The 72,089-nt window shown below is 39.1% G+C and overlaps 2 protein-coding genes and 1 pseudogene across 2 annotated transcripts; all 3 read right to left on the reverse strand.

Annotated features, from left to right (window-relative positions):
• Positions 1 to 7,507: 7,507 nt before the first annotated feature.
• On the reverse strand, positions 7,508 to 32,420 carry LOC148853267 (calcium uniporter protein 2, mitochondrial-like). The gene is made up of 2 exons (XM_088946232.1): positions 31,609 to 32,420; positions 7,508 to 8,378 (listed from the first exon to the last, which is right to left on the reverse strand). The coding sequence occupies exons 1-2, from the start codon at positions 32,041 to 32,043 to the stop codon at positions 7,926 to 7,928; spliced, it is 888 nt and encodes a 295-aa protein (XP_088802358.1). The 5' UTR covers positions 32,044 to 32,420; the 3' UTR covers positions 7,508 to 7,925.
• A 19,183-nt stretch (positions 32,421 to 51,603) lies between these two features.
• Positions 51,604 to 54,159, reverse strand: LOC148853268 (protein SKU5 SIMILAR 14-like). Its single transcript, XM_088946345.1, has 3 exons — positions 53,638 to 54,159; positions 52,372 to 53,484; positions 51,604 to 52,291 (listed from the first exon to the last, which is right to left on the reverse strand). The coding sequence occupies exons 1-3, from the start codon at positions 53,937 to 53,939 to the stop codon at positions 51,991 to 51,993; spliced, it is 1,716 nt and encodes a 571-aa protein (XP_088802471.1). The 5' UTR covers positions 53,940 to 54,159; the 3' UTR covers positions 51,604 to 51,990.
• Positions 54,160 to 56,528: 2,369 nt separating this feature from the next.
• Positions 56,529 to 57,071, reverse strand: LOC148853269 (uncharacterized; annotated as a pseudogene).
• Between the last annotated feature and the right edge of the window lie 15,018 nt (positions 57,072 to 72,089).

Raw genomic sequence — 72,089 nt, forward strand, 5'->3', positions numbered from 1 at the left:
TTGCAAAATTAATATATTTATATATATATGTGTGCAGTTTCAAATTGTTTGCAAATGGTTTTAATTCCTGGGATCCATGTGAGAGGAGAGTGCGGCACTGTTCATTGTAGCCGAGGGAGAGGTCCTCTCTTGTCGGGCAGTGCTTGATCATTCAGGGCTGAGAGGTTAAGTGTAAGACCATTGAGGATAATACCTGATGGGCTAATCTTGCACCTGTCCACAGTCCCTGGGTTTTTATAAGATGGCTTGGCCCAGGGACCACTTAGTGTAAGTGTTGGGCCCATAAGGTCCATATGATGGACTCATGGGGTTCATTGAGTTTTTTAGTGAATTCGGCTGGGCCTTGTATTAAAGGTTGGGCCGAACCCATGTGACTGGTGTGTAGATCAATGCTTGGGTCCCACGCCATACAAAGAAGCCCAACTGGGCAGCAGATTGGAAAGTTATTAGACACTAAACACTTAATGGGCCAAAAGCCCATTTCGAGGTGGGCTGATATGATCACCCATCCATGGGGCGAATTTGAGATTAAAGTTAGTAAAAGGATTGGGCCTTTAGCCTTATCCACTCTTAAAGACCAAATTCAAATTAGATTTGAATCTGGTAACCTCCTGATAAGATCAGGAGTAAGCTAACTCTATCTGCAAAAAGGATTAAGATTATCCCCTATCCAAATACTGATTTGGATTGGGATAACTCCTAAAAAGGAGGTTTCTTAATCAAGAAGAAAGGAGGAGATTTCGAACCACCTTGAAGAGATATAGGATATCTCCTGCGAATTCAGATCAGATCTCATACTCTCCAGAAAAAGAGGAAAAGCAGTTCAGCCTTTTTCGGTTTTGGAAATCTCCTCCTGCCGCCGCCATCTGCCATTGCAAGATTAGATCTTTGCAGAAAAGAAAGTCAAGAAATCTGTTCTTGACATCAGTCTTGCAAGAAAGACTGAAAAAGATTCAGTGTTTAGTACTTCTACAGGATTCTTGAGAAGGATCCAGTGTGTAGGACGCACCCTGCTGGTTCTGTTCCATTCACAGCTGTGTCATCTTCAGCAGGAACGGATCTTGGAGCATTCTTTGGGCGTGAACACCAACTTTGGGAGATACTGCTTCTCCGGATCAGGTATATTCCTCCCATTTATCTTTTGGTACAGATCTGGTTTGATTATGGTTCAAGTAGGATCCTTGAATATTGTATTCTAATTTTAGGGAATATGATTCCCAGTTGAGAGAAGGTAGGAAATTTTTGAAATTCGCCCACCCATTCCGCAACCTTTATGGCGTCCATTAGATGGATCCTACCATTCTTTCAATATTAGGCCAGTTCGAAATGGGCTTTAGGCCCATTAAGTCTAAGTTCTCAGTAGCCTTCCAAATTGCTGCCCAGTTGGGCTTCTTTGTATGATGTGGGACCCAAACATTGATCTACACATCAGCCACATGGGTTCAGCCCAACCTCTGTTACAAGGCTTGGCCGAATACACTGTTATGGACAGTGAACCCCCTAAGCCAATCACATGGGCTCCTAATGGGCCCAACACTTACACTAAGTGGTCCCTGGGCCAAGCCACCTTATAAAAACCCAGGGACTATGGGCAGATGCAAGATTATCCCATCAGGGATTACACTCAATAGTCTTACACTTAACCTCTCAACCCATAATGATCAAACATTGCCCGACAAGAGAGGACCTCTCCCTCGACTACAAGGAACAATGTTGCACTCTCTACTCACCTGGATCCCGGGAATTAAAACCTTTTGCAAACATTTTGAAACCATAATATATATATATATATATATATATATATATATATATATATATATATATATATATATATTTGTATATAAATATATTTTGCAAAACAAATTTCAATGATTGAAATCGACTGCCATCAGTCTTGGTTTCCATCAGAGAGAGTGCATCCCCGATCATTACCTTTGTCTGACAAAGGGGCTGATCCTGTCACTATGATCAACCACTCAGATGAATTCTCAAACAATCCCAACATACCTAGGTTTTGACCCCCTCTAAGGATCTCACTGATTGGCATATCAAAGATAGCCCAATCTGACACCTAGTGTAGTATCATAATCGAGTCTAGGGGTCAGATGTAACTTTCTAGTTTTGCCCATCAATCTCCAAGGCCCAGGGCAATACTGGAAATTTAGTCCGGCTCAGGGTTTCAAGTAAACCTACATTGCATGTACCTCGGGTCTCACCCTGGCAGCTGAGACAGACCACCCCAACATTTGGTAGCACGTCAGTGTCAGCCTTGGTAGGATAAATCTCCCTAGACTTATCCAACGGCTGTGAACATTCTAAACTAATACGAGTCTCATAAGTGTCCAGTTTAAGGGTATTACACAGAAACACACTACAAGAACATGAATCAAATATGTACTTTATTCATTTACAATAAATGTCATAATGTACATTATTCTGATTGGATCTAAAGGCATACACTGTCTAACAACCCTATAATCTTCTGTCTCCTAGTTCTAAGAGAAAATCCTTCATTAGTTTCTCTAGTTTCCTACCCACCCCTTTATGAATTTTAAACACCAACAAATAGTACATAGTCAAGTTAGTTAGGATGGAACGGATTAAGATGATTCTTACAAGAGGCAAGTCTTTTCTCAAAATTTTCTACAACTAGAGTGCAAAAGCTTCATTTCCTATGATTAATTTCTGCTATACAACTTTTCTCAAAGTTTATCTTCAAATTTGACATATTCTTAAATGTATAGCCAATCTCAAATTATTTCCTTCACAAAAGAGTATTGTATCATCTACAAACTATAAATGAGTAATAGGTACCCCTTCCCTGTCAATTCTCCAGCCTCTTATTAGATTTCTTTATTTTACTCTAGTGATCAACCTCCCTAGGACATTTTCTATTAAGGTAAACTAAAAAGGGAGAGAGGATTCCTTGCCTAATACCCTTTAAGGCTGAGAAGAAATCCATCACTATTCCATTCACCGAAATAGAATAATAATAAGTCTTGATGCACCCCACCACCCATTTGCACCATTTTTCTCCAAACCCAAAGTTGTCCAATACCTCTAAAGAAAAGATCATTCCACAAAGTTATAAGCTTTTTTTTAAATCAAATTTGAACACCACTTTTTTCTTTCCTTCTCTCTTCAAATCCTCCACACTTATTTCCTATTAAAATTTGATCAACTATGTGTATCCTTTGCATGTTATCCCCTTGGTTAGGTGCAATAACATTGGAGAGAACTTGCCTAATCCTCAGAGGTAACACCTTAGCTATAAGCCTATAATCTTATACAAGCTATTAACTAAGCTAATTGGTCTAAAGTTTCTTGGATATGAAGCATCAGTTTTCTTAGGGGCCAAAGCTATAAAAGTGAAATTTATACGTGGATTAATTACTCCTCTTCTATAAGATTCATCAAAGGCTAAGTAAATATCCTCTTTCAGTATGTCCCAACAGTCTTGGTAAAATTCCATTGTAAAGCCATTTAGCCCAAGTGCTTTTAATCTAGTTGAGTTTCGGATAGCTCGAGCTTGAGCTCAACTAAAAAACTCGGAGCTTGAAACTCGACTCAAGCTCGATCGAGTTTTGAGTTTCATACTTTAACTTGACTTAACTCAATACTCATGAGCTACTCGAGCTCAACTCAACTCAAGCCAATTATTAATAAACTGCTATTAAAAATTATAAACAAATTTACTTAAAATTTATAAATAAAAATGTATTATGAAACTTGATTGTAAATTTATTTATTTATATTATAAATATAATTTTATAAAAAATTCATATTCATTTATATTAAAAATAATATTTTATTGGAACCTTGATTAGGCTCGCTAACTACTTGAGCCAAGTATTACGAAGCTTGAAGTCGAATTGAGTCAAGCACGATTTGACTTGAGAATCTTTGAGCTTATTTCGAGCATTTAGTGAGTCAAGTCCAAATAGCTTGCAAACCGGCTTGGCTCTCTTACACCCCTAGTAGAAATGCTAAGGTTTTATGTTCAACACCACTTTATCAAGGGAAAATTTTTTAAACTACCCTTATAGTTTAGCTAATTGACTAACTCTACCCTTACTATTTTCATATTGTCTTAAAGTACCTCTACTATTTCTAACAAATGACATTGTCATTAAGTGCTAACAGAAAGAAACTAAATGTCAACTTTGCCCTCCGTTATTTCTAAAATTTTTAAAATAAAACCCAACCAATTAAAAATTTTCCCTCCCCTCTTCTTTTCCATCTTCCCCTCACTATTTTGGCCTCACCTCCTAAAAACTATACCTATATAGTTTTATTTAAAACACATCCATTGGTAAAGTGGTAAAGATAAAATGACAAGGAAAAAGATAGAAATGAGAAGAGAGGAAGGCACAAGTTCCAAAGTCTATTCAATTTTAGGAACTTAAAGAATTTCAGCCAAGGTAGGGAGCTTGATTTCTTCCTTATGAGAGAGTGGTAGTGCTTCAGACGACCATCAAGTCTTATGGTGAAACCCAACTCTAACATATAATTAGATAAAATTGATCGTATTGTATATTCAATTTTAATACCATGAAAAAAACAGGGAGAGAGAGAGGATTAATACTCGAACATATTTACCACTTGGATCCAATGTTCAAAGTATCAACACGTATTGGCCCACATCAGTCGATACATATCGTGTCGACAGCTTCCCAATACAGTGTTGTATCGAGTCAGACTAGGGATGGCAATTTCGCCGTAAAACCGGGGCCCTGCCCCAAATGAGGCAGATTTTCCCCAACCCTAAACAAGGACAAGGCGGGGATGGGAAAATAATTTTTCCCCGAACTGGATACAGGGTAGAGACGGGTTTTGTATATAATTCCCCGAACCTGCTCCAAACTCAAAGGTAAATTAGTAAAATATCTCTAGGTTTAATATTGATATTTATAATATCTCTAAGTTTTCCCTAAATTTTTAAAATCCTAGGATCCCATAATTTTATTTTTGAATTACCCCTAAAGTATTATAATTCAATTCTAAAATATGCCCAAATTCCTATATCCTATGTATAAATTGTCCATAAAATAGATAATTTTTAAGTAATTGCCTTGGAGCAGGGAAAATTCGGGGATTCCGCGTTCCCGGTGGGGAATGGATGCCCCACCCTGAACCTGCCCCACCAGCGGGGATGGGACGGGTACGGGGCAAGGTATCATGACTTTAGGGTGGAAACAGGGAGGGGGTGCCCCGCCCCAAACCCACCTTGTTGCCATTCCTAGGTCAGACCATGGTTCAGAAGGTACTCAGAACTTAAACTAACCCCTCTAAACTGGTTTGAAAAAAAATAAATAAAACATAAAAAAAGCACTGGTACAAGCCAATACGCCCTGTGTTCATACTTTGAACCTTACTTGAATCTTTCTTGATGTAATCAACATTGGCAAGCTCCATTTTTGCATATTAGCAATGACTGGAATAGCTACCAGAAGGAGGAAACTCCCAACTTTCAGAGCAATTGTTGGACTCCCGTTGGGATTTGATGAGGTTGGTCTAAAAATGCCTTAGATGCAATAGAGTAAGAATTGAATGACGATGCCAAGCGAAACTGGCATTCAATTGCAATTGTGGAATTGGATGAACTCAACTCTGTAGCCCCAACTATGGTAACGCATAAGAATTCTTCCATCCTCATAGAAAACCCAAAACCTAAATCTCATGAACCATCTTTTCTTTTATTTTAAATTCACTTACCTTCCTTTGTTCTTTAAATTCAAAGAGATATAGTGATGGAAAGACGAAAGGAAGGTTTAATGTCTTAGAGATCAAGTTGGCGGCATCGCAAGAGCCGCCCTTGTTTATGTTGGAAAGCTTTGGAGAAACACCATCTCAAATCGATCTAAGAATCTAGGTTGTCTACCTCTCTCTACAAAACCCAACAAAATTTCGAGATCGTGAAACCAGATAACAAAAAGAGAGATAAACAGAAATTTCAGCCCAAAACCCTTCACTACCTTCGGTGCCTTAAACCCTAATGCTAATTCTCATTCCTTCTCCCCACCAAACTCTAACGTCAACCCTGGACCTAGCTAGAACTGCTTACTCTTTGCCTCTTCTCCTTGAAACCCCAATTTTATCCAAATACCTCTCCCTCCCTTCACAATTTCAGCAACTTCTGAGCCAATCCAGAACCTTGGCTAAAATCGTACACTAATTCTAAGCCTAAAGCAAAAGGTTGTCGTTTGAAAAGAGAAGTTTTGAAAGAAGTTGAAAATTCTGACGGTCTTTCCAACTTCTATCCCTTGAAAATCGAGACGAGGTGAAAGAGTATGGACAGAAAGGGAAGGAGTCAGATAAATCAGAAATACATGAAGGGTATTTTAGGAATTAAAAAATTACGAGTCAAGTGATGTCACATTTGAATGGAGTGTGACAGAAAATTAACAGCAAGAAAGGTTTTAGATAATTGTTAGAAACAATAATGATAGTTTAAGACAATATATAAACAGTAAGAATAGAGTTGATCAATTAACTAAACCATAAGGGTGGTTTAAGAAATTTTCCCTTTTATCAAGGACAAACAATTTCAAGAAACAGGAAACAGTTTTCCTCATGCCATGTGGCAAACTATAGCATGAGACATTAAAGAGTTTGATAACTTTTGGTTGGTTTGTTTTCATTAGTCACAAACCACACATTGTACTCAAATCCAGTTCATGCACACGAGAGAACTATAGTTTCAGTCATACTATACCCAGGAAACTATTGGGATTTCACCTTTCTTAAAACTAGTTTCATTTGAATCCCTATAAAAGGAAATGAAGATTAAATAAAATAAAAAAAAAGAAAGAAATAATGAAACATTGGGAACTGGCACGTTCAATCATGAGTCGTGACAAGTGATATGCCAAACAAGCGTACACCCGAGTGCCAAGTAGCAGAAAAGCATGTCAGTTAAAGTAGAACATCCTTGGGCTCAGTTTGGAAGGAATACAAATACAAATATATAGTGTAAATACATATAAAATACAAGGTTTTGCACTCTGAATTTATATTTGCACTCTTTCCAACTGAGCCGTACGGATTTGGGTGAAGGCGGGAATTTTCAGGTATCCACTACAACTAGCTAGAGACTTCACCAACAAATTAATTACAGATCCAAGCATGTCAGTTAAAGTAGAACATCCTTGGGCTCAGTTTGGAAGGAATACAAATACAAATATATAGTGTAAATACATATAAAATACAAGGTTTTGCACTCTGAATTTATATTTGCACTCTTTCCAACTGAGCCGTACGGATTTGGGTGAAGGCGGGAATTTTCAGGTATCCACTACAACTAGCTAGAGACTTCACCAACAAATTAATTACAGATCCAAGTATGATATTTTTTTTCTTTGGTAGTTAAACTGAGCAAATTTGATACGACATTTAGTGAGCTTTCCCTTAACGATCCTGGAATACCAGTATACCACATAAAAACTAAGTGAGAGGTTAGTTTACATGATATGGTTACTACGGAATCTAAAGATTGAACACAGCAAAGTTTATCGAATTTGGGAGTCGGAATTTATCTTATTTCTCAAATTGAGAGAGAAATGAACCAATATCTTGATGCACATAGATACAATAATCCAAAAGAAATTCTAGGAAATTGAGACAGTTCATTTCGAACCAAAATGTGTATGCAATTACGGGGAAAGTGGATTCAGTCGATAAAGCATCAACAACCATCCCATGCTTTCTAACATTTAACACTAGTCATTCTACAAGAATACTAATAAATACATAAAACGCCGCTAGTAAATACTTTACGATAGGAAAATTGGCTCCCAGCATCGAAGACAAAGGGCTACCATGCGATGTAGAAGTTACCTCCCATGTAAGGAGACTGGAAGAGGATGGAATGATAAAAAATCAACAAAAACTAGAAAGCATAATCTCTATGAAAAGAATCCCTTTTTCTACATCTTTTCCTCTTCCTTCAAAACCATGGTGCCATCTAGTGGTGACTTGCATTGACTCTGTAACTCCATGAAACGATCAACATTAAAATTATGCTTCTTGAACAGCTTCCTCTGCCTTGTCAGGAAGAGCCTTTTCATGAGGTCTTGGTATGTGGGGTCTCTCGATGTAACCAGGAAGTAAGCATATCCAATGACCAGGCCAGTAGTAGTCGTGAAGAATGCAATGGGTTCCATGACATCCCAAGAAAATTCCCAGAATGTGAGCCGGAAGAAAAGCCCCACTTGAACAACAGCAACACCCAAGCCAGACCATAGGATTCGGCGCACTTGCTTGTGGGCCAGCATATCAATCTCTTCCTTCTTCTTCCGAAGCAACTTCAGCTCATTCCTCCTGGGATCATCATCAGGTGTCAAAGCAAGGGGTACTGCTTTTCTAACTAGGTCCACTACCTGAAAACCAATGGGGAAAAAAAGAACACAGTTAAAACTCAAATAAGAATGGACAATTGATAGATTGAATAGATTGATCAATATGAATGAAGTACCCAACGGAGAAAAGTTAACAAATTATCTTTTATTATGTCCTCGTGATAATCTAGCATGTTAATAAATATTAGCGTCATGGATCACCCTCCTTTAGCTCTACTGCCATGATGAAACAGAAGATTCCCATGCAATTGTGTTTATACATGGTGTCACAATCCAACGTATTCCATCAATAGTCTAATTGAGAAGTTCCACTCAAACCGTTTTACGCTTCAGAAAACAGCTTCACTGTCCATCTAAGCACATCATGGATAAGTATCAATATGCAGCTCTTTTTCTATTATCGACACAAAACCACTGGAAACTATGATCCTAAGATGTTTTAAAACTAATGCGAAGTAATTTTTTTATCAATAACAGTAAAATTCATTAATTAATTAAGAATAAGAATACAGAGGAGGGGAGCTAAAATATCTTAACTCCACAAAAATGCCAACATACACCCAAAATAAAAGAAAGATTATAACTGAGCCAAAAAAAAAACAGAACTCCTATTCACCCCTTGCCTAGCTAAGCCATTCGCAAATGAATTTGCACTTATTTTTACCCATGTGCATCAAACTTCAATGTCCTTAGTCAGCCATTTAAATTTCCTCTTTTCATTGCTGTAGTTCCAAAGCCTAGAGTTGTTTTCTTTTAGCCAGCTCACTACAGTCTCAGAGTCTCCTTTATGATCAGTTTGTTGATATTCAGATCTTTAGCCCTTTGTACCCCTTCCAGAGCTGCTAATATCTTGGCCCTCAAAGAATCTCCCACTTTGATTGGGACAGAGCATGGTTTTGAAAATGGAACCAGTTAGACAACCAGTTCCATTTCCTCCTAAAACCGTTCCTTGGCCAAAAAAACGTTGATTTTGTCAGCGACCCACTGACCCAAGCGGTCGAACCATTTACACGGACAACAGTTTTTGGCCGCTTTTCATTTTAGTTTTATTTTTTAATTTTTTAATCAGAACCATCCGTTGGTTCAAACCAAAGGTCGGACTGTTTGACCCAGAAACCAGTAGCCAAAACAGTTTCATGTCCAGTCTGATTTTTAAAACCTTGGGCTAGAGAACATGGCTATCACATTCCCTTTTTCATCCCTTATAACTCCCCCTATTCCAAAGGATCCTGGATTGCCTATGTTGCTGCCATCAAAGTTCAGTATGATAAAACCAAGAGGTGGAGGAATTCAGTAGTGTTGTCAGTTGTTTATGTATTCAGGTTTAGTACCATAAGGGTACTATTGTAATTTCTCCTCCGTTTATATTGTTCGACTGTACTAGTATAAATAATAATATATCATTCTTTCGCCCCCTAAGTTCTGAAGGGGCTTTCAGTCCTCTCGGCTCTCCTCTCCTCTCTTCTCTTCTCTTCTCTTGCTCTTGCTCAACATGGTATCAGAGCAAGTCGTCCAGGCCTGAAGGGTGGTGTCAAGCAAACCTGTTGTTCAATGGAGCAGATAGTCTCTTCATCTCCCAGAGCTGTATCCATCGAACTGTTAATCAGTTGTATTCAGTTCGACCCAAAAGTTACTGAGACTTTTCATCTTCCAGCCCAGAAGTTGTATTCATTGTCTGTTCGACTGTAGAGAGGCCATCATCTGAGGTTCGTAGAAGGAATTCTGGTTTACAGAGAGGCTATCATCTGAAGTTAAAAGAGGTACTGTTCATTTACTGTTCGGCTGCCCTACGGATTGACTGTTCAGCCGATTGATGGACTATTGATGGATTGTATTTCTTTAACAAAGCAGCTGTATTCGACACTTTTTTTTTGTATTTCTTTACCCCTTTGATGGACTGTTGATGCCCTAAAGCAGATGTTGTACTGATCTCAGTCATTGACTGTTCGGCTACCAGGCCTGTCGATTAGGGGTGTGGTGAACTTCACCTTGTATTTTCCATTCTATTGGGGGGTCATATGACCTCTGTACAATTGTAGGTCATACAGACCTGGTTATGTACTGCAACTGCAGTGTTGTTTTTTGGATTCCTACAAGACCGTAGGTTATACAGACCTGTTCCAGTACTGCAACAGCAATGTTCAGTCTTTGCTCCCAGTAAAACCGTAGGTCAGAAGGACCTGTTTCTATAATTGCCTTGTACGGAAGTACCCCTTTGGTTGTTGTTTTTTTCTTAAACCCGAAATCATGAGTAGTGAAGATTCAGCCACATCTGGAGTTTCTTCAATGCTGAATGGAATGGGTGGGGGTGACCTATCATTTCCTATGGCTGTTGTCCCTCTTGATGGTTTAAATTACCTAGAGTGGTCAAGAGGGATCAAGTTATACATCACTGCAAGGGGGAAGATAGGCTATATTAATGGGAGGATAAAAGAACCATCCTCCAGGAGTGCTGAATATGATAGATGGAATCAGGAGAACAGTATTGTTATGTCCTGGCTCTTGGCTTCCATGCAACCTCAAATCAGGAAGAATTTCATGTGGGCTGAAACTGCGAATGAAATCTGGGAACAAGCAAAGTCTACATATTCAGAATTGCGACACTATGCCAAAATTTATCAACTGCAGGCAGCATCTTCTACTTGTAAACAGGGGGAGAGGTGTTTATCGGTCTATTACTTTGACTTAACATCTGCCTGGAAGGAGTTGGATCACTACCAGAGTGTGGATTGGAAGTGTGATGAGGATGCTAAGAAGTACAAACAGCTTGTCTCCCAGCAAAGGGTGTTTGCATTCTTACATGGCTTGAATCCTATGTATGAATCTATCAGGGTTCAGATTCTCAGCTCTAAGGATTTCCCTTCTGTTCAGGAAGTCTATGCTCTTGTACAATCTGAAAAAAGCAGGAGAAATTTGATGAACAGCCCTAGTGGGGATGTTGTTGTGTTAGTTGCAAAAGGGGGTGTATCTACTGGTGTGGGATCTTCTTCCCGGAAAGGAGATCTCCAGAAAAAAACAGAAGATAAAGAAAAATTGTGGTGCACTCATTACCAGAAACCCCGACACACCAAAGATACATGTTGGGATCTTCATGGGAAACCAAAATGGGCTCAAGATCTGACTAAGAAGCAAGGTTCAGAGGTGAATAAGAAGTACGGACAGCAAAGTACAAAGAAACATCACATGGCCAACATGGCTACTCGGGAGAATCAGCCCCCCATTTCTATTGTGACTCAAACACATCTCACTAGACCTGACCCGAGGGAGGACATTATGAATTCCTTTTGTGACCGTTTAGAGCTCTATGGTAGAGCAATTCGTCAGATGGATACTCCTCCCTCAACCTCATTTGCATCTACGTCAGGTAACCCTACCACTGCTTTCCATGTTGCTTCTCACACCCCTGACTCTCCATGGATCATTGATTCTGGAGCATCAAAACATATGACTGGTACGTCCTCTTACTTTCAAACCTATCACCCTCTTTCTGGAAGAGACAATGTGAGACTAGCCGATGGATCATACTCTTCCATAGCTAGTCAAGGAACTTTGTCTCTTCCTCTTGGCCTTACCCTTTCTGATGTTCTTCATGTTCCAAACTTTCCCATTAATTTGTTCTCTGTTAGTAGTGTTACTATTTCCTTGAATTGCTCAGTGACTTTTTTCCCTTCTCATTGTGTGATTCAGGATCTGGCCTCGGGGAGAACGATTGGTAGGGGTCGTATGGCTGATGGACTTTACATGCTAGAGAATAAGGCTGGTCTTCATGTTACAGAGTCTATGAGTCAGTCCTATAAGAAAAAAGTCTATTTATGGCATTGTCGTCTTGGTCATTTGTCTTTTGAGTCTTTGAAAGTTGTATTCCCAAAACTGTTTAAGTCAATGTCTGTTTCTGATTTTTCTTGTCAAACGTGTCAGTTGAGTAAGCATTGTAGAACTCATTTTCTTCAAAGAAATAGTAAATCTGAATCTCCATTTCACATTGTTCATTCTGATGTGTGGGGCACAGTTACTTTACCATCTGAGAGTGGCTACAAGTATTTCATTACCCTCATTGATGATTATTCTAGATTTACTTGGGTATACCCGATGCGAACCAGGGAAGAAGTACCAAAAATCATTCAAGATTTCTAGCAGATGGTCTTCACTTAATTTTAAACTGAAATCCAAATTTTCCAATCAGATAATGCAAAAGAATTTTTTCATAGTGACCTCACGAAATTTTTTGCTTCGCATGGTTCCCTTCACCGTAGCTCTTGTGCCCGCACACCACAACAAAATGGCGTGGCCGAACGGAAGAACCGACATCTCCTTGAAGTGGCTCGAGGTTTACTACTTCATATGAATGTTCCCAAACGGTTTTGGCTTGAAGTTGTTCTTTGTTCCACTTACCTTATAAACCATATGCCCTCTCATCGGTTCGAGTACAAAGCCCCACATCAACTTCTCTTTCCTAAGGCTCCCCTTCTTTCTATTCCTCCTCGTGTCTTTGGTTGCTGGTGTTTTGTCCAAAATCCGTCTCCCACCGGGGGGAAATTGGATTCTCGTGCTATACCTTGCATATTTCTTGGTTACTCCTTCACTCAAAAGGGATACCGTGTTTTTGATCCTGTTTCTCGTAAATTCTATGTCTCCATGGATGTTTCTTTCTTTGAAGATGAGCCTTTCTATCATGTTTGTCCTCAGGGGGAGTGTAGACATGAGGAGAAACTGGTTCAGCTTCCCTCTCTCCCTGACCCTCCACATTTTCGTGTTTTTTCTCGTCGTCGCAAAGGCCAGCCAAATCCAAGAGTTGTAGAGAATCCGGAAGTTGTACCTCTAGTGCCACCAGACTCCTTGTGGGAGGATCATACTCACTCATGTATTTTGGCTCCCAATGATGTCCTTGAATCTATTGAAAATGATTCCTCTACTGCTAATGATCTTGACCGTCCTATTGCTCATAGGAAGGGTGTTAGATTGTGCACCACTAAACATCCCATTTCCAACTTTGTCTCCTATGAGAACATTTCATCCTCATTTCGTGCCTTCCTTACCTCTATTGACAGTGTCCCTATCCCTAAGAACGTGGCAGAAGCTCTTTCAGTTCCTGAATGGACAAATGCCATGAGGGAAGAAATTAATGCCCTTCACAAAAATGGCACATGGGAACTTGTTGACCTTCCTAAGGGAAAGGTTCCAGTTGGATGTAAATGGGTGTTCATAGTCAAGCATAAGGCTGATGGAACAGTGGAAAGGTATAAAGCTCGCTTAGTGGCAAAGGGATTTACTCAAGTGTATGGAGTTGATTATGCTGAAACTTTTGCCCCCGTTGCCAAGATGAATTCCATTAGAGTCCTTTTCTCTCTTGTGGCCAATCTGGATTGGATTTTACACCAGCTGGACATCAAGAATGCATTCTTGAATGGTGACCTTGAAGAGGAAGTGTACATGATTCAACCTCCTGGGTTTCTAGCCCAAGGCAATGAACAGAAAGTGTGCAAGTTGAAGAAGTCCTTATACGGGCTGAAACAATCACCAAGAGTTTGGTTCAGTAGATTCCATGTGGCAGTTCAGTAGAAAGGATACAGGCAATGTCAATTAGATCACACACTGTTCGTGAAAAAAGGAGAAGGTAAAATTGCTGCTCTAATTGTATATGTGGATGACATAATTGTTACTGGTGATTGGGATGATGAAATTCAGAAATTGAAACTTTTTCTTGCCACTCAATTTGAAGTGAAGGATCTAGGACCTGCCAGATACTTCCTTGGAATTGAAGTTACTCGATCAAAGAAGGGTATCTTCATTTCTCAAAGGAAATATGTCCTAGATTTACTTCAGGACACTAGAAAGATGGGGGTGAAGCCAGTTGACTCTCCCATTGACCCCAACCATAAATTAGGTGACAACTGTGGTGAATCGCTCAAGGATGTGAAAGAGTTTCAGAGGCTTGTAGGGAGATTGTTATACATTTCTATGACTCGCCCAGACATTGCATATGTTGTTGGTGTCCTTAGTCAATTCATGCATGCTCCTAAGTCTTCTCATCTTGAAGCAGCAGAGAGAATCCTCCGATATCTAAAGAAGTATCCGGGTACTGGTTTGTTGTTTCAAAAGCACGGACATTTAAAAGTTGAAGTTTATACAGATGCAGATTGGGTTGGATCCCAAAGTGACAGAAAGTCTACCAGTGGCTACTGCACCTTTATAGGAGGGAACCTTCTTACATGGAGGAGTAAAAAGCAAAATGTGGTAGCTAGATCCAGTGTTGAAGCTGAATATCGTGCTATGGCCCACGGGGTTGCTGAAGGCATGTGGATAAAGAATTTGTTGGGGGAGTTGGGTTTCCCAGTGACCAAACCTATAACTCTATTTTGTGATAACAAAGCAGCTATAAGCATTGCTGCCAATCCGGTGCTACATGATAGAACAAAGCACATCGAAGTTGACAAGCATTTTTTCAGAGAGAAAGTTATCACAGGCGAAGTGTGTACCCCCTATGTCACTTCTGAGAACCAGCTTTCAGACATCATGATCTTTGTGACAAGTTGGGCATGATTGATATCTATGCTCCAACTTCAGGGGGAGTGTTGTCAGTTGTTTATGTATTCAGGTTTAGTACCATAAGGGTACTGTTGTAATTTCTCCTCTGTTTATATTGTTCGACTGTACTAGTATAAATAATAATATATCATTCTTTCGCCCCCTAAGTTCTGAAGGGGCTTTCAGTCCTCTCGGCTCTCCTCTCCTCTCTTCTCTTCTCTTCTCTTGCTCTTGCTCAACAAGTAGGAACTTGAAACCTTCCTAACTGAAGCTGAAATTGCAATTTCCTTCTATTTTCTTAGCAAATCATCCACTGAGAATTCTGCAAACATATCAGTGTTTTCAACCAATGTATTACCCTTATATGAGTCACCACTAAGTAGCACTACTTCCAAACTTCTCTCCTTTTCCTAAGAAAATCCTTGAGTTTCTTTCTTCCCATATAGTTCAACATATAGCATCTCTAACACATCTCCATATAATCTTTTCCCTTTTTGTTGGCTAGTTGGAGGTTGAGGAATACAAGCTTTGCACATTCGTTGGGGAAGTCCACCTACACCCAAACAAAGGAATAAACCATTCCCAAATAGAGTTTGCAAATTGATAGTAAATTAGTAAGTAACAACCAGACTCACCAACAGCTTTACAAAGGGCACACTAGTGAGGAGACAAACATCTATTGGGCCTTTTTCTTTGAAGCAAATCTCATGTGTCAACTCTTTCCAGAAAAGTTTCCCAACAAAAACTGACACCACACCTCTTTAACAGGGAATGATAAACCAAGAGGAACATTAGGTTGTATTGGGGTTTTAAAGAAAGAAGCACAAGTAAAGGAACTCGAAGGAGAGAGGGTCCAAATTCTACTGTCTATCTTTGTTGGCTCCAGGAAAATCCCATCAATAATGAATAATAAAGTCAAGGTATTGTCTAATTCTAAGTCACTGATATCTCTTCTCAAACCCAAGTTCCAATCAAATCCAAGGGTCAAGTTAGAGGGCATAAGGAAAGTGGATACCGGTTCATTCTTAAAGGATAATCCCCAATCCAAACATGTTTCCAAAATTTAATGAGATTGCATGAGTACAAGTCATACCTAATCAAGGGAGAAAACAGAGGCAAAATAGCTAAGATAGCTTTGCAGGGTGATGCCCTTGTAGTCCTAGCCAGAATCCTAAAATCCAATCCATTCTCTGCAAGCCCATGAATACTACCCACTATCTTCACCCACAACTTTTCTTTTACCAATGAAAATCTCCACAACCATTTCCCTAATAGAGCCAAGTTTCTCTTATGTTCCCAATGCCAACGCCTCCATCCTTCTTACTCTTGAACACCACCTTCCACCCAACCCCATTGTCCTTTTTCTCCTCCCTTAGCTCCCAAAGGAACTCTCTCATTAGTATTTCTAGCTTACTAGCCACCCCTACCAGAATCTTAAAAAACGCCAAATAATAAATAGATAGATTTGCTAAGGCAAACCTAATAGAATCACCCAAACATCCTCCTAGAACCGAATAGAATCACTAGAGGAAGCATCATACCTGATAAACCTAAGTAAGCGAGGGAGAATACCATGTATAGACTTCCAATGTGTTGTGAGGGCAGCTCAACGAGATATCCTAGCATCCCAACCATTTTCTGAGTAGCCATGAATACTTGACACCACCTCATGCCATAATCTCTCTCTCTCCCAAGGCCATCTCCATAACCACTTCCCTAGGAGGGCTTCATTCTTCTACACTATGTTCCCTATCCCTAGGCCCCCCTCTTCCTTAGGTTTATTGACTATCTCCCATCTAACTAGATGGTCCTTTTTCACCTCTCCGGGTTCCCACAGAAAATCCCTCATTACCTTTTCTAGTTTCTTAGCCTCCCTTGGGGAATCCTAAATACTAAAAGGAAGTAGGTTGGAAGGTTGGCAAGTATGGCCCTAATCAAAGTCACCCTACCCCCTATTGAGATGTAATTCTTTTTCCATGCCGCCAAGCATTTATCGAATTTCTCCACAATGGAGCCCCAGAAACTACTTTCTTTAGGGTTGTCTCCTAAGGGAAGACCTAAGTAGGTCAAAGGCCAAGAGGAAGTGGCACAACCTAAACACACTGCAATGGATTCTACCTCCTAATCCTCCATGTTTACTCCAGCCACACAACTTTTATCAAAGTTTATCCTCAAGTTGGAGGCAAGCTCAAAAGCTCTTATTAAATTCTTAAGGTTATTCACCTTGCTTAAATCATTCCCTTCACAGAAGATAACAATATCATCAGCAACTAAAGGTGAGTTACTGAAATGCCTCTCCTCCCTATTCTCCAACCCTTTATTAGGTCCTCATCTACATTGGAGATTAATCTTCTGAGTACATCAGCAACAAGTGTAAAGAGGAAAGGAAAAAGTGGGTCACCTTGTCTTAGGCCTCTATTAGTTGGAAAGAAATCCTTAACCACTCCATTAACCAAGACAGAGTAATGACGAGAATTTAAGCATCCACTTATCCAATTACACCATTTGTTCCCAAAACCACGCCTTCTTAACACCTCCAACAAGAAACTCTAGTCCACTAAATCATAAGCCTTTTCCAAGTCCAATTTGCAAACAAAGCCTTTTCTGCTAGATTTCCTCATCTCCTCTACACTCCCATTTGCAATGAGGATCTGATCTATAATTTGTCTATCATATACAAAGGCTCCTTGTGCTTGGCTAATGAGAGAAAGAAGAACTTCTTTTATCCTCCTAGAGAGCACTTTTGCGAAAATCTTATAAATGCTAGTCACCAAGCTGATTGGCCTAAAATCTTTGGGGTGTTTAGCATCAGTCTTTTTAGGAACTAGAGCTAGAAAAGTGGCATGGATTCCAGGACTCACAATATGTTTATCCTCAAATTCTCTAATGGCTCCAATTAAATCTTCTTTGATTATGCCCTAGCAGTCCTAATAAAATGTCATTGTAAACCCATCTGGACCTGGTACCTTAGTTCTATCCAAAGAAAATACAGCTTTTTAATCTCCTCTTCCTTAATCATTCTTTCTAACCAACCCCTGTCTAACTCATTCAAAGTTGGCTAGTCCTCCTCCACTCTTACCCAATTCTCCAAAGGTCTCTAGAAGATTGATTTGAAATGAGCCACAAACCTACAGGAAATCTCCTCCTGACAGATTATATCAACTCCATCAACCTCAAGGGTATCCATTCCAATATGAGCACCTACCTATGTTTAACCTATGGAAGAATAGACCATGAAGAAATAAATTGTGGCCAATGTTTTAAAACATGGAGGTGTGACATGAGGCATTCCACTACCTAGAGGCATGAAGCATAGTTTAGAATGTAAGAGGCATAAGCCTCCTTAAGAGAAGGTGGATGAAGAGTGTTCTCTCTCCCTGTTTAAAAAAGAACTTGTTTCTAACTTTGTTTCCCTCTCCACATTAACTGGGTTAAGCTGGAACTTTGGTTTTAGAAGAAATTTAAGGGACCTTGAATCAGAAAAGGCAACCTCATTGTTACAAGTTTTTTACTCTATTTTCATGGATTTTTCTAAGTCTGATGCATAGTTGTCAAGGCGACGCCTAGACGCCTAGGGGGTTTTTCATGGTCGCCTCACCCAAACGCCACAAGTTTTTCATATTAGGCACCTGCCCAAAGACTTAAGCAGGCGCCTAGGCGCCTACATTCATCTAAAAAACTATTTTTTTAATTTATTGTTTTGATATTTTGTTGGATGTTTTATTCTTTTAAAATAAATCTGGTTACATGATATCATTTTAGTATTAAGACCAAGTATACAGCCTTTTTTTTCTTTATGTCAAGGGATTTTTTGGTTCAATTGGAGAGGGAGGAGAACTGAAGACTTCAAGCCCCAGCCCAACAACATCACACCTCAGCTTCAGTAGGTTAGTTCTTTCTCTTTTCCAGATTTCAGTTGAATCAGTCCTGAGTTCTCTCTTCTCAGCTCAGACATTTTTTCATTTTTTTTCGAAAAAAAACAGGGGCTCCGCCCCTATACTCAGTCCTCCCTTTCTCCACTCATCATCATCATCATGAGTCCATGAATGTTCTCAGTCATCAGTAGTCACTCTCAGCTGTCAGTCGTCATCATTATATGGCTGAACTATATAAATTTTATATTTATAGATTCCATCGCCTAGGTGCCTCGGCACCCCATGGTCACCTAGCCTCACCTAGTTGCCTTGACAACTATGGTCTGATGGTTGGATTTGGATTCCGCGCCCCAAAGGTTTCTTTTCTCGTGCCTCCTTTCTGGCTTTCTTGTGTTCAGACCCAAACTCTCCTCTTTGACCTGCTGATAAATTCTAGGCTAAACCTATTCCTCCCAAGGTTAGGGCTTTGTGCTGGGAAGTTTTCCATGGAAAAATAAACACATTGGATGTTTTGCAAAAAAGATGACCTTTCATGTGTCTGTCCCTTTTTTTTTGAAAATTGGTGTACCCTATGTACAGCAAGTGGAGAAAACTGTTACCATCTTCTGGTATCCTGCCCTTTTGTTGCTAGTCTCTGGAAAAGCTGTTTGAACTTCTTGGTCACAGGTGAGCTTTCCTATTCAGATTGGAAGTCTCTTTGAATAAACGACTTTCAGCTGGCCAAAGAGAAGGGGTAAAATTTTGTGGAGATGTATCAAGGCTGCATTGATTTGGATGGTGTGGGAGGAAAGGAATAGTAGAGTGTTCAATGATAAAGAAAGAAGTAAGGAAGCAGTGCTGAAATGCATATTATATAGAGCTATAATGTGGGCCAAGTCTCTCAAATTATTTTCTGATTTCTCATTTGATGATATGTCGATAAATTTGGACATTGTAACTAAAAGTTCTACAAGGGTCAAACCTGTTGTGGGTGGGAAACCACCAGGTCCAGGATTCATCAAACTGAATTTTGATGGCAGCAGTCTAGGGAACCCAGGCCTAGCTGGTATAGGGGGAGTTTTTAGAAACACTAAAGGTCATGTTGTTGCTGTTTTATCAGGTTCAGTTGGAGTAGGGGATTCAGTTTTTGTGGAGTTCCAAGTTGTCTTACAAGGAATATAGATTGCTAGAGAATTAAAATATGACAGACTGTTATTTGAAGGTGACTCTAAACCGGTAATAGGGTGGTTGAAGGAACCTGAAACTGTAATTTGGAAATACAAAGAACATATGAAAGATTTAAGTGGCTGGTCAGAGATAATGACAATTTCAGTCCAATGGGAAAGGCGTTCAGCTAACGGAATGGCTGATTTTTTTTTTGCAAAACGGGGGTACATAAGTCTGAATTATTCTGGGCTCAGTTGTAATCTGTTTTCTAGCTGGGGCTTGCATCTTGTGCCTCTGCTGGATGTACTCTGTAACCATGTGATTGTTATTTCTGCTCTAAAAAAATTTCTATGATACATCAAAAGAATAAAAAAAGAGGAAGGAGAGGGGAAGGAAGAAGAGGAAGGAGGATCTCAACTTTTTTCTTTTTGTTTTTCTTGTATGGAAGATGTGTTATATTAAGAAGAATGACAATGCACATAATAGTTGCTAGAAGGGGGGGGGGGGGGGTCATGTCAAAGTCGAGGTGAGCAAGTCAAGTGGGCAAGTCGGAGCAGGGGGTTTGCCCCGGGACCCAAATTTTCTCTCCCTACTATTTCCTTCACTTCCCTTTCTTTTCTCTTTTTCTCTTTCTTTCTGTCTTTCTTCCTTTCCTTTCCCTTCCCTTTTCTTTTTCTTTTCTTTCTATCTTTTTTGTATGAGGCGTGTGCTTGAGGCATATAAAAGGCATCTGGGGTGTATGCTTCATGCACCTAAGGTGTACTTCTCAAAGGCATCAACACCTATGGCATATGCCTTAGGGCGTTTTGTGGACGCCTCACTTGGAGGCATGCCTCCAGGCGTATGCCTCCCATGCCTTCTAAAACATTGATTATGGCTACTCTAAAATGAAGGATCCAGTGGAAGAAATCAAGTGAAATATGGCCCTTCACGTGGTTGGTGGTGAGATGGACCAGGTGATTATGGTCCTTGGCTAAGAGTATATGATGACCCTGAGGAGATGAAATTTCTGAACCAAAAGATGAAGAAGGAATTGAAGAAGAGTGTTGGATATGTTAGTCTTTTCTTTAGTTTAGTGCCGCAGGGGTGCATTTGCATTTTTACCTTCTTTTATTTTAAAGTGAGCCGCCCTAATATAAACAACAAAAAGGTTAAAGCCGCCAGCAGTAGTAAGGAATTGAAGAGGAGTGTTGAATACGTTAGTCTTTTCTTTGGTTTAGTTCCGCAAGGGCACATTTGCATTTTTACCTTCTTTAATTTTAAAGTGAGTAGCCCTAATATAAACAACAAAAAGGCTAGCACCGCCAGCAGTACTTTTGACTCAAAAACAACTCTTCTCTCTTCTCCCACTGTTCTGATACCCTACTGTGTGTTTACCAAGAAAACATGGTATCAGAGTGACAGATCTGGGTTTAGGAGCAGTGCGAGCAGTTTTTTTCTTCCTTCTTTTGTCTAGTAGATCAGGTTGATGTGAGAAGACTTGCTGTGTAGTTCTTCCTCTTCCCTCTTAGTCGTGGGCCCAGAAAACACCAAGGGAAGGGAAGCCAAATGCAGTGAAGGGTGTTCCCAAATTTTTTTTCTCAACCTTGTGGATTAATTGATCCTTCTGTACCCAGGTAACTGGATTATGTAAGACTACTGACCAGTAACTGCTGTGAAAGTGTTTCTTCTCAGCCTATGTGGATCAAGTGATCCTTCTTTGTGCCCTAAAAGGTGATCTGTTCAAGTCTTCATGTTCTGTAGCTTCTGTGACAGCAGTTTTTTTCCTCTTAATTCCTATTAAACTACAGTTGCTTGAAGGGATTGGTCAGATCTGATACTGATATTTTTCATCTGAATTGGCTCAGCAGTGTGGTAATCTGAGAAGAAGTGATGTTGTGTGGCCAGCTTTGATTATGCTGTGTGAGAACAAGGTCCATTTTGTGCCTAGAACTGTGACTGGACTAAGTTTTAATAACTTGACTGAACTATGAGTATGTGACTGAACTGAGAACAAGCACCAAGTCTTCTGAGGATTCTGGTGTCTGGTGTGACCTCTAGTCAGAGTGGAAGGAGTGGAGGTTTTGACATGAGTTTCCCATGGCTGTGATTCTCTTTGATGGTCTAAATTACTAGAACGATCAAGGGGAATCAATCTTTACAGAATAACAAGAGGGAAAGTGGGGTATATCAATGGTAGAGTTAAAGAACCATAGTCTGGAGGTGTAGAACATGATAGGTGGGACCAGGAAAACAGCATAGTGATGTCATGGATGTCCTTGTCCATGCTACCACAAGTGAGAAAGACGTTCAATATGGGCAAAAATGGCTCATGAGATAAGGGAATAGGCCAAATATACATAATCAAAACAACAGCATTATGCCAAAATATATCAGCTGCAGGCTGCCGCCTCAACTTGTAAGCAGGGGGAGAGGAGTCTCTTTGTCTACTATTCAGATTTGACCTCTATTTGGAAAGAATTAGATTATTATCAGAACATAGACTAGAAATGTTATGTAGATGTTAAAGCCTACAAGTCTCTAGTTTCCCAGCAATGGGTTTTGCCTTCCTCTTAGGGCTGAATTTTACATATGAGTCCATCAAGGTTCAGATAATGGGGAGTAAAGATCTCCCATCAACGCAATAAGTGCATGCCCTAGTACAGTCAGAAGAGAGTTGACAGAATGTGATGAATAATTCTAAGGGGGAGCAGATTACATTAGTAGCCAAAGGGAGTGTTGTTACAGGAGGGGGTAATTCCTTTAAGAAGAGTGACTTCCAAAAGAAAGTTGATGACAAGGATAAACTATGGTGCACTCATTGTCAGAAGTCTAGACACAATTCGGGATACATGTTGGGAACTTTATGGGAAGCCAAAGTGGGCCCAGAAGTTGAGTAAAAAATCAAACCAAAATAAGAAGTCGAGACAGTAAGGTCAGAAGAAAATGTAGCAAACTTGGCCTCTCAGGAGCCTCAATCATCTACCACTATCATGAGCCCTCCCGTGAGTGATCCCAAGGAAGATATCATTAATTCTTTCTGTGACCATTTGGAGTTGTATGGGAGGGCAATCCACCAAATGGATTCTGTTTTTCCCCCCTCAACTTCCTTTGTGTCTACATCAGGTAATGGTAATTCTGCCATAGCTTTCCATGTGTCCTCTCATCCCTCTGACTCCCCTTGGATAGCAGATTTTGGAGCCTCAAACCATATGACGGGTAAGTCAAATTGTTTTCAATCTTATCATCTATTATCTGATAGGGACAAGGTGAAACTTGCTGATGGTTCTTTCTCAACCATAGTTGGTCAAGGAACCATCTCTCTTCCTCTTGGACACACCCTTTCTGATGTTCTACATGTTCCAAAACTACCTATAAATTTGTTCTCTATTAGTAGTATAACTGTTAGTGTAGAGGTATTTCTGTCTTTATACTTATGTGAACCAGTGGAGGGTTTCTCCTCCCTTATGTGTTTCACCTTCTTCTTTGCCTTCAGAAAAACTTCTACAGATTTAGCCCAAGGTACACAATTCTCTCCATTCAGTTTAATGGAGGTCATTTGAACATTCAAGTAGTCAGTAGGTATCATCACATTAGATTTACTATCACGGTTATCTCCCATTGCTGAATTATGTTATCACTGAATTCGGCACACTGCACACTACTTGATCACACTGATCACACTGGTTTCAGCACTTGTTATTGCTGAAGCACTCTTTACACCACAAACCCTACTCTACGACTACCTGAAATCTCACCACTATATGAGAACCACTCCCCCTTCGAATCACACAAAAAGCAGCATAAACCCTAGCACACTACAGTTTGAAATCCCATCATACGATCTGAAACATACTTCCTATTTGATTCATAACAAAAAATATGCATAGAAATCTCTTACCTCATCACCCGAAAACAAACCACACAAGAAGAAAATCAATCCACACAAGACACCCACTGCACCACACGAATCGGCCCTCTTCTCTTCATCGATTAGGGGAGGGCTTCTTAGAAACCACAGCAACCGACCATGAACAGCACATCTGGAGGCATAGAAACCTCCAAGGGAAGAGGGCGACCACTCCTTTTCAGCCATTTCCCTTATCTCCAATCGATGGCAGAGAAATCAAGAGAAAACCCTAGATTGAGTGCGCAGAGAACAGAAATCTGGGCAGATCCGAATTGCTTAGTTGTGCTCTGATACCACATTATAATTTGGCCTGCCTTTGAGTTTTGTTAGTTTGATAACCAAGAAGAAAGAAGAAGAAAGAAGGAAGAAAGAAAGAGAGAAAGGAGGAGAAAAGGAGAGAAGAAAAGTCTGGTTCGAATTAGGGAAAAGATACATGTGCCCTTATTTAAGTGAGGGGCACTAGTTCTAATATAATATTACAGATCAGCAACCTCAACATAAGTATAAATATAGAAATACCCCTACACTAACAATAACAAATTCGTTAAACTGCTCAGTAAACTTTTTTCCCTTCTTCTTGTGTGATACAGGATTTGGCCTCGGGGAAGATGATTGGTAGAGGGCGTATCGTGGATGGTCTTTACATGTTGGAGACTAAAGCTAGTCTTACGGCTATTGAGTCCAAGAGTCTATCTAATAAGAGTCAAGTCTATTTATGGCATAGTCGTTTGGATGATTTATCTTTTGAGTTGTTGAAAGTTTTGGTTTCATATTTGTTTTAGACGGTGTCAATGTCTGAACTCACATGTCAAACTTGTCAGTTGAGCAAAGATTGTAGAAATCATTTTACTTCAAGGAATAACAAATCTGATTTTCTTTTCCATATTGTTTATTCTGATGTTTGGGGCCTTGTTACTTTAACATCCGAGACTAGCTACAAGTATTTCATTACGGTTATTGATGATTACTCCCGATATACATGGGTGTATCTTATGTGGCCCCAAGATGAAGTACCCAAATTTATTAAAGATATCCAACACTTGATATTCACTCAATTTCAAACGGAGATCCAGATTTTCCAGTGGGACAATGCCAAAGAGTACTTCCATAGGTATCTCACGGAGTTTTTTGCTTCGCGTGGATCCATCCATTGTAGCTCTTGTGCTAGAACCCCCAATAGAATGGTGTTGCCGAAAGAAAAAACGCCATCTCCTTGAAGTTGCTTGTGGGTTATTCATACACGTGTGTTGCCTATCTTATCAACCATATGCCATCTTGCTTGTTAGGGTACAAAGCCCCTCATCAGCTCCTATTTCCCAAGGCCCCCCTCTTCTCCATTCCTATCTGTGTGTTTGGTTGTTGTTGTTTTGTTCAAGACCTATCTCTTACTCATGGTAAACTTGATCCCCGTACCATTCCCTATGTATTCTTGGGTTCTCCATCTTCTCAGAAGGGTTACCGGTGTTTTGATCCCATTTCCAAAAAATACTATGTGTCTATGAACATGTCTTTCTTTGAGATTGACCCATTTTTCTCTATTCTCCTTAGGAGGAGAGTAAGGTGGAGGAGAAACAAGTTCAGGTTCTTCCCCCTCTGCCTGATCCTCCTCCATTCCGTGTTTTTATTCGTCGTTGCAAGGGCCAACCGAGTTCAAGAGCTATGGAGCAACTTGAAACTGTACCACCAACATCATCAAATTCACCAAGGACAGATCCTATCCAACCAAGTAGTCTTATTCCTATTGATGTTTCTGATCCTCTTGCTATTGATACTTCATTTGCCAATAATCTAGACATCCCTATTGCAAAAAGGGAGTTAGGTATTGTACCACCAAGCATCTTATTTCCCATTTTGTTTCCTATGAGAACATCTCACCCTTTTTTCGTGCTTTCTTTTCTTCCATTAACAATGTTCCTATCCCTAAAAATGTGGAAGAAGCTCTCTTAGTACCTAAATGGACAGATGCAATGAAAGAAGATAAAAATGCCTTACATAAAAATGGTACATGGGAGTTAGTGGATCTTCCTGAGGGTAAGGAATCGGTAGGGTGTAACCGTGTAAGTGGTTGTTTACAATGAAGCACAAGGCTGATGGCATAGTAGAAAGGTACAAGGCTAGGTTGGTGGCAAAAGGGTTTACCAAGGTATATGGAGTAGATTATGCAGAGACTTTTGCTTCAACAGCTAAGATGAACTCCATCGAAATTCTTTTTTCTCTTGTTGCAAATCTTGATTGGGATCTTCATCAACTAGACATTAAAAATGCCTTCTTGAAAGGAGATCTTGAGGAAGAGGTGTACGTGGTACAACCCCCTAGCTTTAATGCCCAAGGCAAAGAGCAAAAAGTTTGCAGGTTAAAGAGGTCCATGTATAATCTAAAACAATCACCAAGAGATTGGTTCAATAAATTTCATCTGGCTATGCAGCATACTAGCTACACACATTGTCAGATTGACCATACATTATTTGTGAAAAGGGGGGAAGGAAAGATTGCAGCCTTGATAGTGTATGTTGATGACATAGTGATCACAAGTGACTGGAAAGTTGAAATTTAGAGGCTAAAGGACCTATTAGCCACTCAATTTGAAGTGAAGGATCTAGGTCCCTTACAGTATTTCCTTGGAATTGAAGTGGCCCGCTCACAAAAGGGGATCTTCATTTCTCAAAGGAAATACATCCTAGATCTATTACAGGATTCAAGAAAACTAGGGGTTAAGCCAGTTGACTCTCCCATTGATCCAAACCACATATTGGGGGACTGTTGTGGTGAAATTATCAAGGATGTAAAACAATTTCAAAGACTTGTGGGAAGGCTCCTATATTTGCCCATGACTCTGCCAGACATTGCTTATGTCATGGAGGTTCTTAATTAGTTCATGCATGCTCCTAAGACCACACACTTAGAGGCAGTCTAGAGAATCCTTAGATATCTAAAGAAGTTTCCAAGAGCCAGTTTGCTATTCCAAAAGAATGGGCACTTGAAGATTGAAGTATATACAGTTGCTGACTGGACTAGATCAGTTGATGACAGAAAGTCCACTAGTGGGTATTGTTCTTTTGTGGGAGGAAACCTAGTCAACATGGAAAAGCAAGAAACAAAGTGTGGTGGCTAGGTCTAGTGATGAACCTGAGTATAGAGCAATGTCCCATGGGGTGGCTGAAGCTATGTGGATAAAAAATTTGTTGAGCGAACTGGGTTTTCCAGTTGATAGCCCCACTACCTTGTATTGTGATAACAAGGCTGTCATCAACATTGCAACCAACCCAGTTCTTCATGATAGAACTAAACATACTGAGGTTGGCAAACACTTTATCAGAGAGAAAATTGTTAATGGGAAGTGTGCACCCCATATGTTAGTTCTAAGGAGCAACTTGCAGACATATTTACTAAAGGCTTATATCACTCACAGCACGATGACATCTGTGACAAGTTGGGCATGATTGATATCTATGTCCCAACTTGAGGGGGAGTGTTGAATATGTTAGTCTTTTCTTTAGTTTAGTGCCATAGGGGCACATATGTATTTTTACCCTCTTTTATTTTAAAGTGAGTCACCCTAATATAAATAACAAAAAGGTTGGTGCCGCCAGCAGTAGTTTTGACTCCAAAACTATTCTGATACCCTAGTGTGTGTTTACCAAGAAAACAAGGTGTAGTTTAGAATGAGATGGCCAAAAGAGAAACGAGGCAGCTAAGGGATGATGAATCCAGCAGTGATTCTTCGGAGACCAACTAAAAGGCTTGTGGAGAAGGGAGAAGTAAAACTACACCTTCGTAGGTTAACGAAGAACCTAATAGGAAATTCCAGGTGGATAGGATGAAAATCGATGGCCAGAATTTCAGTGTGGTTTTTCTCTCATTGAAGATATTTAGGCTAGAAAGTCAAATATGGGATGATATTAACAAGAGCAATAGAGGACAAACTAGTTGAAGAAGGAAATGGTCTGAAATTGACCTTAACAAAGCCTGCAGTTTTAGGTTTTGGTATAGGTCCCACCCCGAGGACACCAAAAATCTATCAAGTTTTACTAGGACAGGATTTTCTTTGTTGCTTGTCCACATAAACTGGGCCCCTATTAGAGGAAGATCTATTAGTTCAAATTGATTTACAAAATTTGCAAATCGCCTTCTGTCTGTAGTTCCGTTTCTACCTCCATTTCTGTCTTCCAAAAATCTAGTTACATTGAAGTCTCACCCTACTACCCAAGGAATTGTGGAAGACCCTCTTGCTTCAAATAAATCCCCCCAAAGCCTTTCCTTTTCTTCATTTAAAGTTGGGCCACAAACATTAGTAAGCAAACCCCTTACTCCCCCCTCCCACTCTAATTCAACTGAAATGGAGAAATCACCAACATGGGAGTCAATCATCTTGCATTTCAATCTATCCCACATGGTAATTAGGCCTCCTGCACTTCCTCTAGATGGTTTGTAGATCCATCTAACTTCCCTTTTCCCCGGATACTCCTGATTGTTTCAGCTTGCACCACTTCCAATTTGGATTCTTGCAAGAAAACCACCTCCGACCTCCATCTCTTCAATAAGTCGCACACCACCATCCTTCTTCTCCTTGACCCTAAACCCCTCAAATTCCAAGACAAGACTTTTAACTCCATAAAGAAAATACAATAAGAACACCCCCCTTTTGTCCTAGCCTTTCACTTTTCTCTACCCTTCTTTCCCCCTCCCATCACCTGATCCTCCCCTTTCCCCACCTTCTCATTCAAACCCCAAGAGAGTCTTAGCATTTCCCTGTTTTTCTTGAAAGAACTTCCCCCTTTTCTAACATTCGGTTTTTCTTTCTCCACCGACAACCTCTTCTCTATCCCCTCTAAGTAGTTAATTGTCTCCTCCTCCAAGCCCTCCTCCAAGCCCTCCACTGCTATTGCAGTGAAAGCAAATATGTCTGAAATGAATACTGCCCAGATTCGAAGTGTCATATATGTTTTATGGAATATGAATATGTCTTCCATGCTTTGTGTGGTTGTGGGCATATGAAACCTCATGGTTTGGTAGTGTTTTAGGCCTAAACTTTGATAGTATTGGTCAGGTGGATTGTTTTACATCCTCGTTCAGTAAATGGGTCAGGACTTAGCTGCTCTCAGAGTGAAATAAAATCTGATTTACTTATTTCTACTGCTTTACTATTATGGAATATTTGGTTGGCTCAAAATGATGCTGTTTTAATGGATAAGTTCCAAACCCTTTGGTTGTGAACTTGTGATTGATAGGGTATGCAGGAAAACTTTGGATAATCTGAAGATGATGATGATGACGATGATAATGATGCCCATGGTATTAAAGGAAAGTGCTCGGCAATCCAATATAGCTTTCGTTTGGCTATGCCTCCTAAACAACCAGAACTCTTGCTGCTTTTGAAGGTGTTAAATTAGTCAAAAGATTAAATCAACATCAGGTAGTGATGGAAAGTGATTATAAATCTCTTGTAGACTGGTTATCCAAAAGGGTAGACAGTTGTTCAGAAGTTCACCTCTTGATCCTAAATATTTTGGGGTTATGTTGGGCCTGGACATAGCTTTTTCTCATACCAGAATATCGGCAAATTGAGCAGCTCATGTTGCTGTCCAGAAAGGCTTCTCTGCATCTGCCAGATTAGAAGGTGATATGCCTAGTTAGGTTGCTAATGTTAGCTAAGGATTGCAGGGGTGTGGAGTCAGCAGTGTCTTGATTTTGTTGTGGTTATCTTGTATTGTGACTATTGTCTTTGTTGTCTCCTAGCTGATAATTCTAGTGTTATGTATAGATGTTGCTAGTTGTTGTTCTTGTTGATGCTTGTCCTGTTGTGTTCAGAGTTGTTGTGGCAACACCTAGGTGATAAGGCACTCATGGAGACTCACCTCGCTTAATTGTCAAGCAAATTTGCACCTGGCGCTATGAAATACTTTTATATTCTTAATTTTTTGAAAATATAATAGTAAAATAGACATTATAAACTAAAATATTCATTTTGTGGTTTTATATGCTAATTTCTTCTTGTTCCACCTTTTCTTTTCTTCTTTTCCTAATGCAAAAATAGGGGCTGAGCCCCTATGTTTTCTGAATTTTCTTTTCTTTCTTCTTTTTCTTCTCATGAATATGTTGATTTTCTACATTTGAATATGAATTTTATACTTTTTTATGAAAATTATAGATAGTTATTAATGAATGATGGTTTCTAGTTGCTATAGAACCTAGGGAACTACCCTAGGATTCATTTTTTTATTTAAAAAAAATATCCATTGCCTAGGCAACAAGGCACCCCCACCCCAGTTGCCTAGCCTCACCTTGGAGCCTTTGAAATCTATGGTTGTGTTGTTGTTTTACTCCTGAGTAATGGAACTTTTTTCAGCCAAAAAGGTATAAGGGTGATTATTTTACCCCAGAAATGTTTTATCATATATCAATGATACCCTTAGATAAAAATTGTTTCTATTTTTTTAGTCTGGAATCTTTTCCACAGTCACTTACAGGTGGTTGAAGGCATAACCAACAAATAAGCCTGGGCAAGATAGAAGCAGGATTGTGGGTTTGTGTGGAAAAATGTTTCAAAAAGACCGTGCAGAATCAACTTTCCTTGAAAGATCTTACATTATCAGGGTCAAAGTTTCAGGTAACAAGTTTACAAGTTTTCTACAGATTTTTCCTATGGTGTGAAACATAGTTGTCAAGTAAGCGCCTAGACAAGGCGTCCTTGGGGGCTCGCCTCACCAAACCACCAAGAAGTTTTGTACAGTGTGTTATAAAAAAATATTTTCTTAACTTTCTGTGGTTAAATTATAAAATAGACATTATTAAACAAAAATATTAATTGTGTGTTTATATACGAATTTCTTTTATTATTTTTGTTATTTGTTAGGGTTTAATCAAGACAAACATTGCTAAATGCTGTATTGTTCAAAGACTTGAAAACCTGAACCAATAAGTAAGGAAGAACTTAAAATGTTGTCTAGTCAACACATTTTCTTCTTCCACTTCTTCTTCAACCTTTTCTTTTCTTCTTTTCCTATAACATAAATTGGGGTTCAGCCCCTATATTTTTTGAATTTTCTTTTCTTTCTCCTTTTTCTTCTCATGAATATGTTGGAATATGTTGATTTTCTATACTTAAACATGAAGTTTATACTTTTCTTATGAAAATTATGGATAATTATTAAGGAAATAAGGTTATGGAACCTAGAGAACTGCCCTAGGATACATATTTTTTACTTAAAAACCCATCGCCTAGGCGACAAGGGCCCCCCTGTCCCCTGGCCTCGCCCTAGTGCCTTGAAAACTATGGTATGATATGAACAAGATGCTTCGTCAAATTGAAATATAAAAGGAAGTGTATGAATGGTTACTCAAAAGCTTGGAAAACTGAACAGAAATTATTTTCCCAAAAACATAATATTGTTTAGAGAGGCACAAACCAAAAGCATTGCCTAGCTAATGCTTAATGATAATTATTGGAGGACGAAGAGGAAAGCAAAGTTTAAAGTAGTTGAAGGCAACAAGGAAATAATTAGCGGAGATTATTGATCATTCCGACCATATAGCATTCATAAATCTGCTAAAAATACAGAGAGTACAATCCAAGCCCCCTTATTGATCAAAAAAAAAAAATCCAAGCCCCCTTAAAATTTGATTACAATAACCAACCGAGGGCTGGCTCGTTGGTGTGTTAGTCGGTTTGTTCCAGCGTTGAGCGGAATCAAATCCCGCAACCAGCACTTTGGGGAAAAAGGGTTAGGGGAAAGTTAATAATACCAAAGAAAAGAAAAAAAAAACGATAACAATAGTGACCTGATTAACAGAGAAGGAGCAGAGGGAGAGTTCATACCTTGTCTGGGTGAAGATATACCTTGTCTCTGAAGAGGAGAATAACGGCGGCCTCGTCGAGGACTCGGACGAAAGCGGCAGCCTCTTCGGGGGTTCTAGTGACGCCCATGCTTTGACAAGTGTTGACAAGCTCAGAATAGCAGATTACCTCCTCTCTTTCCATCCCAAGCTTCCTCTTCAACGCTTCCACATTTACCAGTCTCATTAACTTCTTTGCCTCCGCGAACGATATCTCATCTCTTCCTACTCTTACTCTTTCTCCTCCGCCTCCGCTGCAGGTGCTCGAATCATCTTCTTTCGGCAATTGCTTCGACGGTGATGGAGGGACAGAAGTATCGGTCTTCACCCACCGCAACCCTAACGGCTTCCACCCATGTCTCACGGCCGACGACAAACACAGACTCCTTTGCAACAGATTACGCGAAAATTTTAACATTACTTTAATATATGATCAATATGTGTATCCCTTTATCAGATCATTCACGGAATAAAGAATAAAAAGAAAACAAGTGAAGAGAGAAACGACTGCAGGACGTTCGGTTTAAATGCGCGAGACCAACGAACCAAAAGGACCCTCCAACGGCGAAGACCGAAACATCTGTAGGCAGTTTAACCGTGTCCGAGAGAGCAAACAAGCGATATCATGGCTTCAAATCCAGAATGGAGGTTCGTCATTTGCTCATTTCATTTTGAATCGGTCAAGACGGGCAGTGGTGGCGCATTTCCTGAGAGTCCGGATCTACTGTGACCACTTCACTGTGGTCAATGCGATATGCCGAATGAAGTTAAAACTTCAAAGTTCAAACACGTCTTTCCAAACTCGTGTCAAGAGCAATTAGTCCGTTATTCGTTTTATTCGAATCCACTAAAATTTTGACACGTTATTTGCTGTTCATCAGGCCAACACCTACCACCGGCTGGAGTTCGGCTGAAGCGTTAATGCTAGTTAATGACTGTAAAAAAACAAGGGGGTTTAGTCATAAAAAAAAACAAGGGGTTTTTGCTCCACCTCAGAAAACGAATGCCATTTTATCTCTTGCTCCACCTAATAAATAGTTCGCTCCACCAATTCGAACACGTCAAATATACATTCTAACTTTACCCCTCTGCATTCACCTACTTCCTCCAGCCGTCCAGTGGTTGGAATGTCTTCTCCTTCCACTGCATTCATCGTTTGCAAACCACTTTCTTTTTCTTCTTTCTCTGCATTCACCTACTTCTTCTTCTTCTTCCACCGCATTCACGGTCTTCATCTGCATTTATTATCTTAGCAAGGCATAAGATAGTGGGTCATATTCCCCATGATTTCATTGTAGGAGGCTCCCTTAGGCTATGTGTTTCACCCTGGCTTGAGCAAGGTTCCCTTAGCTTCTCTAGTACTCGCTGGTTTCAGGTAGACCCCCCCTCCCCCAATCCCATTCCCTTTGTTTCTAGTTCATTAGATTCCATTATTCTCTTTGTTTCATCCTCAATTGAGTAAGGTCCCGTCAATCTTTTAACCCCTCTGATTCGTTATTATGTGCCTCATCCCTGATTAAGCAAGTTCCCATTAATCACTTAATCCCTTTGGTTCCGTGCTTACGCTCTCGTTATTATGGCTTGACAAAGTGGGCTTTGTCCATCATTGGCAGAGTTCTCCCCAAGTAATCAGTTTCACCTAATCCAATATCTATAATAGTGTGTTTGTTGCTCTTTGAAACGTTTGTCTTCCTCCCCAGATATAGAGGGATTCCCTTTCGCACTTTAGAGTTTTGCCAACGGCTGTTGTCAGTTGACTCTCTGGTGTCACCTATATCCCCATCCCTATCATGTGAAGCGGAAGAGTACCAACGAAGGATATTTTCTTCTGAAATGCATAGGTTTCATTGCTTTCTAACATTTGTCTACTCCCAATTCTTTGGTGTGACCCAGTAATTCCCTTTTGTTTGAAATAGTTTGATTATCTGATCTGTTATTCTTAATCTATCACAAGTTGTAAAAATAGAAGTATATTACTATGACACCATTATGATGGCATTGGGTGGTTCATGGCATTAGGTTTTATATTAGTAAATTTGCATAAGCCATCAAAAGGTAGAAATGGTGTGCCACAATTGGTATGTAAACTAACCCAGGTACATCCGAGAGTTCACTTTTAAATGTCTTAGGAAGAGTATTATGGCATCATATTTCTATTAATCATTAACCCAATCATAACTACAATCAAATTAAGCATTCTGTTAAGGAGAAAACGTCAGCTATGTATTTTAGTTAAGTTATTATTGTATGTTAGTTTTTTTTAACTAAATAATATATATTGATATGTACTTCCCACCGAGCATCACAATAAAATGAGCAGCCAATGGAGTGGAGGCAATCCCTCCCCTGTGAATTTGAGGTGTGAAACGAAGTATTGGTACTGTAAGAGGAAGTGTATCCTTCATATATCTACAACACCCCAAAACCTGCAGAAGCTATTCTACAGTTGTCGGTTTAAATCTAAGGTAAATTTTTAGTAGTGTTAACTTTGTCTTTAGAAGTTTGAATAATCAAATTTATTGCAACTTATGGATACTCGCACACTTGTAGGAGAACACATTGGATGAAGGCGAGGTATATGAGAACTGTTCCATTAGACCTGGAAGATGCAAATTCTTTGAGTGAGCAGTTCCTATAGGATATTTGGATGAGGTTACATCTCCCGGTAGTAATGGTGATATTTTGGACAACATTGGCGACCTACAACATTCTGTAGATGATTGTCGTATGCAGATCAAGTGTTAGATCAGCACTGGAGGTGGCCATCTAAGGTGTTTGTAAAATTCGATAGTTGGTTATTTTGTTGATGATCTTTGTATTCCTCTCATATATGTTACAAATGGCGTTTTAGAGCTGTGTGATTGGACTTGAGGATTTGTTGTTGCTATAATCCTCCCCCCATTTTGTTGGTTTACATGTTGTTACGTGGGTTGGAGAGGGGGAACTTTTCTTTATGTGGGTGGAATGTATGTTTTTTTATTACATCAGCATACTTCACTTTTTGAAGTTTAAATTACCATTCAAACTTCTGTACAATGTCTAACATCTAGTTGGTTGTGTGGTTTTGATGTTGTCGATAGTATATATATGAACCGACAGATGGTCCATGTTCCCTCACCCTCCTGAAGTGTTAAAGGAGTTTATCCGATGATTGTGAAATATGCATTAGTGAGAAAAGGAGTTGTTTCACACCCATGTGTATGCCCCATTGGCAGCATGTGGCGCACAGGGGTTTCAATTTTGGGATGAACCTCGTACCTTTAGCCATGTGGTAAGGTATTGCTCCCCAGTTCCATGGGCTGAATGGCGGCCTGATCAAGGTTACAGGTAGGCTCTACGCAGTGAAACGAAGGTTATGGGTAAACCTCCATTTTTCTTTGTTAGCCAAAGCCATCGGCAATTAGACATTCTCATTTGGGCGGAATGTGAATCATGGGACTTCCCAGAGTGGCTTGACCTGATTTGGTGGCCAACGCACCCCTGCTTCAGCTCACTTGACACCCAGGGGCAACGTACTAGATTTACCCATGTGTTGTGCACTACTGGCTAGGGTTAGGGATGGGCCTCGAGATAGAAATGATGTGGTAGGCGTATTGTCCCTCGGTGCAATTGGTTGAATAGCAGCCTGGTCAGGGTTACGGGTAGGCTCGACGAAGTAAAACAGAGGTTATGGGTAAGTTTTCGTTTCGCTCTGTTACTGTTACCTAAGTCCATCGGCAATTAGGTGTCCCATTCGGGTTGAAGATGAATAATGAGACTTTGTGGAGTGGTTCATCCCGGTTTGGCAACCAATGCACCCTTCTTTGGGAAACGTGCTGCTCAGGGGGCAACTTGGTGAATTTGGGCACATGAGGTGCGGGGTGTGGGACTAACATAACGCGGTAGGAAATTGTCCCACAACGATAGGGGTCGAATGGTAGCCCGATTAGAGTTATGGTTCGGCTTGACGAAACAAAACGGAGGTTTTGTGTAAAGCTCCATTTCGCTTTGTCGGCCAATCCTGACGGCAATTGCATGTCATGTTCGGGTTTGATGTGTACACAAACAATTTGGAATGCCCATCCTAATCTAGCGGCCAATGCACACCTCCTTGGGGCTACCTACCATTTAGGGGAAAATTGGTGAATTTGGTCATGTAAAACTGTTAGATTGTGTTGGTAAACAATGTATGCCCTTAGTTCCAACCAGAATGATGTATATTATGTCATTTAATGTAAATGAATAAAGTACATATTTGATTCATGTTATTATAGTGTTTCTGTGTAATACCTTAAACTGGACACTTATGAGACTCGTGTTAGTTTAGAATCTTCACAGCCGTTAGATAAATCTGGGAGATTTATCCTGCCAAGATTGACACTGATGTACCATCAATTTGGTTGGGGTGGTTTGTTTCAGCTGCCAGAGCGAGACTTGAGGTACATGCAGTATGAGTTTTCTTGAAACCCTGAACTGGACTAGAATTTCACTATTGCCTTGGACCTTGAAGACAGATGGGCAAAACTGAAATATTACACCTAACCCCTAGACTCGATTATGATATTGCACTAGGTGTCGGATTGAACTGTCTTTAATATGCCAATCAGTGAGATCCTTAGAGGGGGTCAAAACCAGGATATGTTGGGACAGTCCAATAATTTATCTCAGTGGGTGATCATAATGATAGGATCATCCCCTTTGTCAAACAAAGTGAATGATCAGAGATGCACTCTCTCTAATGGAAACCAAAACTATCGGTAGTCGATTTCAACCGTTGAAATTTGTTTTGAAAAATATATTTATATACAGTATATATATATATATATATATATATATATCATGGTTTCAAAATGTTTGCAAAATGTTTTAATTCCGGGATTCATGTGATTAGAGAGTGCAGCACTATTCCTTGCAGCCGAGGGAGAGGTCCTCTCTTGTCGGGTAGTGTTTGATCATTATATGCTGAGATGTTAAGTATAAGACCATTGAGGGTAATACCTGATGGGATAATCTTGCATCTGCCCACAGTCCTTGGGTTTTTATAAGGTGGTTTGGCCTAGTAACCATTTAGTGTAAATGTTGGGCCCATTAAGAACCCATGGTGATGGACTTAGGGGTTCACTGTCTCCTACAGTGAATTTGGCTAGGCCTTGTAATAGAGGTTGGACTGAACCCATGTGGCTGATGTGTAGATCAATGTTTGGGTTCTATGCCATACAAGGATATCCAACTGGTCAGCAATTTGGAGGATAAGTGAGCACATGGACTTAATGGGCCTAAAGCTTAATTCGAACTGGCTTAATAAGATTAATTAAAGAGGGGCGGTTCTGGGATTTAGATCAGTAGATAGGATAAGGGATTTTCCCTATCCACTCAGAGAGTCTAGATCCAAATAGAGATTTGGATCAAGAAACTCCTAATTAGATTAGAAGGGTTGATATTTATCTGCAAATAAGATAAGGGATTATCTTTATCTCTTAAAAAGAGTTCAGATCCAAATACAAGATTTGGATTAGAAAAATCCTAATGGGATTAGGAGATGCTCTCTTTAAGGCTATAAATAGAGAAGAAGGGCGAACCTCCAGTTCATCCTTCAGACTTAGTGATTCAAGAGAGAAGATAGCACACGGTTGGGCTGCCTTTATTTTCTGCTCTTGCCTTCTCCTGCTATTGCCGCCATAACTAGTTCGATCTCCACCTGTAGGAGCAATCAAGAAGAGTTCTTGATATTATCTTTTGGGAGAAAAGATAATCAGAAGTCGTGCTCACATGCCCTTCATCGAGTTCTTGCTGAAGAATTCAGTTCTTGCTGAAGAACCACCCTACGTTGTGTCATCTTCAGTAGGAGCAGTTTTTGGTATTCTCCTTGGGCATGAACACCTTCGTTGGGGGTTACTACTACTCCGTATCAGGTATATCCATCTCCTACCTTTTGGTTTCAGATCTGGTCTGGTTTAGGTTCAAGATTGATCATTGAAAATGTAGTTTTCTAAAAATAGGGAATGTAATTCCTACATGGGAGAGAGAGAATTTTTTTGAGATTTCGCCCAACCTACCTGTTGGGTTTGGCCATCCATATGATGGATCTCTCATCCTTTCAATGCTATTAGAGCCCAGGTTCAAATCTTGAACCAAAATTAACCAGATCTGGAACTGTGCAAATGGGCAGAATGCATTCTACCCGGTTTGCGCAGATTAGTGATTTTCTAGGAAATTGGTTCCTAGATTTAAGGGCAATTGATCTGAAATTAAATATTTTTAAATCTGATTTATATTTAGAATTGTTCTTTATATTTATCTTGATTTATGGGCTATTTGTATGGTGGAGATCGAAATCTTGATTGGCGCAAGAAGTCTGCGCTCCTACTGTTCTATTCATTCTTGTCTGTAATTAATTTTTTTAAAATTTTTAGACATAATGTATAGGAATTCTTTTTTATGTAATATTAATAGAAAATTATGGTTTTTTTATTTTATTTCATTCAAATTTGAAGCAGATCGTGCAGAAGGAAGGAGTTTCGTAGATTAGGGTTTGACTATCTACGACTTGCAATTTTAGAAACTACAAACTGTGAACTAACCTCTGTTTTGCAGGGTAGCAGATCTACAAACAACCCTTCTACTGATTCTTGAATGTCTTTTATTAGTAATTTAATTTCAGATAATAATCTTGAATAAAATCTTGAATTAAAGATCAAACCCTAGACCCATTCGAACCAGATTGGACCGAATCTAAGGTTCGATGGGGGCTGTTGTCAGCCATAGATTTTTTATTCTTGGGTCCAGGAGTTGATAGTTAATTGCAAGATGTAATTCAACCCACACTTGTAAAACCCAGATGTAATGTGTTAAAACTGCTTTAGCCCATTAACTGCATAAAAGTTATATGCGTAGAACTGCTCTTTGCAATTCAGCCCATATACCTAGATAATGTTAATTTGTAATATTATGGATTATTATGGGCATTAATTATGGGTTTTATAGTTATTAATTGATTAGATCAATTTTGTTCCTACATGTGATGTATGGATGTGTGATGTGCAACGTATAGTGTGTGCCCTTAGCTCCAATCAGATTGATGTACTTGATAACATTTATTGTAAATGAACAAAATGGAATAATTGATTCATGTGATTTTGTGTGTTTTTGTGCAATACCCTTAAACTGAACACTTTTGAGACTCGTGTTAGTTTAGAATCTTCACTGCTATTGAATAGATTTAGGGAGATTTATCCTACCAAGGCTGACACTGATATACCTCCAAGTTGGTAAGGTGGTTTGTCTCAACTGCTAGGGTGAGACTTGAGGTACATGCAATATGGGTTTTCTTGAAACCTTCAACTGGACCAAATTTTAGTGTTGCCCTGGACCTTGGAGATAGATGGGCAAAACTGAAATGTTACACCTGACCCTTAGACTCGATTATGGTACTGGACTAGGTGTTGGATTTGACTATTTTTGATGTGCCAATCAGTGAGATCCTTAGAGGGGTCAAAACTTGGGTATGTTAGGGCAGTCTAAGAATTTACCGGAGGGGGTGATCATAGTGACAAGATCAGCCCATTTGTCGGGCAAAGCGAATGATCAGGGAAATGCACTCTCTCTAATAGAAACCTAAACTGCAGGTAGTGAATTTCAAATGTGTTTGAAATTTGGTTTTTCAAAATATATTTATATAGAGGTATACTTATATATTATGGTTTCAAATTGTCGGGCAATGTTTGATCATTAAGAGTTGAGAGGTCAAGTGTAAGACATTTAAGGGTTATACCTGATAGACACTAACTAAGCCACTAACACAAAAAGTGTTTGAAAAACACGTGGAAAGTATAGGACTCTGGCTTGAACCTGATTGTACCTAAGTGCAAGTGGGAGTTGTTAGATAGTTATGCCCTTAGCTCCAATCATATTGATGTACCGTTGATATTTATTGTAAATAAATAAAGTACACAATTGATTGATGTCATTGTGGTGTGTTTCTGTGTAATACCTTTAAATTGGACACTTATGAGATTCGTGTTAATTTAGAATCTTCACAGACATTGGATAGATTTGGTGAGATTTATCCTGCCAAGATTGACACTGATGTGCTGCCAAGTTGGTTGGTGTAGCTTGTCTCGGCTGCCAAGGTGAGACTGAAGGTACATGTAGTATGGGTTTTCTTGAAACCCTAAACAAGACCAAAATTCTAGTATTGTCGTGGACCTTGGAGATAGATGGGCAAAACTGAAATGTTACACCTGACCCATAGACCCAATTATGATACCACACTAGGTGTTAGATTGGGCTGTCTTTAATATGCCAATCAATGAGATCCTTAGAGGGGGTCAAAACTTGGGTATGTTGGAACAGTTTGAGAATTCATCTGAGTGGGTGATCATAGTGACAGGATCAGCCCCTTTGTCGAACAAAGTGAATGATCGGGGATGCACTCTCTCTGATGCAAATCCAAATTGTCGGTAGTTGATTTCAACCATTGAAATTTGTTTTTGCAAAATATATTTATATAAAGATATACATACATACATACATACATACATATATATATATATATATATATTATGGTTTCAAAATGTTTGCAATTGATTTTAATTTCAGGGATCCATATGAGTAGAGAGTGCAACATTGTACCTTGCAGCCAAGGGAGAGGTCCTCTCTTGTCGGGCAGTATTTGATCATTATGGGTTGAGAGGTAAAGTGTAAGACCATTGAGGGTAATACCTGATGGGATAATCTTGCATCTGCCCACAGTCTTTGGGTTTTCATAAGGTGGTTGGACCTAAGGACCATTTAGTGTAAATGTTGGGCTCATTAAGAGCCCATGGTGATGGACTTAGGGGTTCACTGTCTCCTACAGTGAATTCGGCTAGGCCTTGTAACAAAGGGCGGGCTGAACCTATCTGGCTGATGTATAGATCAATGTTTGGGTCCCATGCCATACAAGGAGAGCCAACTAGGCAGTAGGTTAAGAGGTTAATAAAGCACACAAACTTAATGGGCCTAAAGCCCAATTCGAACTAGGTTAATAAGATTAATTAAATAGGAGTGGATCTAGGATTTGGATCAGCAGATAAGATAATGGATTATCCTTATCACTTAGAAAGAATCCATATCCAAATAAAGATTTGGATAAAAGGAACTCGTAATTTGATTAGGAAGGTTAATCTTTATTTGTAGATAAGATAATGCATTATGTTTATATGTTAAAGAGAGTCCAAATCCAAATAAAAGGTTTGGATTAGGAAACTCCTAATAAGATTAGGAGATTCTCTCTTTAAGGCTATAAATAGGAGAGCAGGGAGAACCTCCAGAAATTCACAGTTCACTGAATATAGAGAGAAAACTTCACAGTTTTATTGATTTTGTCCTCTACTCTTTTCTCCCCTACTCTTGCCGCCCCTGCCCAGTTCGATCTCCACCGGTGGGTGTGATCAAGAATCATTCTTGATATTGCCTCTTGCTAGAAGAAGTAATCTGAAGTTGTGTTCACCAATCCTCTACTACATTCTTGCTGAAGAATTTGGTTCTTGATGAAAAGCCATCTTGTTGATTTTGCTTCACCTCACACTATGTCATTTTTAGTGGGAATAGTTTTTGGTTTTCTCTTTGGGCGTGAACACCTTCATTGGGAGTTACTATTACTCCGTATCAGGTATATCCCTTTCCTCTCTTTTGGATTCTGAACTAGTATGGTTTGGTCCAAGATTGATCATTGAAAACGCAGTTTTCTAAAATAGGGAATGCGATTCCCGGATGGGGAGAGAGAAATTTTTGAAATTGCGCCCAACCTTCCTGTAGGGTTCAACCATCCATATGATGGATCTCTCATCCCTTTCAGTGGTATCAGAGCCAGGTTCAAATCTTGAACCGAATTAAACCAGATTTGGATTTGTGCAAATGGGCAGAAGGCATTCTACCCGATTTGCGTAGTTAACGTTTTTCTAGGAAATTGGTTCCCAGTTTTTTGGTGAATGATCTGAAATTAAATCTTTATTAAACTGATTAATATTTAGAAGTATTCTATATATTTTTCTTGGATTCTGGGTTGTTCGTATGGAGGAGATCAAATTCTTTAATTTGCACAAGAAACTCTACACATCTGCTGATTTGTTCTATTCATTCTTGGTCTGTAATTAATTTTATTATTCTTTAATTTTAGACAGAATATATACGAATTCAAATCTGATGTAATATTAATAGAAAATTAGGTTTTCTATTTTATTTCATTCGAAGATTAAGCAGAAAGCGCAAGGGAGAGAATTCCATAGATTCGAGCTTAGCAATCTATGATTTGTAGTTTTGGAAATTGCATACTACGAACTGACCTTTGTTTTACAGGGTAGAAGTCATATGAACAACCCTCTTACTGATTCTTGATTGTCTTGTATAAGTTGTTTCATTTCAGATCATCTTCTTGAATTGAATCTTGAATTAAACATCAAACATCAGACCCATTCAAACTAGGTTGGACCAAACTGATTGGATCGAATCTATGGATCAATAGGGGGGTTGTTCTCAGCCCTAAAATTTTCCATATGGCCTGGGAGATTGGTGGTTAATTGCAAGATGCAATTTGGCCCACATTTGTAAAACCCAGTTTTAATTTGTTAAAACTGCTTTACCCCAATTCAACATAAATGCTATATGGGTCAAACTGCTATTTGCAGTTCAGCCTATATACCTAGATAATATTATTTAATAATGTTATAGGCTTTAAATGGGCTTTACAGTTATTTAAATGATAGGATCAATTATGGATTTCAGGTATGTGATGTGCTACGTTCATGGGCTATAAGTACTTGGCCCATGTTAATGCGACAGTGGCTCTTTTGAACACCATGCTAAATGTACATCATTGCCATGGTGCTCTTAAGATCATTGGATGATCTCCCTTTCTCAGTGGGACACGCTTCAATTTCTCCCCAAGAGGAATACACCGGAATCCTAGCCGTTTTGGGCCCACTTTGAATCTGGCTTTATGAAAACTAGTGGGAGCCACTTTGGTTTAACCTAAATCAGATTTAGGGAGTTTTTATCCCTCCATTTAACATAAGTGCATGTGATAGCAAATTTCATATGATGAATTCTCTAAAGGCCTTCCATCATTAGTATGAAGGTTGATTGTATTAGTGGGTGGGGATGCACCATAAAATTGGGCTATCCATATGTTAATGCAGTTGGTTAGATTACTTCATGAGATGATAGGGGCGTCATAGACTGATGTGAGAGGGGCCTATCCCAAAATGGAAGACTCTCTCACAATACCTTGGCATTTACGAACATGATGGGTAAGCACTTATTGGACAGAAATGTTTAACCTAAAATAGCTATGAACATTGTTTGACAGAGGCCAAAGGGAAAGCTCATAAGATGAGTGGATGAGATCCTTCACAAAAAGTGGTGGGGTTTTGTAGCTGAAACAGTTGGCTCTATGGACCCTATGTGGTTTCCCACATTTCCAGAGACACAACTGTCTCTGTTACTGAGATTGGAGGGAATCTCAAAGATGCCCAAAATGAAAATGGAACATAGATTAAAAGTCATATCTATGTAATGACTTGAATCAATTAGGTTGTGGACTTACAAATCTGCCTTGCCTTTATCAGAAATGGCAAACAGAAACTTTATCAAACTGTTGGATGACAACAAACTCAAGGGCCTTAATTATGCTGATTGGTTCTGAAACCTTATGCTGGTTCTGATGTCTGAGAAATTGGACAAAATTGCTAAGAACCCTACTCAGGATCATCCGGGTGATAGGGTTTCTGAGGCCCGATGAAGAGAGTATCAAGAATGGGAAGAGAAAAACTCTTTTACCCAATGTTATAGTATAGCCTCTTTAGATAATCTGATACAACAACAATTCGATAAGATCGAAGTGTCCAAGGATATATTGGATAGTCTAAAGACTATGTATGAAGAGCAGAACCGTTCTACTTGATAAAAGGTCTTAAAACAGTTTATGACCACATAGATGACTGAGAACCAACAACTTAATGACCATTGTCTAAAGATGATGGGTTATATCAATGAACTGGAGGCTCTCGGGTCAGGGCTAGACCATGACACCAAAATTGATGTTGTCCTCAATTCCTTGTCTCTGTCCTTCAATTAGTTCATCATGAACTACAACATGAATAAGCTAAATGTTAGCCTTCAGGACTTAGCAATATGTTGTAGAGGATTGAAGAACTAATTAAGAATGATAAGTCGATAGCCATGCTTGTTGAAGGTGGCAAATCAAGCAAGAAAAAGCGGAAGGATAAAAGGAAGGCTCAGAAGAAAGGTAGCAAAACCAAAAAACAGAAGAAGGATAAGGCATCGGATGCCTATCACTACTGCAAACAAACCAGCCATTGGAAGAGGAACTGTCCTCAATTTTTAAAGACTAAGAAGAAAGGAAATTTCAAATCTTTTATCATAGAGACCAATTTGTTTGTCACTTATGTTTCCTAGTGTATTGACTCCGGGGCTTCAACTCATGCGTATAACTCACTACAGAGGTTCAAGATAAGTAGAAGACTGAGTGACGAAGAAGTGATGCTCTACTTGGGGACTTCTACAGCAATTGCAACTACAACTATAGGAACTGTAGAACTGATTTTCATAGAATGAACTATTGTACTTAAAGGTTGTCTTTTTGTACCTAATTTAAGAAGAAATTTGATTTCTATCTGAAAATTGTGCATGGATGGTTATTCTATCTTATTCAGTAATGTTATTACTATTAAACGGAATAACCTCGCATATGGAGAACTTGAGAATGGTCTCTATGTTTTCCATCATTCTCTAGAAATAAACCTTATCGAAACTATGTCGAAAATAATCCCCAAGAAGAGGACTCGTGATACAATTAATCCCATGTGCCTGTGGCATTACCGACTTGGCCATATTAACATATATCGTATCACAAGGTTGGTAAATGATGGTCCTTTGGATTTTCTAAACTTAGAAGATCTTCCAATCTGTGAACCTTGCCTTCAGGGTAAGATGACAAAGCGGTCATTTACCAGTAAGCCTGAAAGATCTACAGGCACACTTGACCTTATACATACTAATGTATGTGGCCCCCTAAATGTTAGGACACGTAACCAACATATTTATTTCATAACATTTACCGATGATTACTCATAGTATGGTTATGTGTACCTAATGAGACTTTAGTCTGAATCTTTTGAAAAGTTTAAAGAATTCAGACAAGAAGTCAAGAAACAATTAGGGAGAGAAATTAAGACCCTTTGATCAGATCGAGGTGGAGAGTATCTCTTTAACGAATTCAGGGACTACTTAAAGGACAATGGGATAGTATCACAACTAGCTCCTCCTGCTACACCACAATTAAACGGGGTGTCAGAAAGGAGGAACTGGACTTTATTAGATATGGTCTGATTATTTCTCGTACACTCGGAACTACCCACATCCTTTTAGAGTTATGCATTAGATACTGCGATTTACGTGCTGAATCGGGTTCCAACCAAATCCGTTTTGAAGACTCCCTATGAGCTTTGGACCGGTAAGAAACCAAGTGTAAGACTCTTGAAGATTTGGGGTTGTCCGACACATGTTAAAAGAACGAGTGCTGACAAATTGGAATCCAAGACCAGTCATTGCCTATTTATAGGCTACCCCAAAGGCTCTATGGGTTACTTATTCTATGATTCAAAAGAACAAAATGTGTTTTGCAATCGAAATGCCCACTTCTTAGAAGAATATTACATTCTAGATAATCATCATCAGGAAGTTGTTCTTGATAAGGAGAGCCCAAGGGTAGTGGGAGATGTCCCAACAGCTCTAGAAAAAACCAACCTAGGAGATCTATCCGGGTTTCCAGGCCTCCAATTCATTTGGGCTATGACTAAGAAAGTTACTCAGTGGAAGCCATGACCAGTGAGGAGGATCCTGTGACTTATACGGAAGCTATGTTGGACATAGATTCCTTAAAGGGGGTAGATGCCATGAGAGCTGAGAGGGACTCAATGGAGACCAATGGAATCTGGACTCTAGTAGATCTGCCACCGGGGGTAAAGGAAATTGGTTGTAAATGGATCTATAAGAGGAAGAAAAGCCCTGATGGTAAAGTTGAGACCTACAAGGCTCGTCTAATGGCGAAATGGTACACTTAGAAAGTGGGAATCGATTATAAGGAAACATTTTTGCCTATGGCCATGCTTAAATCCATTAGGATCCTGCTAGCTGTAGCAGCTTACCATGACTACGAGATTTAGAAAATGGGTGTCAAAACCACATTCATGAATGGAGATCTTACTAAAGATATATATATGCAGCAACCACAAGGTTTCATAGCTACATGTCAGGAACACATGTTATATAAACTCAATCGATCCATATATGGACTTAAGTAAGCATCTAGGAGTTGGAACATCTGGTTTAACTCGATCATCAAATAGTTTGACTTTGAGCAAAATCCAGATGAGCCCTATGTTTATAGGAAGACTAGTGGGGATGGGATTACTTATTGGTTCTATATGTAGACAACATTCTACTCATTGGGAATGATGTAGGAATGTTAACTACGGTGAAAGTGTGTCTTTCACAATAATTCTCCATGAAAGATCTTAGAGAAGCCTCCTACATACTGGTTTTTTGACTCTATAGAGATAGATCGAAAAGGATAATTGAATTATCCCAGCCTGCTTACATGACAAAATAGTCAAGAGATACATCATAGAGAACTCCAAGAAAGGAAATGTTCCTTAAAGCATGGAGTCACTCTCACCAAGGGTATGCCTCTCAAGACTCCCGAAGAGATTGAGGGCATGAAAGAGATTCCCTATGCCTTAGCCATAGGGAGCATCATGTATGCCATGCTGCGCACTTGTCCTAACATTTCTTACAGTGAGTGTGGCAAGTAGATACCAATATAACCCAATGTAGGAGCATTGGATCACTGTGAAAAACAAACTAAAATACATTCGAAGGACAAAAGAGTTTTGTCTGGTATTCGATGGTAGTTCACTACAGATCTAAGGGTATACTGATACCAAATGCCAATCAGATTCAGATGGTAGAATGACTACATCTAGTTACATCTTCATGACGGGGTCCTAAGTAGTAAGAATAACAGTTCACAACCCAAGCCGAACACCTTGTCGTAAGTGAGGCTGCCTAAATAATGAAGGTGTTCATTTTAGAATTTGGAATTCAGTACATCACCCATTCCATTGTTGTGTGACAACATTGGATCTACGTGAGATTGATGTTTAAAAGGTAGCATCAACAGAAAATGTAGCAGACCCATTGACTAAGCTATTGACACAGAAAGTGTTTGAAAAACACGTGGAAAGTATGGGATTCTGGCTTGTACCCGATTGTACCTAAGTGCAAGTGGGAATTATTAGATAGTTATGCCCTTAGCTCTAATCAGATTGATGTACCTTTCGACATTTATTATAAATGAATAAAGTACACAATTGATTCATGTCATTGTGGTGTGTTTCTATGTAATACCCTTAAATAGGGCATTTATGAGATTCGTGTTAGTTTAGAATCTTCACAGTCATTGGATAGATTTGGGGAGATTTATCCTGCCAATGGCTGACACCGATGTGCTGCCAAGTTGGTTGGGGTGGATTGTCTCAGCTGCCAAGGTGAGACCTGAGGTACATGCAGTGTGGGTTTTTTTAAAACCCTGAACTGGACCAAAATTCTAGTATTTTCGTGGATCTTGGATATAGATGGGCAAAACTAGAATGTTACACCTGACCCCTAGACTCGATTATGATATTGCACTAGGTGTTGGATTAGGCTATCTTTGATATGCAAATCAGTGAGATCCTTAGAGGGGTCAAAACCTGGGTATGTTGGGACAGTCTAAGAATTCATCTGAATGGGTGATCATAGTGATAGGATCAACCCCTTTGTCGGACAAAGTGAATGATCGGGGATGCACTCTCTTTGATGAAAACCTAAATTGTTAGTAGTTGGTTTCAAAATGTTTGCAAATAGTTTTAATTCGCGATATCCATGTGAGTAGAGAATGCAACACTATACCTTGCAATCGAGGGAGAGGTCTTCTCTTGTCGGGCAGTGGGTATTTCATTGCAAAATTGTACATCTCTTGAAGAAGTTATTGCTATAAAGAAAATTCCCCTTGGATTTCATGAGTCCAAGAATATATTGATTTGGAACTTCTCTATGGATGGGGAATACTCTATCAAAAGTGGGTATTTCATTGCAAAATTTTTCTCTTAAATGCACTCTCATACTGAATCCTCTACTAGGCATAACAAGTATCCTCAGATGCCAGCTACAACCTAGAAGAAGGTTTGGACTACTAAATCACCCCCAAAAATAAAAAAATTTCATGTGGCGAGCTATCTCTAATGCTCTAGCAGATGCTCTAGCAGTCCATCAGATATTGACTAAGAAAGGACTTAGGGTTAGCTATGTTTCCTCGATATGGAGAGGAGGAGCCGGTAGTCCATGTTCTGCTCAAATGTAATTTTACTAGGGCTGTCTATTGTGCTAGCAACCTAGTGGTCCAAACAGAGGAAATAGACCGTGACTCTTTAGCAAATTGGTTTGTTGAGCTATTGCCCCAACAACATGGAATACCAAATGGCCCGGATTGGATTCGGGCTTTCTCGATTTTCTGTTGGGAAATTTGGAAGGCTCGTAATGGGTTGGTTTTCAATGGATCAGTCACCACCTCGAATCAGGTAGTTTCGAAAAGTTGGAGCTTCTACAATCGAATGCCCCTAGCCGATCAGTTCTTACATCTTTAGGTCTAACTATAGAGTAGTGACAAACTTGGACCCTTCCTCCCCTAGGATGGATAAAGATAAACGTGGATGCATGTTTTTTACCTCGTAGAAGCTACTCTGGTTTTGCTTTTACACTAAGAGATTCAGAGGATTGCATCTTGACTGGAAGAGTCTCCAAGTGTTTCTGTGCCTCAGTGAAAATGGCGGAAGCTATGGCTTTACGTTTAAGTTGCATGATAGCTTCAGTCTTTGGGATAGTGAAGGTGATTTTTGAATCGGACTCTTTGAAAGTGGTGAATGATATCCGTGCTGTTATCGACTCAATTACTTTGGCTTTCTTTTCTCCATTAAATGCTTTCCGGCAAGATATTAAAGTTTTTGTAGCCTCTTTAAGGCCTTTCGTTTTCAACAGGTGCGGAGCTAGGAGCTAGGATTTTTTACTGAGGGGGCCAAAGCGTAATAAACATAGATAGGGGGCTAAAAGATAAGAGACATTTCCATAAGAGGGGGAAAATATATATGGAATTTAAATAGCTACTACGAGGATTTTCAAGGCATGGGGGGCCATGTCTCCTCTATGCCACCCATGGCTCTGCCCTTGCTTTTCAACATGTGCAGAGATCATGTAATTCCTTGGCAGACTGTTTGGCCAAGCACGTTTTGCAGGAGTTGGAAATTGACTCCTCCTCCCGTGTTTCCCTTTTTAATGGCATGAATCAGAAGCTCTCTTTAATTACAAAAAAAAAGGGTACATTGAAGAAGAAAGTGGTTAATTTGGAAAACATCATTTATTAATTTATGTTATGAATGAAAAGTTTTGAAAAGAAGCTTGAAAAGCAAAAAAATTTACATAGAAGTACAGATACACACATGCAGAATTCTGAATTCCAGCCCCACCCCACCCCCACCCTACTACTGGCCCCCTCCCCCCTATAAGCCACATCTTGCTCGTGAATTTGGCATCAATATCAATTCATGGTCAAGGTGCTTTCCCCTCTACTTTGGGGCTATAAAATTCTGATCTGGGCTGATTGGTCATTCTCCAAAAAATTTACCCCCGTATAAATCACATATTGCTCGTGAATTTGGCATCAATATCAATTCACGGTCAAGGTGCATTCCCCCTGTACTTTTGGGCTATAAAATTCTGATCTGGGCTGATTGGTCATTCTCCCAAAAATTTATTTTTGTTAAAGTTAGATCAAAATACAAGAAGTCATAAAGGCAAGAGTATTTGAATCAATGTTTTAAAAAATGACCTAGAATTCGAACCGTTTTAGCCAATTTCTGCATTGACAGTTCGACAGTCCAATTTGAACAAATGTCTTATTCTGACAAAAAAAATCAATTAAAATAAAAATGGCTAAAAACCATTTAATAGGTCAATGGTTTAACCACTTGGGCCAAGATTCATTAACAATTCAATGGTTTTTGGCCAGAGACTGCGTTTGAGGTAAGATGGAACTAGATTGGTCCCGGGGTAAACGGTCCAGCCATCTGGGTTAATGACACTTCAAAAACATTGACTTGAATAATCATTTCATGAAGCCCCCTATTGTCATGAAAAGGCATCATCTCTTAGACCGTCATTGTATGGTAGAAATGGGCATATCTCTTGCAGTTGCAAGTATATAGAAGAAATATCCATGATGATAGAATTGTTTGGATTCCAAAGGTTTCAAGGACTACCTGACATGGGTACTTAATTTGTTCTTGTAGGCTTGTAGGAAATTTTCAAGAAGGAAAACATGGAGTCATTCCCCAATGTACAACTCTAAATGCTTATCATATCTTGGTGACAAAAAAGTAATGCCAAAGAGTCAAAGTACTTTAATGGAAATTACTCAATGACCACTCAAGGGCAGGAGTCTTGGTTCACCATATGGGCATCATAAGGATGACAGCAGTGATAAATAAATAATTGTCTCCATAGTAAAGTAAGGAGGGGCTCCCAAGGCAAGGTGATAGTATGCTTATAAGTTCTAAGAAATATATTGGCAATCAACTTCAAAGATAAGTGATCATCTCTAGCTAGTTTCGTGTGCGATATCATTGTTTCATATGATTGTTTATATGTTAATCATGGCTTTTAAATATTTGTTTTGATGACGATGCAATGTTTTGGTAGTTTGATGTATTGATTTTGGTATAAGTTAGAATACATGTTTGAATTTTATGTGAAATGTGAACATATGTAAGACACTGTGATAATGAGATTGATTGGTAAAAAGAGATGATTGAATGTAAGAATGATTGTATGAATGAATATATCGGTTATGAATTCTTGTTTGAAAGTAAAGTAGGCAAGTAAAAATGGTTTCTAATGGGATGAATAGTTTAAATACTTACATTAGTGATATAGGAACGTGAATTGCAACTGTATTGTGAGAAATGAGTTGAATTTCTTAGGCTGCATTTGATTGAAGTGTAAATATGAATCGACGTAAAACTCTATCGTCAGTTTGCATTTATACGCATTTGTTTCCCATATAAAAGTGGACCGGTGTAAAACTTCATACCTGATCCATTTTTTCAGCTGTTTGTTTGATATGTAAATTTTACATCGAAAATGATACAAACTATTTTTTTGTTTGACTTTTTCATCTTAAATCGATGTAAATGATACATCAATTTTATTGATGTTCACTTCAAAAATCTTCAGCAGTCCAAAAAATTTTAAACCAGTGGACTTTTACAAGGAGGTTAACCATAAAATTAAAATTTTTTTTGGAGTCCAAATTGTCATTAATTCTGTCCGCTCAATTTGAGTTTCAAAAATAAAGGACTACATGGTACTATTCTATTGGTGGGTACAAAAAAATTGTCTAGGGGACAGATAAAAAATTGGATTTAATACTCACAAAATTGTGCTTATATTGTTCTCACAGCCCTCTTTGTACATTAGGAATATCTCCTATAAACCCTAAACTGTGAATCTGGATCTTGATGTATTAATATGGCTTCATCTTGAATTGACTGAAATGAATTAAAATGTGGCCATATCAATATTACATAGGCTGTGATTTCATGGTTTTAGCCCAGCGTTACCCCAACAATTAAAATGGGACCCACATCAATACATCTAGACACGCGGTTTTGAATTGAATTCGGATCTCCTAGCCACGATGACGCAGCCACACATGGGAAATATTTCATGCTCTTTTGAGACACGCACACATACAAAAATGTTAGTGAATACTAATGACCATGAACCTCTATCATCATCAACATGCCCTAATTAATTCATGATCGCTTAAGAATATATTTCCATTGCCTTGTCAGAAAAAACAAGTGAGAGAGATGTTCGATTATTATTATGGATTATATGTAGTTGGGTTTATAGAAATAAACCCAATAATTAATCCGACATCGGCATATAAAAGTTTGTTGTAAATAAGTATAGAATAAAAAATAAAATAAAGGGAAATCAAGTGAAATAAATGGTAAAACATGAAATTACTCGTTAATACATTAATCACCTCCCTTTATTCTAAATTAAGAAGGGAGATGATTATTTCCTCTTTCCCATGGAGGTGATTTATTCCCCTTCTTATTAATTTATGCTTCTTTGTCTTCACTCCATTGTTAGTTGTTTCTGCTTTATGTTTCCTCGTTCTTTGTATGTCTCTTACCTCGTGTGAAGACAATCGTCAGAGGTATATCTAGATGGTATATGGTGGGGGCTTGGGAAGGCCCTTCACTATGCCGCAAAGCTTTGTGCCATCGGGGATGTTGTATTCGTCCCTGAGAGAGCGTGCTGGAGAAAGGACGCTGACATAGAGCTGCTGTCCTAGGTAGAATCTATCCCAAATCTCTGACCTCAGGTTCCACATTCCGGCATTGTCAAAGGTGAGCAAGATGGCCGCCCACGAGTTTGGGAAAACTTGGACTGTGTGCCGACTCACAGCGTCAAGAAGGTTGTAGTTCCTTCTGCGTTCTGGTGTCCACTTCCCTGGTTCAATTCTGCCAAGAGAACAAACTAATTTGTTAAAACTAAAACGTCAGAAAATAAATATGTATATGGGAAAGTCTCTTTTACACACCCGACAGCAAAGAAAGAGTATCCATCCAAGTGCCATGACTGAATACTCTTCTCGTGGTTCTCCAATATGATTTCCACAAAATTACGGAATGTAGCATTGAGGACGTTAGGTCCCATGACAATCTTTTCACTTCCTTTGCCTTTAGGTTCATCTGGGATGCTGTCGTACTTGAAAACCTTGTCTGCAACTCCGAAGTATTCGGCGAGCTTTAGTGGAGTATCCTTGTCGACGTGGGACATGCCATTAATGGCGTAGCGGAGCTTCCCATCTACGGTTCCAGCAGTGTTGACAAGCTTGATGGTGCGGGTGATGTTGATGGCGCCATAGTGGTAAGAGCCTTGAGGATTGGGGCGGGCGGCGCTAGCCGTTAAGTTCCAGCGGAAGGAGCGGAATTGGTTGAGGGACCAGGCCCAGCCAACAGGTGCCTCAGGGAGGACAGGAGAAGCGGGGCCTTTGCCGTTGGTGTAACGGATGATGCGCGTGGCACTAATCATGTACTTGGTAAACCGGGTGGATGCCACCATGTAGTAATCTTTGGGCGCCTGGTTGGCTGTTACCAGAACGGAGTAGCACTGCCCTACGTGCACGTCGAGGGAATCGTATACGTTCTGAACCGTGTGGGATCCCTCCATCTCCACCAGCTTCAGGGAGTGGCCTTGGATCCTAAAGTTGAGAGAAGTCTTCAACCCAACATTGCAGACCCTGTACCTGTAGCTCTTGTGGGGCTTCATGGTGAAGAGGGGCTCATCCTTGTGCCCTTCGACCTTGCCAGACTTGCCATTAATGAGGACTCCGTCAGGCTTGCCGAGAGAACGGCCGGTGTCTAACAATTTCTTGAGGCTACTATGGCCCTTGGAGTACCAGTCGCCGATGAGGACGGTGTAGTCATCTTCTGGGTTGGCAAAAGGGACCGGGATAAGCAGACGACTATTCACACGGAGGCCGCCGAAGCCACCAGCTGCTCTGTGCATGCCTATGGTCGGGAAGTAGAAGAAGCTCCCGATCTGATCCTTCACCTGGAAATGGTACGTGAAGTTTGTTCCTGGTTCGATGGGGCAATTGGTCCCAGGCATTCCATCTTGCCACGAGTTTTTCCTATGTTGAATGCCGCTCCTGTTATATCATCATCAATCAAAATTCTCGTCTTTAACAGTGAAATCATCGTCGCGTGTCTTCTCCTTTTCTTTCTTCTTCATCTTTTTTTTTTTTCTCTTCCGTTTTCAATTAACGAAGCATCTATTTTGTTATGCAGAGTTACAGACATACCATGTTAAGAGGAATGGCTCATCGAGATTATTGAAGACATTGACGACCACATTGTTGTTGGTGGTAGAGTTAATATTGGGACCGGGGAACTGTCCGTTGATGAGAATGCCTTGTTGCGGGACGCCCAAAGGAGAGATGGTGCCATAGGTCACGTTCCAAGTGAAGAAAAGGTAAGGATCTTCAGCTCGAACCACCACCATTGCCGAGATGCAACATAGAAGAACTAGCAACTTCATCGAGGCCATCTTTTCTCTCTCTTTCTCTTTGCTCCCTCCCTTGCGTGAAGATATCTCATAGCACATCAATTGCGGTCATTGCTAAAGGTGAGGACAAGGGACTCCTAATCAACCTTCAGTTATGGCCTATAAAAAAAAGCCTTCAACGAGCAAGTTTTCTTCCAAAGGATTTAGCGAGAGGTCATCAGTTTGATATTTATTGATGCATCTCTTGAGGATGGAGGAGGTTTGTTTGCTCTATTTTAATTTCCTCTATTTCATCATCCCCCTTTGTAAAAACAAGGTCAGGGGAAGGACAAAGGACACCCATTCAAATCCGGATACCTCTCCGGCCGTCAATGCCTTTCACTTGTTCCCCTTGCGTTGCGGGCCTTGCGGCCCTTTCCTTCAACTGTTTCACCTCGCAACCACCGCGTTTTTTTTTTTTAAGGCGTTACCACCGCGTATTGGACAACACTTACTCCCATGGGATATTTGCCATTATTTTATAAGTAAAATATAAAAACTTCCCCCAAGTTTTTGACAAGAATAAAATCCTCCCTTTATTTGATTTTAACAAATACCGCCGCTGAACTTTTCAAAAATTCAATAAAATTCTCCCTTCGTCACTAACTCAGATAGAAAATATATAAAGTTACGAAATTACCCCCGACAATTGTCATTTAAGAAGCCAGAAAGACTTGGGCCCAAGCCCAACCCTCATAAAAAGCCCGAATCCCGGGCCAGGGCCCAGCCCGAAATTTAGTCCATATTGTTAGTGGTTGAATAAAGAGATTATAAAGAAAAGAATAAAAATGTATATATTAAATTATAAATATATATTTTAATAAATATTATATTATTTATATATTTTATATCATATATAAAATAAATATTATATATTTTATAAAATATATAATGCTGAGTCGAGTCGGGTCGGACTCAAGCCGGACTTTTTTGACAAATCTCAAACCCGGTTTGAAACACAATCGAACTTATTATGTTAGGCTCAAGATCAGGCCCGCGGGCCTAAATTACATGACAAAGCCCGATTAGGATGCGGGCCGGGCCATCAGGCTACCCAGCCCATGAACAAATCTACTCTAACATACCTAGGGAGCTATACATCAGCATTGTAGCTGTAGTGAGGGCAATCCATTGGATAACTAGTAGCAACGGTGATGATTCACGTTTGAGGGCAAAAGTTGTGGCAAAGTTGGTTTCTGACGAAAGGGTGGTGGCTCTTTTTGTCGGAGAGAACGGCAATTTCAAAGCTTCTAATGTGCGCAAAGCAGAGGGCTCATGCACAGTCCAGATTTCCTGCACTTGGTTACGTGTGTGTTGTGGTGCACTCCGAATTACAATGAAACACGTCAGACTTTGCATGGTATCGCAGATCATATGTGCGAGTCATTTAACGGGACCATTTGTATTTTCTTAATATCTCAATTTTTTCAAACTAAAAATTTAAAAGAAAGAATAAAAATAGATACTTTGATCGCCCAGTTCGACAGACGGTAAAAATTATAGAGAAAACTGTTCAGACCAAGCCCTTCCATGGAGCAGATGCCATTAAAGAACGATTGCAGGGGAAAAAATTCTGGTGTTGAATTGTTTATACCGAAGTGCTAGCATAGCTCCTCCATGGTAAGCTTGCTTTCTCTAAGTCAATGTTCAGTGTTTCTTATTCTGCAAATGAGAACTGAAGCAACAAACCGGAAAATCTTGTTGTTTTGATGACATTATAGTGTATACTCTATCCAATTGATTGAGGTAAAGATTTAGAAATCTTCAAGTTGAGATAAGTTTAAAAGCAAAATTAGTAGACGTTAATTACTTTGTAACATGCTTCCTAATTTGTGAAGTTTCCATTGTCTTTCTTCATGATTTTTTTTTTCTCAATATCATCATTAGAAAATAAAGTTGGCCTTTTATAAATTTGACTTAACAAGGGAGTCATTACCGAATCCAGTTCATAATGGGTTGCAAGTGTTTTGAAAAAAGCAGAGTACTCAAGTGAATAAGAAACGATGGGAACCTGAAAAAATTTCTTGCAAATGACATCCACGCTCATTTGGTCTGCAATCGTTTATTAATGCATCGGCACCAGGTTAGAGCTGGTTTGGTTTGCAACGTTTTTCTTTGTTTTCGTTTTTCAATACTCATCAGTCAAGATTCCATATGCTTCACTAATCCCTTGTTAGTTTTCTATAGCAATGTCTTCATCTGTGAAAGATCGGCATTCATGGAGTGATAGATTTGTGCCCATTGACAATAAACTTTTCTATTTTCTTCATCCCATGTTTCATGAGATATGTAGAGTGTATATCTCTATTTGGAGTTCTGATTTTTCCTTCATTCTCTGCTAAACGAAGAAAAAGGGATTAGGGTTTTATAGACAATATTAAAGTTTTTCATGGAACATGTAACATACGTATGGATCTGCTAGCTTCCTAGTTTTTGGTCATTATGGTTTCAATTGTTGGTTTTACTGTTCCTTTCTTTTTTTGTGTTCGTTTTTTTGTTGCTGTCTCTATTTTTCTTTTAATGAAATTTGTGGTTTACTACTATTTTGGTATGCAAGATACAACAGAGACTATTAGGTCAAAATATATCATTGCCGGTGCAATACAAATCAAAGACAGAGCTTTTACATTTTCATACGTTTTAATGCGCACAAACGATAGAACAGAAGATACTTTATTTCTAACAAAGACACTAGCAAAAGGTATCTTGAAATGTGAGACCCGCTTAATAATGCTGGTCAAATGACCCAAAATTATACAACTATTTTAAGAGTTTTCTCATTTTCTATCATCAAACACCAAATGCGTCTTAATCATCGTCCTCCAGAGTCTAGAACACTCTGATGCCTCTGAATCATCACTTTGGTTTGCTTTGTTGTTTGATTGTTAATCTGTTCCAGTAATGATATAAGCCTTTCTCCAGACGCCTTCTCAACTATTTGACCCATTTGAGCAACTCTCAGTAGAACATCCTCAACTCCACGTGCTTTCTCAGGCTCAACCAAAGAAAATCGAGCAAGTCTTTCTCATGTTTCAGATGACAAGATTTGACTAAGCATCTTGCCTCCTTTCATCTGTTTCTCTTTTGGCTTCTTCTCTACTGCTTCGAGTTCTGTTAATTTTCAATGCCATGTTATGCCATTAACTCCTGCATTCTTCGTCGTCTGTTAACTTCCAATTCGGAATCAGCCATTGCTTTTTCCTTCCTTTTCCAACCCTGGATATTTTCTTAGCAAGCTGAAGCAAGCAGAGAGATATCACTGACATAACGTTTAAGCTGAGTCGCTGGAGTTTAGGGATGGGTGATTGAGATCAAAGGAAGTTTAGTAAAATTGTATGTAAAATAATTTACACAAGGGCAGAATGGGTATTTAGAAATTTTGATACATTAGCTTTAACGTTTTCTGTCTAGGTTAGTGATGAAAGGGAGGTTTTGTTGAATTTTGAAAATTTTATGGAGGTATTTATCAAAATGAAACTAAAGGGGATATTTTATTATTGTCGGAAACTTGAAGGGAGGTTTTTGCATTTTATTCTTATTTTATGTCTATTTTTGTTTATTAATTTATTTTCATTTTCTTGTCTTAATCTCATTCCATTATTTGTGCTAAATTCCTGATTTACCTCTCTCACTCTCTCTTTCTCTCTCTTCTTTATTTTTTATGCTACAAACTGTATGGTGATAACATGAGAAACGGGCACAAGTTGATAAAATATTCACTGACAAGCATAAGTCAATATACCAAGGAAAAATTTATAGTTGTTTAGCCTTACAAGGCTAGCTTCCTGCAAGTTGCACAAGTTCACGAGATTCTATATATTAAAATCAATAGAAAAGTACAAACAGATCCTATTAGACAGTATATGCCCTTAGCTCCAATCAGAATGATGTATATTATGACATTTAATGTAAATGAATATAATACATATTTGATTCATGTTATTATGGTGTGTTTCTATGTAATACCCTTAAACTGGACACTTATGAGACTCATGTTACTTTAGAATCTTCACAGCAAGACTAACACTGATGTGCCGCCAAATTGGTTGGGGTGGCTTGTCTTAGCTGCCAGGGTGAGACCTGAGATACATGCAGTGTGGATTTTCTTGAAACCCTAAACCGGACCAGAATTCTAGCATTGCCGTAGACCTTGGAGATAGATTGGCAAAACTGGAATGTTACACCTGACCCCTAGACTCGATTATGATACTGCACTAGGTGTTAGATTTGGATGTCTTTGATATGCCAATCAGTGAGATCCTTAAAGGGGGTCAAAACCTAGGTATGTTGGGACAGTTCGAGAATTCATCTGAGTGGGTGATCATAGTGATAGGATCAGCCCCTTTGTCGGACAAAGTGAATGATCAGGGATGCACTCTCTCTGATGGAAACCAAAATTGCCGGTAGTCGATTTCAACCGTTAAAATTTGTTTTGCAAAATATATTTATATAGAGATATGCATACATATTATGGTTTCAAAATGATTGCAAAAGGTTTTAATTCCCAGGATCCATGTGAGTAGAGAGTGTAGCATTGTACCTTGCAACCGAGGGAGAGGTCCTCTCTTGTCGAGCAGTGTTTGATCATTATGGGCTGAGAGGTTAAGTGAAAGACCATTGAGGATAATACCTGATGGGCAAATCTTGCATTTGCCCATAGTCCTTGGGTTTTTATAAGGTGGCTTGACCCAATGACAATTTAGTATAAATGTTGGGCCCATTAAGAGCCCATGGTGATGGACTTAGGGGTTCACTGTCTCCTACAGTGAATTCAGCCAAGCCTTGTAACAGAGGCTGGGCTGGACACATGTGGCTGATGTGTTGATCAATATTTGGGTCTCACGTAAAACAAGGATATCCAACTGGGCAGCAGTTTGAAGGATAAGTGAACACATTAACTTAATGGGCCTAAAGCCCAATTTGAACTGACTTAATAAGATTAATTAAAGAGGGGCGGTTCTGGGATTTAGATCAGCAGATAGGATAAGGGATTTTTCCTATCCACTCAGAGAGTCTAGATCCAAATAGAGATTTGGATCAAGAAACTCCTAATTAGATTAGAAGGGTTGATCTTTATCTGCAAATAAGATAAGGGATTATCTTTATCTCTTAAAAAGAGTTCAGATCCAAATACAAGATTTGGATTAGGAAAATCCTAATGGGATTAGGAGATGCTCTCTTTAAGGCTATAAATAGAGAAGAAGGGCGAACCTCAGTTCATCCTTCAGTCTTACTGATTCAAGAGAAAAGACAACATATAGTTGGACTGATGTCATTTTTTGCTCTTGCCATCTCCTGCTATTGCCGCCATTACCAATTCGATCTCCACATGTAGGAGCGATCAAGAAGAGTTCTTGATATTATCTTTTTGGAGAAAAGATAATCAAAAGTCATGCTCACCTGCCCTTCATCGAGTTCTTGCTGAAGAATTCAGTTCTTGCTGAAGAACCACCCTACTGATTCTGCTCCACCCTATGTTGTGTCATGTTTAGCGGGACCAGTTTTTGGTATTTTCCTTGGGCATGAACACTTTTGTTGGGAGTTACTGCTACTCCGTATCAGGTATATTCATCTCCTACCTTTTGGTTTTAGATCTGGTCAGGTTTCGGTTCAAGATTGATCCTTGAAAATGCAGTTTTCTAAAATAGGGAATGTGATTCCCACATGGGAGAGAGAGAAATTTTTTGAAATTTCGCCCAACCTACCTGCAGGGTTCGGCTATCCATATAATGGATCTCTCATCCCTTCAGTGGTATCAGAGCCCAGGTTCAAATCTTGAACCGAAATTAGCCAAATCTGGAATTGTGCAAATGAGCAGAAGGCGTTCTACCTGATTTGCGCAGATTAATGATTTTCTGGGAAATCGTTCCCAGATTTTGGGCGAATTGGTCTAAAATTAAATTTTATAAATCTGATTTATATTTATAATTGTTGTTTATATTTATCTTGATTTATGGGTTGTTCGTACGGTGGAGATTGAAGTCTTGATTGGCGCAAGAAGTCTGCACTCCTACTGTTCTATTCATTCCTGTCTGTAATTATTTTTTTTTATATTTTTAGACAGAATGTATAGGAATTCGATTTGATGTATTATTAATAGAAAATTAGGGTTTTTCTATTTTATTTTATTCAAATTCAAAGCAGATCGTGCAAAAGGAAGGAGTTTCACAGATTAGGGTTTGACTATCTGCGATTTGCAATTTGAGAAACTGCAAACTATGAACTAACCTCTGTTTTGCATGGTAGAAGATCTACGAACATCCCTTCTACTAATTCTTGAATGTCTTTTATCAGTAATTTAATTTCAGATCATAATCTTGAATTAAAAATCAAACCTTAGACCCATTCGAACCAGATTGGACCAAACTAGTTCGAATGAGAATTCGATTTGATGTAATATTAATAGAAAATTAGGGTTTTTCTATTTTATTTTATTCAAATTTGAAGCAGATCATGCAAAAGGATGGAGTTTTACAGATTAGGGTTTGACTATCTGTGATTTGTAGTTTGAGAAACTGCAAACTATGAACTAACCTCTGTTTTGCAGGGTAGAAGATCTACGAACAACCCTTCTACTGATTCATGAATGTCTTTTATTAGTAATTTAATTTCAGATCATAATCTTGACTTAAAAATAAAACCTTAGACTCATTTGAACCAGATTGGACCAAACTAGTTGGACCGAATCTGTGGTTTGATGGGGGCTATTCTTAGCCATAATTTTTCATTCTTAGGTCTAAGAGTTGATGGTTAATTGCAAGATGCAATTCATCCCACACCTGTAAAACGCAATTTTAATGTGTTAAAACTGCTCTAGCCCATTAACTGCATAAAAGCTATATGGGCCGAACTGCTCTTTGCTATTCAGCCCATATACCTAGATAATATTAATCAATAATATTATGGATTATTATGGGATTTAATAATGGGTTTTACAGATATTAATTAATTGGATCAATTATGTTTTTCATGCATGTGATCTATGGATGTGTGATGTTCAACGTTCATGGGCCATAAGTGCTTGGCCCATGCTGATACGATAGTGGCTTTTGCACACACCATGGCTGAATGCACATTATTTTTATGTTGTCCCTAAAGATCATTGGATAATCTCCCTTCATGGTGGGCCCCACACCTCCCCAAGAGGAATGGTACGAAACCCTAGCCATTTAGGGCCCATCGAAATTTGGCTTTATGAAAGTCAGTGGGAGCCACTTTGGTTTGACCTAAATTAAACTAGGACGTAATAATTTCGTTCCCTCCTGAAATATGGGAGCATGTGATAGGGAGATTCATATAATGAACTCTCTAAAGGCCTTCTGTCATTAGCATGAAGATGGGCCATTCAGTAATGAGGAAACACACCATAAAATTAGGCTATCCATTTGCTGCTTGATCTATTGAAATGTTTCATAAGATGATAGGGGTGTCATAGACCGATGTGGGAAGGGCCTATCCTAAAATGGAAGACTCTCTCACGGTACCTTAGCGTTTACGAATATGATGGGTGAGCACTCACTATACAGAAATGTTTAACCTAAAATGGCAATGAACATTGTTTGACAGAGGCCAAAGGGAAAGTTCATAAAATGAGTGGATATGATACTTCACAGAAAGGTGGTGGGGTTATGTAGCTAAAACAGTTGGCTCCATGCACCCTATGTGATTTCCCACATTTTTAGAGACATAATTCGTAGTCTCTGTCACTAAGATAGGAGGGAAATCTCAGAAATGAATAAATGGAAATGGAACATAGATTAAAAGCCATATCTATGTAGATAACATGAATCAAATAAAGTTGTGGACTAATATTTGTTTTTTATCAGCAATGGCAAATGGACAATTAGCAAAATTGTTGGATGATAACAAACTAAAGGGCCCAAACTATGTTGATTGGTACCGTAACCTTATGCTGGTCCTGACATTAGAAAAGTTGGACAAAGTAGCTAAAAATCTTGCCCCAGAACGTCCAAAAGATAGGGCTTCTGAGGCCCGTAGGAGGGACTACCAAGAATGGGAAGAGAAAAATTCCCTTGCCCGCTACTACATCATAGCATCCTTAGATAATCCGATACAGTGACAGTTCAATCAGATCGAATTGTCCAAGGATATCTTGGATAGTATGAGGATGATGTATGAAGAGTAGAATCATTCTACTCGACAGAAGGTCTTGAAACAGTTCATGATTGCACAGATTTCCAAGAACCAACAAATTCATGACCATTGTCTTAAGACGATAGGATACATCAATGAACTTGAGGCTCTTGGATCCGGGCTTGACCATGTAACTAAGGTGGATGCCATCCCAAACTCTTTGCCTCCTTCCTTCAATCAGTTCATCATGAACTACAACATGAACAAGCTGTTAGCATCCAAGAACTCAGCAATATGTTGCAGAGGGACGAGGAACTGATCAAGAAGGATGAGCCCATTGCCATGCTTGTTGAAGCTGGTAAATCGGGCAAGGAAAAGAGGAAGACAAAGAGAAAGCTACTATGTCCAAGAGGCAAAGGAAGGACAAAGCATTAGATGCTTGCCACTTCTATAAGTAGGTCGACCACTAGAAGATGAACTGTCCTCAATACCTGGAGTCCAAGAAACAAGGTAATTTTGAATCATTTGTCATAGACACCAATTTATTGGTAACTTCTTCTTCCTGGTGTATTGACTCTGGGGCTTCGACTCATGTGTGTAACTCACTACAGGGGTTCAAGACAAGTAGAAGACTGAGTGACGGAGAAGTGACTCTTTACTTGGGGACTTCTGCAAGTGTTGCAGCTACAACTATAGGAACTATAGAGTTAATTTTCAGAGAATGAATTATTGTACTAAAAGATTGTCTTTATGTACAGAATTTGAGAAGAAATCTGATTTCTGTTTCAAAACTGTGTGTGGATGGATATTCTATTCTCTTTACTAATATGATTACTATCAAAAGAAATAACACATTTCTCGCATACGGATAACTTGAGAGTGGTCTCTATGTTCTCCATCATTCTTTGGAAACTAACATAACTGAAACTACGTTGGATGATATCCCCAAAAAAAGAACCTGTGATACAGTAAATCCCACATGCTTGTGGCATTACCGACTTGGCCACATCAACATTGATTGTATCACAAGATTGGTAAAGGATGGTCCTTTGGATTTTCTAACTGTAGAAGATCTTCCAACCTGTGAACCTTGCCTTCAGGATAAGATGATGAAACAACCATTTAATGGTAAGCTTGAAAGATGTATAGGCACGCTTGATCTTATACATACTGATGTATGTGGTCCCATGAGTGTTAGGACATGTAACCAGTATGTTTATTTTAACATTTACCGATGATTATTCATAGTATGGTTACATGTACCTAATAAGACACAAGTTTGAATCCTTTGAAAAGTTCAGAGAGTTTAGACAAGAGGTCGAGAAGCAGTTGGGAATAGAAATTAAGACCCTTTGATTGGATCGAGGTAGCGAGTATCTCTCTGACGAATTCAGGGACTACTTAAAGGTCAATGGGATAGTATCACAGTTAACTCATCCTACTACACGACAGCTAAACGATGTGTTAGAGAGGAGGAACCAAACTTTATTGGATATGGTCCAATCACTTCTCGTATACTCAGAGTTACCCACATCCTTTTGGGGTTACACATTAGACACTGCGATATATGTGCTGAACCAGGTTCCAACCAAATCAGTTTCGAAGACTCCATATGAGCTTTGGACCAGAAAGAAACCAAGTGTGAGACACTTGAAGATTTGGGGTTGTTCAGCACATGTTAAAAGAATGAGTATGGACAAATTAGAATCCAAGACCAGTTGTTGCCTATTCATAGGCTACCCCAAAGGCTCTATGGATTACATATTCTATGACCCAGGAGAACAGAAGGTTTTTTGTAGCCGAAATTTCCATTTCTTGGAGGATGATTGCATCCTAAACAATCATTGTCAAGAAGTTGTTCTTGATGAAGAGAGCTTAGGGGTAGTGGGAAATGTCCCATAAGGTCCAGTTAATGACCAACCTAGAAGATCTACCTGGGTTTCCAGGTCTCCAGCTCATTTTGGCTATGACCAGGATAGTTACTTGGTGGAAGCCACGACCAGTGAGGAGGATCTTGTGACTTATACGGAAGCTATGTTGGACATAGATTCTTTGAAGTTGGTAGATGCCATGAGAGCTGAGATGGACTCAATGGAGACCAATGGAGTCTGGACTCTAATAGATCTGCCCCCTGGGGTAAAAGCAATTGGTTGCAAATGGATCTATAAGAGGAAGAAGGGCCCCAATGGTAAGGTTGAGACCTACAAGGCTCATCTTATGGCGAAAGGGTACACTCAGAAAGAATGAATTGATTATGAGAAAACCTTTTCACCGGTGGCCATGCTTAAATCCATTAGGATCCTGCTAGCTGTAGCAACATACCATTAGGATTAGTTGGACTGACACCTTCTTCTGCTCTTGCCTTCTCCTGGTATTGCCACCATTATCAGTTCGATCTCCACCTGTAGGAGCGATCAAGAAGAGTTCTTGATATTATCTTATGGAGAAAAGATAATCAGAAGTCATGCTCACCTGCCCTCTATTGTGTTCTTGTTGAAGAATTCGATTCTTGCTGAAGAACCACCCTACTGATTCTGCTCCACCCTACGCAATGTCATCTTCAGTGGGAGCAGTTTTTAGTATTCTCCTTGGGCGTGAACACCTTCATTGGAAGTTACTGCTACTCCATATTAGGTATATCCCTCTCCTACCTTTTGGTTTCAGATTTAGTCTGGTTTAATTTCAAGATTGATCATTGAAAATGCAGTTTTCTAAAATAGGGAATGTGATTCCCTCATGGGAGAGAGAGAATTTTTTTGAAATTTTGCCTAACCTACCTGTAGGGTTCGGCTATCCATATGATGGATCTCTCATCCCTTCAAACCCACCAATGCTCACCCATGAATTGGCATCAATTCTGATCTGGCACCTATCTAGCGTTATTTTGTGTGTATAATTTCTAATCATGGCTGAACCGTCATTCTCCAATATATACTACAAGAAAAAGACAGTTTAAGCCGGGCGGTAGTATGACTAATGTGTCACAAGAATATAGACATGATAAAAGTGCTTTATTGAGTAAGGTTGTTCACAAACATTATCAAACTGACCAAATCGGCCCAAATCAACCTGATTTGGTTTGTTTTTTTTACTACCAGTTGGTTTCAGATTGTGAAGAGGGATAAATCGATAATTTGGTTCAGTTTTGGTTTTCATGTGTGAAAATCGAACCAAACTGAACCGAGCCGAGTTAGTTAGTTTCTGATTTCCTTGTCTTTCCCTAACTAGGTAATCCTTATCCTAGTTTATTCTTTCTAGTTAGTTACTTATTTTTAACATTAAAGAGCAATGAAACATTAGTTAAATAGGAATTACTTTTGTCTTTAGGAATTACTTCATATTTGGGTTGGTTTTGCTTAATGGAATGTTAGTTTCTTTTTGCTCTTTAAGTAACCTGACCAGGTTGGGTTGGTTGAAAAAAATCTATTAAACCGACCCGGCCTGACTCATGAACAACCCTACTGTCCAGGGAAGAGGATGGGGGTACAATCGAGCACTTATTACTGATGCAAAGGGCTACAAAATATCAGAGTAGTAAAAGAGTATGGTTGGCGCCATCAGTTTAACATATATTCTAGAATCAATCTTCTCAGTAGGAGGTGGACATGAGCTTTTCACTAGCTATGGTTTGTGCCTGTGGCTAAAGCTTAATCTAAATAATTCTAAATGCATTTGTAGCTACAATTTTAAGTTATCCAAAGCTACAAATTTGACTTTCTAGCTACAGTTTTGTGATGTTCGTATCTACAAAATTTGGATTTATGGTGTTAAGATATTCATAGCTTAAATTATGAATTTGTATATGTCTACAAACTCAAGTTGCCTACAACAAAAAATGAATAACCTATAGCTACAATTTAAATAATCGATAGCAAAAGATGAAAAACGTATAGTTACGGTTAAAATATGAATCTATGGCTATGAACCCAAGTTGCCCATAACAAAAAAATGGAAAACGTATAATTACGGTTTAAATAATTGGTCGTAGCTATGAATATTAACTGGCCATAGCTAGAAAAAATAACCTATAGCTATAGTTCAAGTTGTCAGATGAACAACAATCTATAGCTACGGATGTGAATCACAAATAATTAGATAAACCTATAACTATGGTTTACAATGATTGTAGCTAAAAGCATAAACCTATAACTACTGTTTACATTGATTGTAGCTAAAAATATACAACTATAATGCCTATATCCTAAATTTTTTTCATTATTTTTTGAAGCCTTCTTTCCTGAATTGAATACAAGCACAACTAGTTCATAATATAAGATGGAACTTAAATTTAAAATTTCATTAAAGGATTATATAATAAAAAAATGAATTATATCTCAAGGTGCTTTAACATCCATTTGTTTCCTATAAATTCAAAGTTCTTGAATACATGAAACTCAATTCCAAGAAAAAAAAGATTTCGCATGTAAAATTTGATCAAATGTCTTCATCCATACATGTGAAGTGTCCTCCTTTACCATGTGTTAGCGCCCAATTTGTGCTTAGTCCCTTTTTTAATTCATCTCCTACATTCTGGATGCCCGACTGGCCATACCAATTACTTTAAAACATGCCAAAACCCTAAGAAACCAAATTTTAGCCAAAATGCCCATAAATCCACCGTTAAATCTACATGATTCCCTTTTAATGGTCTTGATTATGCCACATCACAATACTTGATCCCCGATCAAACTCCATCATGTGAAACAAAACCATCAAACAAACAATCACACAAGAACCCTAAATTCCTGGATTTAGCCAATATCCATAAGAGATTCCATTTTGACGCATTTAATACTACAACGCTCCTCGAACCTAAAACACGTGATCAGTACATGCCTAACATGATCAAACCCTTCCAACAACCTCATATTCCCAATCCATACCTACCCACCAAGTTTTATCCCAAAATTTCCTTATTTGACCCAACACCAAGCATTGATTCTATTTTAGCGAATCTTATTGATTAAAGGCTCGTCCGTCACAAATCTCCATCATCCAAATCTTATTTGACCAATCAGACCCCACTACCATGTTTAGAGACCCAAAAAAACCCTAGTACATCAAATTTCATGACCAAACACTTCCGTTTGACCATTGAAAAATTAAGATTCCATTTTTGTACCATTTCATTGATTGAAAAACCATAAGACTGTGATCTGAACTGAACCAGTAAATCTACACCTCTGATCAAAGATCCATCACTTTCATCAGATTCAAGGTGTTAAAAAATGCTTGCCCACCAAATTTCATCCCAAAATTCCCTCGTTTAACCATTCATCAAATAAAGATTTTGTTTCAACAAATCTTATTAATCCTAACTTGTTAGTCATATATTTCAATCATCCCAACCCCATTTGTCCATTCAGACCTCACCACTATGTTTAGAGACCCAAAAAACCTCATCACACCAAATTTCATGACCAGATTCATCTATTTGACCATTAAACTAGAGATATACCATTTTACTATACCAGATTGAATCGCCACATCAATTGCCCAACTAAGCATCTTATGTGGGAGGGGTGACGTCATCTCCTTACTTAAACCCCATTAAAACACCTGGATCATTGAATTTGAGCCTAATAGGCTTAAAGAACTCAAAATACTAAACAAGCCCCAACTTAAAACTAAGAAAGGACAAAACCTCTTTTTAATGTTCATCAAATTTATGTTTTTTGCCACTGCCAGTCCCAAATACTGGGCTACAACATCTTGCATGCTTCAATCCCTCATTGGATGCACAAAAACCATAAGAAACCACCCAAAATCGAGAAGATTTGTTGCACAAAGAAGGAATGGTCAACTACAGGCCCTTCTCTCTTAAAATCCATGCCTATTTTGGTGAAAAAACTCTATTGAACCACAAACACTTTAGCTAGATGAATTTCAGACGTATCTCCCTCCATTTTCTCTATAAATAGAGGCCCAACTTGAGCTTGAGAGGGAGAAGAGTTTTCTAACTTCTGTAACAAACTTAGTTTGCTCAAAACCTCGAAATCATTGAACCAAGCTCAAGCCTCATCCCTTGTTTCCCAACTTAATATCAGAAACGCTCAGCCTAGCTTCCGTCTTGCTCAAATTCCATTTGAAGATTTGTTAGTTGTTGGAAAGTTCTCTTCAAGGTCATACACGAGAGGTAGGCCTCTCATCCCCTATCTCTTTGCTTTTAGTTTAGTTTCAGGTTACTTAAAGCCTCAGAAATCCTGAGAAACTTGCATTCCCAACTTCCTCCAGATTAGGAAAAAGAGGTAGGGAGGCAAAGGTCTTAGGGAAAATAGTACTTAAGATCCAATAACATTACCTTAAATCAATTCTAGGCAAAGTTGGGAACATTTTCACCAGATTTCAAAAGCTTTGAGCAATCATATTAGCTCATGTTTTGTTAGAATTTGAGCCTGAATTACTCCAGTAGTGGGTTGCCATAGTAGCTTGGAGAGAGGGGTGCCTAACACCTTCCTTCTTCCAATCTTTTGGACCCAAAACCTTTTGGTTCAGTGCCTTACCTATGGAGGGAAGAGTTACTATCAAAGGCTTAATTTGAATCTTTCCAAACCCAAAAATGAGGGCCAATTTCCTCTAAAAAATGGGTGGCGACTCCAACTCTTTGAGTCGGCCATAAGCTTTTCGAAGCTTACAGTTGGCAACTCTACTAGGGAAACCCAAAACCTTTAATGGATGTTATTCAGACTTGATTTATTTCTTTTTGTTTTGCATTGATAAGTTCAAGACTTGCTAGTTTGTGATTCAAAATCGCATCTCAAGAAGGCTGGGCATGATAGACCTTTCCAACTGAATCACCCTAAAGCCATTCCCATGCCAAAATCGAATCAAAAAGCTTTCTCCAAAATCATACATTTGTTGAAATCGCACTCTGGTTCAGTTTCATCGCAACCCAAAAATCCAAACCGCACCTTCTTAGAGCCTCATTACAACCCAGAAATCCAAACCGCACCTTCTTAGAGCCTCATCACAACACAACCCAAAAATTTAAACCGTACCTTCTTAGATCCTCATCGCAACCTAGAAATCCAAATCGCACCTTCTTAGAACCTCATCACAACCTAGAAGTCCAAACCGGACATTCTTGGAGACTCATCGTAACCCAAAAATACAAATTGCACCTTCCTTTCAACCTAATCGCAACTCAGATAAACTTTATCGCAACTCAGAACCTCATCATAATGCAGAACCTCATCACAACTCAAAACCTCATCACAACCCAGAATCTCATCACAACTCCAAACCTCGTCGCAACTTTGAACCTCATAAGAACCTAGAACTTCATCGCAACCTAGAACCTCATTGCAACTCAGAACCTCATTGCAACCCAGAACCTCATCGCAACCCAGAACTTCACTACAACCCATAACTTCATCGCAACTCAGAACATCATCACAACTCAAAGTCTCATTGCAACGTAGAACTTCATCGCAACTTAGAATTATCGCAACCTGCAACCTCATCGTAACCCAAAAATTCATCGCAACTCAACCCAATCTCATTGTAACCCAGAAGCCCAAAACCGTAAGTCAATTCAATCTCATTGCAAATTAGAACTTGCTCATTGCACCTCCTTCCTGCTCATCGCACCTAAATCGCGCCCATCTATCCTTCCTGCACCCGGTTATTGCATCGCACCCTCTGCCCCTTGTTTTTTTTGGGTTTTTTCCCCTTCTTTTCTTTTGGTGGTCTCTCAAAATTTGTAGCTTTGGCTTTCTCTATAACTGAGTATGATTAGCCTAGTTTTTGGGTAGTAGTAAATTGCATTTGCTTTTTGTTCTTCTCTTTCCTTTCATTTGTTTTAGTTAAAAAAAAAAAACATCAAGAGAACTTAGCTTTTGTTAGATCCCCAAATGTAGCCACTTAGAAACTTGTAGGATTGCTTGTAAACTTAAACATGTGGCTGCATTATCCCCTTGTTTTTTTTTTTTTTTTTGTTTTCCTATTCAATTTTCTTGCATGAGTGAACACTCACAGTCACACACTCTCATGTAAACAAAATTAAAATCCTATTTCACCTATTAGAGGAAGGATAATAGGTGTGTGCCCCTGGATTTTGGTCCTTAAAGGCTCCACCAAAAACCTTAAAACTAGCCACCAATCAAAGAAGCCCATTTGTCCATGGGTGAAGGTTTGAAGGCCAACGACCTTATTGGAACCTCATAGTCTGGAACTCCCCCAACAACTTCATGCATTGCACTTAGAGTACCCATAAATAGGAAGCCATAGATAGAAGTAGGATAGGAGGACCTTAACATAATTAGGACTATGATACGATGAGTGCTGCACTATGTGGTTACCATCCTTAGTAAGATCATAATAAACCTTAAAACCCTTAAAAGAAGTTTAATATAAAAAACATCTAAGTACCCCTTATGTTTTCAAAGTTACACCCAAAGATCAAAGTTTAAAAACTCAATCAAATCTTAAATCAAGATCAAAATCCATTAAGTTCTCCTAATCTAAAGATCCCATTTAAAATACCTAAAAGAAAAAAAGCCTATCTTGCCAGCCAAGGTTGTTGTTCTCAAGGCTAAGTAGATGCATGCCCTTATGAGATTATCTCTTGGGAAGAAGCATCAAAAGGCCAATGTTGATGTCTTATGTGCTTCACCATGTGCCCACCTCAAGGCTAAGTAGATGCATGGCTCTATGAGCTCAACTCTTGAGGAGTAACATCAAAAGGCCATTTTGACTTCTACAATTGTTCATCATATGCTCATTTCAAGGCTAAGGAAATGCATAAACTAAGAGTTCAAATCTTGAGAAATAATATCAAAAGATCATTTCAACCATTGTTATTTCCTAGAGTATTTAGTAGGTATGCATATGGAAAAGCTCTAACCCTCTCTTGACCAATATCAAAAGATACTTCATCTCCCAGTTGGTGCAATTTCGGCTTTGCCCTGTGGCTTTTGAATTCTAGGATGTTTAAATAGGTATGCATATGTTAAAGGGCCTAACACCCCTTTAACCAATACCAAAAGATGTTCCGCTATATTGCGTAACTATTGTCTAGAGGTAAGTACAAGTATGACTAAAGGACTAATCATCCTTTAATCAGTATTAAATGATACTTCATTAGTGTTCAGGTTCTTTTATTTAAAAACTAAATGTGTTACAATAATGGCCAACTAACACTCTTCTTATTTTTTGACAAAACATGTATCAAGCTTTTTTTGAACATCCAAGAGGTTGTGCACCCCTTAAAGACCAGCTTCTTGAAAAGGTAGATGACATTAGAGCCATTAGAGAGACACCCAGTTGGGAAAATGTTATGAAATTATCACTAGTGTAGTTGGAACAGCCAATGCTTAAAGTGGCTTTTGAATGTTGGGATAAAAAAATAAAACGGTTTTCTCTTTTGGGGAAATTAGATGTGTTCGACATTAGAAGAGGAAGCTTATCTTCTACGAATGCCCATCGAAGACGATATTGCCTTCCCAGTTGCCAAGCGGGGGTACAAAACCGACATGTGCCAATTCTTACCATGCAAAAAGACCCAACTACAGATGGCAGATGAATCCATTACATTCAAATTTCTTCTAAACTGCGACATCCAAGTCAGATAAGTTACAGAAAGATTGGGAAGGATTTAGGGTAAAGGGATTTACGGTGTAGGGTATAGGGTTTAGGGTTTAGGGTTTGGTGTTTGGGTTTTAGGCATTAGGGTTTAGGGTTTAGGGTTTGGGGTTTAGGGTGTAAGGTTTAGCATTTAGGGTTTTAGGGTTTAGAGTTTAGGGGTTTAGGGTTGTAGGGTTTGGGGTTTGGGGTTTAGGGTTTAGAGTTTAGGGTTTTGTTTTTAGGGTTTTGGGTATGAGTTTTGGGGTTTAGAATTTAGGGTTTAGGATTGAGGGTTTGGGGTTTAGGACTTTAGGGATTGGAGTTTGGGGTATGGGGTAAGGGGTTTTTGGCTTGGGATAAGGGGTGTGGGGTTTTGGCTTTTGGGTTGTAGGGTTTAGGGCTTGGGATATGTGGTTTGGGGTTTTGGGATTTGAGTCTTGGGTTTAGGATTTAGGGTATAGGGTATTAGGGTTTGGGGTTTAGGTGTTAGGGTTTATGGTTTGGGTTTAGGGTATAGGGTATAGAGTATAGGGTATAGAGTATAGGGTTTGG

The sequence above is a fragment of the Nelumbo lutea genome, chromosome 5 (genome assembly GCF_056320005.1).
Source record: "Nelumbo lutea isolate HS-2025 chromosome 5, American lotus-T2T, whole genome shotgun sequence".
Lineage (NCBI taxonomy): Eukaryota > Viridiplantae > Streptophyta > Magnoliopsida > Proteales > Nelumbonaceae > Nelumbo > Nelumbo lutea.

Excerpts from the sequence above, each read along its gene's own strand:
- LOC148853268 (XM_088946345.1), bottom strand. The coding sequence starts at position 53,939 with ATGTGCTATGAGATATCTTCACGCAAGGGAGGGAGCAAAGAGAAAGAG. Across the intron at positions 53,485-53,637 it reads GAGCCATTCCTCTTAACATG|GAGCGGCATTCAACATAGGA; the intron begins GTATGTCTGTAA and ends ATGATATAACAG. Across the intron at positions 52,292-52,371 it reads TACTCTTTCTTTGCTGTCGG|AATTGAACCAGGGAAGTGGA; the intron begins GTGTGTAAAAGA and ends TTCTCTTGGCAG.
- LOC148853267 (XM_088946232.1), bottom strand. The coding sequence starts at position 32,043 with ATGTTAAAATTTTCGCGTAATCTGTTGCAAAGGAGTCTGTGTTTGTCG. Across the intron at positions 8,379-31,608 it reads TATATCTTCACCCAGACAAG|GTAGTGGACCTAGTTAGAAA; the intron begins GTATGAACTCTC and ends ATTGGTTTTCAG.